Genomic DNA, 67,849 nt, shown 5'->3' with positions numbered 1-67,849 from the left:
TCTCGCTGAGCAATGATTTGCCGGATGACCTCAGGATTGGATGTCTGTATCATGATGGCACCAGGAGACACCAGGGCAAACGTGTCGCCATGGCGTGTATAGCGCTTTCTGTCTAACCTGTAGGCAGCATCGGGGATCATGAGGCTGGTGGTTCCATGTCAGAAATGAAGATTCAATTGTTTAAGCATATCCATCAAGCGAATAGAAAACTTACTCTAGCCAATCATCCCACCAAGATTTGGGCAACAGCCGTATCAACTTTGCATAGATGGGAGCTAGTACCAGCCAGTGCCTAGCTAGCATTTCACATGCTACATATCAGACGAGCGACGCCGTTCAAGTCAGAAACCGGATCCCATGAAAAAAATTGAGTGACAGAAGGACTAACGGTAACAAGGAGCAGCAGCGGCAAAGATTTTGACTTACGAACAACAAGATAGGGCAGATTGCTTGCTTTGGCTATGGCAATATTCCGCCTAAAACCCAAAATAACACACAAAACGCCATAGAAAAGAGCGGCCCCGATGACTAGCAGGATGTTCTGCATGGTCACGGCGCGCAGGCAGTTCCCCCAATTCGTAACTCAACCACGCTTCTCAGTGCAGATAGATATACTCGTTTCTTGAGCGCCAATATAAGGATTCCCTAGAGTCGATTAAGGTTTTTAATTTGCAAAGTTTAGCATATATTACAATGCAAGTCGGGGAGAGATTAAAGAGATGAAGTTGGCAAGTTGAGTACATGAAACAGTGGGCGAAACGACTGGTGTGCGACAAGTCAAGGGGTGTTGATCTCTCAGACGTTCTGCTGTTAGAAGAGAATCAAGAAGAACCGCGGAATTGATAAAATACAGAAATAGAGGCCGAGGAAGCTTGTGTCAAAATAGTTGGAAAAATCCAATTTCAACAACAAGTCGGGAGAACAGCCAACGGCGCGCCAGCATATATTTCAAACAGCGCAACTAGCTACTCGTGTCCCCGGGCCACTGCAAGCCGACGGGGAGCCGTTTCCCAGACCTCGAAACTGGTCTCGGTTTGGAAACATCCGTTCCCACTTGGGCCAATCGTCAGGGCGCAAATACCTGTAAACAGCTTGGTTCACGTCTCCGTAGGGAGGGAGTACGTGGACCGAGCCCGCCGCGGCCACAAGTCGCCGATGGCACATGGTGGCTTCGCGGGCTGCGGGTGTTTGGCTTGTGGTAAAAATCCAGATGAGCGGCGCATTGTGGCAGGCGTCTAGTTGAGTTTGGACCAATATCGAATCGGCTGTTGTTGTTGCTTGTTATTTTGGTTCGTCCGTGCCGTGTTTCAACTCGCAAGCTGTGCCGCGAAATGGTCGAGGGCCGACAGCACAAGACGCACCGCCATCCAAACATGTCCAAACAACAGAAGACGGGCGAAATGGACAAGCAATGAAGATCCGTTGAGCCTGCCGACAAATGACAGGCCTCGAATTGGCATTGGACCGCGGGGAAGCGCGCCATGTTAAAATGGCAGCGTCCACAACTACCCTCGGGTGTTTTCGATTCCGGCGCCAGTGGCCCAACTCGTCCAGCGTGCCCGAGTCACTGGAATCTCGGCATTGGACCAGACGCTGCGGGCGGCTGCTTTTGGCGTCGGACACCAGCTCATCCGAGATGGAGGCGAATGCGCTGTCCGTCAACAAGAGTCAGTGTGGCCACATTGACAAAAGGGGACTGGAGAATGAACATTGGACTGTCGTTCAAAATGGCACATGCACGCACGTATGGTTTGGGGGGCCCTTGCTCCTGCCTTGGTTGAGACATAGAGATGTCAACTTGGGTTAGCAGTCAAGTCTGGTCGCACCTTCTTCGCATTTGGCATTTCACCGCCTTTGCAGCTCCATTGTGATGCTACAAGCCTTCACATCAAATGTCGACTTGCATCATAAAGCGCCGTTCTGCTGCCATTATGTAGTCTTCTCGCACGGGCAAGCCAATGCCCCAGCGCCCATTTTCCTGAGGTGAAATCGGGTTAGCAGCTCCACGCACCGACTCCACCTCTGAACAATAACTGACACCGAGGTCTGAAAACCCCGTGACCACAGCGTTTTGCAACAAAAGCACCAATCTCCCTCGTCTCACCCAGTAAAATAGCACGGGAAAACGTGCATGTTGCGTGCTGTGTGTATTGCCATGTCTCTACCCACGAGACGGCGGGGTAGAAAATGCCTCATCAAGGAGAAGGAGAAACTGCCATCATCACACGTTCCTTCATTTGGCGATGATCCCCATTCTTCGCAAGGACCTAGATGCTTCGCCACCGTCAGCTACCACATGTTCCGTCGTCGGGAAAATAACCCAAGCGGACAATCACGTAATGGCCATTATCAAAGTGCTTCATTGTAAGAGGATTCTCATCTAAAGCCATTTACACAGATACAATGCACCTACCCATTCCCTGTCCGCGCCATGTGTTGAAGATCAAAGTAAAAGACGCTGCTTTGCTGTCCGTAATTCTGCTTGCCCTACCACGTTGAGTTGAAGACAATGTGTTTATCATAATGCACCTAAGAAAACCCCATGCGCTTTCTAATGAAGCCACTCCTTTCATTAGACCACATTCGCTCCTTCTAAAACAGCCCATCAATCTCGCCGGTTTCTGTGTCGACATCCACATTCAGATATCCTGGAGCTGTGGGAAGACCAGGAATTGTCTGGATATCAGCGGCCAATGCGTACCTGTATTGTTCACGTTGGTTAGCTTGGGTCCCCGTGGCAAAATCCTCATCAATCAACTTACAGATACCCTGCACCAGCGGCCATACGGACGTCCCGAATCGGAACGGTAAAGCCGGTAGGAGCACCCTTCAGATCAGGGTCGTGAGAGAGAGAATATTGCGTTTTCGCAATGCAAATGGGCAAATTGCCATATCCTTGTCTAGTGTACGTGTCGACCTTCTTCTGGGCCAGCTCGCTGAACTCAACCTTGGCAGCACCGTACATTTTCTGCCCAATAGCCTCGATACGTTCCTGGATAGTGCCGTCCAGTCCGTAGGTAAGAGTGAGGTTCTTGGGTTTCTCGCAAGCGGCGATAACGCCCTTGGCCAGGTCAACGGCTCCTTGGCCACCTTGAGCCCAGTGGTCGGCCAGGATAGCATCTTCAGCACCAGCAGACAAGGCCTCCTCGCGAACAACTGCAATCTCAGCATCCGTGTCGGTGGCAAACTTGTTGATGGCGACAACTACGGGAATACCAAACGACCTGGCGTTGCTGATATGTTTCTTGAGGTTGACACAGCCAGCGCGCAGAATTTCTACATTTTCCTGCGTGTAGACGGCGTCTAGGGGAGCGCCGGGAGCAATGGGGGGGCCGCCGCCGTGGACCTTGAGGGCGCGAACGGTAGCTACGACGACGACTACGTCGGGGACAAGGCCGGAAGTGCGGCACTTGATGTTGAAGAAGCGCTCACCGCCCATGGTGAAGTCAAAGCCAGCTTCAGTGACGACGAATCCAGCTGATTCGCTGTGGTTCTCGTCCGGCTCGGTACCGGCCAACTTCAATGCGAGCTTGTCGGCGATGATGGAGCTCTGTCCAATACTGATATTGGCGAACGGGCCAGCGTGGACAAACACAGGTGTTCCCTCCAGGGTCTGCATAAGATTGGGCTTAATGGCATCCTTCATCAAGGCCGTCAAAGCACCGCCAGCACCAATATCATCACAGGTGACGGGGTCACCGCTGCGGGAAGTAGCAACAACCATGCGTCCCAGGCGCTCGCGCATGTCTGCCAAGCTCGTGCTCAAGGCGAGAATAGCCATACACTCACTGGCAACGGAGATGTCGAAGCCAGTTTCACGGGACTGGCCCTTCTCAGTTGGGGCAGTGCCAACAGTGACACCTCGCAGATGGCGGTCGTTGACGTCTAGCACACGTCTCCAGGTAATGGTGTCGGGGTCAATATCAAGGCGGGCAAATCGTCTGATTTCCTCCTCGCTGAGGGCATCAGGGTCGGTCTTGTCAATGCCCAGCTTTTTCAAGCGGCGGAACATGACGGGAGCAAACTTTCGCACTCCATTCTTGGCGGGCACAAGTCGTCTATAGAGAGGTCCATCCTTCTGGGTGTTTTCGTGGAACATGCGAGTTTCAATAGCCGCAGCCAAAAGGTTATTGGCAGCAGTAATGGCGTGAATATCACCAGTCAAGTGCAAGTTGAACTCATCCATGGGAATCACTTGGCTGTAGCCACCGCCTGCAGCGCCACCCTTGATGCCAAAGGTCGGGCCCTGGCTAGGTTGCCGGACATTGGCAAACGTTAGCCGTCCCACGTGAGCTCCGAGAGCCTGGGCAAGGCCCATGGTGGTGGTGGATTTGCCCTCTCCCAAAGGTGTGGGCGTGATACCAGTAACCACGACGTAACGACCGTTCCTGCGATGGTCGAGGCGCTTCAGCAGATCAAGGTCAACTTTGGCCTTGTAGGCACCGTAGGGTTCCAGCTCATGTGGAGCAATGCCAACCTCGGCGGCAATTCGAGTGATTTGCTTGGGTTTCTGGTCTCGAGAAATGGCGATGTCGGACGGTACAGGGGTCTTCAACTTGAGCGGGAGAGGAATCGTCTTTCTGATCTTCTCCTTCTCAAAGAAGAGATTGGTGGCCTCGACAACATTTTGCAGAAGCATGGCAACAGTCATGGGACCCACGCCGCCGGGGACGGGGGTAATGACGGAGGCAACTTTGGAGGCACCCTCGAAGTCAACATCGCCGACCATGCGCTGGCCACTCTTCTTGGAGGCGTCGGGGATGAAATTGGTGCCGACATCAATGACAACGGCGCCTTGTTTCAACCATTCGGCCTTGACAAACTGAGCTTGTCCAATGGCAGCAATGACGATGTCAGCGTGCTTGAGGTAGTTTTCCAGTCCCTGGGTCTTGGAGTGACAGACAATGACGGTGGCATCAGCATGACGCAAGAGATAGCTGATGGGTCCGCCAACGATGTTGCTTCGGCCGAGAACAACGGCGGTCTTGCCAGCGATCTGGACGCCTGCCTCCTTGAGCATGTACATGACGCCCTTGGGAGTGCACGGCGTGAAGATTGGAGCGCCGCCACGCTTGGCCAACTCGCCAATGTTGTTCGTTCCGAAGCCGTCGACATCCTTTTCGTCAGCCACAGCAGAAGTAATGCTGTACTCGGAGATGTTGGCGGGAAGGGGCAGTTGAACTAAAATGCCATTTACCGTGGCATCGTGGTTGAGGCGACGGATCTGATCCAGCAGCTCGGGCTCGGAAATATCGACCGGGAATTGGAGGAGTTCGCAAGCGACGCCAGCCTACAGGTATATGAGGCGTTAGCAATGTACCCTGCCCGGCACATGTAGAAGCACATGAAGAAGAGTCGTACCTCTGCGGCGGCCTTGAGCTTCATGCGCACATAGGTGGCTGCAGACACGGGATTGCCCGGTTAGCTTAAGCCCACGATGGCGGGGGAGGGGTCAAGAAAAAATCGGGCGAAATGGGACGAACAAGAGTCTGAGCGGTCGCCAACTGTCGAATGCAGAGTCAGTACCAGTTTGCAATGTCCAATTACGAAGAGAAATGCAGGGGCAGCAGCAAGCGTCTGGGAGATTGAAGACTGAAGACTGCAGGATGCGGGCGTACCTTGGATAATCTTCAGAGAGGGCTTGTAGCGGGGGTTGAGCTTTTGCTTCTCGACAATCTCGGCACCGATTCTCTCACGGATGCTCTTGGCGATGGCGGTGCCATCCAGTACTCGGGCAGTCATGGCTGCGCTTGAGGCGAATCGTTGACGGCGATGCAAGGACGGGTGTATGACGAGAGGCGAGGAACCCAGGCGGGCGGGACGACGAGGAAGAGAAGTCGTGGAGTAGAAGCGTGAGGGCGATGACAGCGGCGACGACAGCGGTGTTGTGCCGCTGACATGTGCTAGAGCCAGCGGCAGGAGGCCGGTGCCGGGGCTTAGTGGGTGGCCTGCAGGCTGCTGGCCGCCGCATTGGGCGACTCGGACGACTGCGGCTGCGGCCGTGGATGTACACGTGGGACTTTGTCTGGGCAGTCTAGAGGACCGCAAGCAAGTCGAGCAAGTCGAACAGAAATCTCTTGAGCCGGCGGCAGGTCCTGCCGCAGTCTGTGATGGCCTCTGTGAGCCAGTTGAGCCCAGCATGCGGGCCGAAGTCGTCGTCGAGTGCGTCTCGCGTCGCCCTGTCACTGTACAACGCATCATCAACTTGCGCGCTGACGCTCCATGCCGCTGCGAGCACGCACGGTACAGCTTCCGAGGAGCCATGGCCGGGGGTTCAATCTTCAATACGTCGGCAGATCTGCTGTTTGACAGCCATAAGGCCCGAGTGTGTCCTGCGAGACCAAATGCTCGTGCTCGGTGATCTGTATGCTGCAGTTATGAATCAAGAAGCGAAATCAGATCATTCGCAGGGCAGAGAGACACGTTGTTATGAACTAACGACTCGGCAGATGGCCAAACGGCAAGAGCCACGCCAAGGATTTGACTTTTTCTCTGGCCTGGGGCGATTTCCAATGTCTTTGTTCGGTGAGCGGAGCCCGTCAGCCAGGCTCAGCCAAGGTCAGCCAAGGTCAGTCTAGTTTCGAAAACGCAGGTCTGGCGGGTACTGACCTGTCCTCCAAGCAGGTCGTGGGTTGGGGTTCTTTTTAAACCTACAACCTCCCTTTTGACCTTTGCGATTTCTCAGGTCCCCCTAGAACCCCCTCCCCCTCACTTGGTGTATCGCAGGACTCGGCCGTCTTGTCATCTACTAGCGACAGAGCGGGCAGGTCCACGGCTAATGCTCGACGCTGTGCCTGCAACAACTCGACACGTCGACCAATGGCTCTATTTTGATGACCAACAAATTCGCATCGCCAGCGTGGGGGCAACTTGGACTACCCCAGCTTTTGCCCATGACCATGATGAGAAAGCGGCCACTACTTAAGACCCGAGGCTCCCGCCCGCACTCCGCATGAGTAGCAGTGGTGCATTGGCGCACAAAAGCAGCAAAGTCCACGGTCCATGATGCCGAGACTTCCCCAGATTCCCCAGACATGGGCCGACTGTCGACATATTGGGGCATACATGGTTGTCAGGAAAGGAAGCTCATTACGTATTCTAACAACGGTGAGCCTGCAGCGCTACCCCCCAGTTTCCTCTTGTACACGTCTCATACCTTTGATGAAACCGTAGTCGGTGATCTGAGATGCCAGACTATCTCAGATCCCCTTATCCCACCCCTCCGGTCTGCAAGGAGCTGCCAACCAAGCTCTCCCCCTCCCACCACTTTCATCCAGCTACCAAACCTGCCCGCCATATCGGCCCATCCAGACAAAACTAGGCCAAGCTGAGGTGTCAATTCGCCCGCGAACTGATCCTTTGTCCGAGCACGACGGCGAGGGGTTATCGCCACGCTTCGAGGTGGCGTCAGGAGCCGCATAAGCTGTTAGCTAACAGGAACTAACCCATTCGTGGGTGACGGTTGGCAATGGTATGCTGGCGCGGAATTGGTGGCAACAGCATGTCAACGCGGGCAACAGGCATGGGATGCTTGACGGCAGCCTCCAATCGCCTGGATAGCCATTAATGCTTAGACGATGGCATTGGCTCACGGTGGCTGTTCCGGGGCATGTGACCTGTTCTGCCATCCGAAATGCAAAGACGGAAAGTAACTGCGTGGTGCCTGCCACCTGGTCGCTGCCAAAACGGTAACTCGGGACCTCTGTCATTGGACGCAGCTTTGCTCCGTCTGGTGGTTAGTCATTTGTACTCCCCTCTACACTTTTGCCAGCCGAATACATGAGCTTCAATCTTGGGACTCACCGCCATACACAAACTCCATCTCATCCAACACGCAGCACACACGGCCCGGAAGCAAGGAGACGTCGTTTCATTTGAAATACAACTACAACAAGCAAGCCGTATCCGATCCATTCATCACAGATTCGTTTAAGACAGACCGCATGAGACCACCACTCCGTCATTCCACCTCACACCACAAGGCCTGCAGCCTCATTATCTCCGTCCACTCATCCGTCCTGTTGGCATTCGCAAACCCAGACTGCATGTTGTTGAACATTTGCGCGCCCGTGGCCCCATTCTCCGTCTCATACCACCCCAGCGAGCTGTTCCCGTGCAGGTTGCCGTCCGTGGTGCCCGAGAGCACCGCCATGCTGTTCATCCCGGAGTACATGAGGCTCAGCTGGCCCTGGTGCATGGCGTTCATCATCCTCATCTCCTTCATGTCCCGGAGGAACTTGATCCTCGGCACCGTCTGCAAGTACACCTGCAGCCGCTTGTCGCCAAACGCCCTGAACGCGGCGACCCGCTCGTCGGACGCGCCGGACCCGGGCTCCCCCGCGGCGCACGCCTCCGTCCACATGCCTCGCATGCGCGGCGACCAGACCTGGCATATCTGCGCGCGCTGGTCGAGCTCCCCCCTGACGGGGAGGCGCGCGGCCAGCGGCGTGTCGGCGACGAAGCCGACGTAGCAGTCCTCGCAGAACAGGGCCTCCGGGTACCCCCACCACTTGGCCTTCTCGCGGTGGTGTATGCCCGGGCACAGGGCCACGGCGGCGAACTTGCGCACGCAGTCGGCGTAGTAGCTGAAGACGCCGCGGTCCAGCGCCTCGAGGTACTTGCTGGCAAACTGGCGGAACCGCGGGCTCGCCGGGCAAAAGTTACACACGAGCGTCGCCTCGGGGTCCCGGGCCGCCGGCTCCAGGAACCCCCCGAGCCCCTTGGCCTTGAAAACACCGACGTAGCACGCCTCGCAAATGTCGAAGTCGTCACACCCCCCGCCCAACGTCCACCAGTTGCCGCGTACGATGCCCTTGGCCGTACACGGCACCAGCTTGCTAACAGTCCGCGCAGTCTCCCAGAACCCGTCAAGGTCGTCGTCGCAGAGGGCCGCCTCGAGAGCGACAAGCACGGGCAGAGAGTTGTTGGTCAGGTCGCACGTCCAGCGCTGCCCCAGCATCTCCATCCACGCGTCGAACCCGACGTTTTGGTTCACGGCGTCGAAGGCGCCCTCAAACGCCGTCAGCGCCAGCTTGTCCATGAAGCACGTCGCGCAGGCGTGGAAGTTGTCCAGCTTCCGGCGGAAGACGTACCAGGGCCCTTCGCTGGCGGCCTTGGAGGCGCCCTCGCAAACGGGCAGCTGGAGCCGGCGCGTGGCCCCCTCGACGAAGCCGGCCCAGTCGTTGCCCTCGGCGAAGCGCGCAAGAGCGCGATTCACGTACGCTGAGTTTGTGTCGCAGATCCATTTGTCCTCGGCGCCTTGGCCGTCGCGCGGCGTGAAGCTGGATGCGAATGCGGTGCCGGCGATCTTGTCCTCGTAGCATGCTTCGCAGGTGATGAACCCTTTGATCTCGTTGTTCTGCATCCCGTAGTACTTGACGCCTTCTTTTCCAGTCGTCGCTTCTTTGCCCTTGCAGTTGGGGATCGTGAGGCGATGGGTCGCGTAGGTCCGCAGGCCGTGTAGGTCGTTGCGCTGGAGGGCTTGTTTCCACAGGTGGTCTTTGACGCGCGGGTACCAGAATCGACAGGTAGAGGAGGATCCTTCCTCAGCAAGGATTCGCTTGAACTGTCCTGCTAGCGGCGTGCCGCGGATGTGATCCTCGTGGCATTTGGTGCAGATGAGGAATCCTGGTATCTCGGGAAGTTGGTACCAGTAGAGGGAGTACTCGACGACACGGTCTTCAGGGCAATACCGGACTATGTCCCTTGGTGAGCCGCTGGCTACCACTGGCGGGGGTTTAGGTTTAGGGTTTTGCAATGGACCGCGGGTATCGTCTGGCGAGGCGGCCTGGTTGCCGTGTATGCTGAGACTGTTCATCTGTTGAGCTATAGATGCCGCATCATTCTGAGGTCGGTCATGTTGAGCCGTGCCGCCCCGGTCCGGGCCTTGTATCGGAGGGCTGGGGTTAGATGCTGCTGGTGGGCTCTGTTTGGCCTCAAGCGGTGGCTGGTAGGCTTGAGCATAACCTGTATTTGTGTATTCGTAGCTCGTGTTGTTGACAGGAAGGCTTGGCTCCTGAGCCAGGACAGGCCGATATTGCTGATCTGGGGCCGTGTTTGACGCCGTGAGAGAGCCCTGTTTGTTCTCCAGCGTAGTGTATGGGTTGACAAATGTTGTCGTTGGCGCATTATACGAGTACGTGTTTTCTGATGTCCTATATGCGTTCTGATGCGTTTGCAGAACCGGAGCGGTCGAAGCTGTTTCAGCCCCGGGTTGATACTGCTGGAGAGACGGTGTATTTGCAGCCACTGGCCGAGTTTGCGTGTTTGCCCAAGTATCAGCATTCGCCGCTGAATGGGACACAGTCTCATTCCGCTGCTGCTGAATCCCAGGCGAAGACACGGCATAAGTACTGCCATGCTGGCTCGGATTCTTGACCGGTTCGGCGGGTATGGCACAAGCTTGTCCCTGGTTTACATTGACAGAATGCTGGGGGGGTCTACAAACCGTATCCTTGCCATAATCTGCATACGGGTAATAAGTATTTCCCGGCTGTTGATTCACTCGAGGCGCCGGCGGCGGGGGATAACCTGTCGCGGAAGAGACTGCCGGCACGGGATTACCATGAGCGGTTTGCCCGTCCGGCGTGCCATAAGCGTGCTGCGTAGCCGCCGCAGAAAAATACCCGCCAGCATTAGTATCCTGGAGCCTGTAAGACGCAGTCTTTTCATGACCCGACGAGCCATTCACCAGTGGTTGCTGGCTAGTCCGGGGCGGCAACGGCGGAGGCTGATGACCGTATCCATGATATCCGGCCTGAGAAGCAGGTGTGCCCGTGTGACTACCATACGATTGTGCAGCCGCCAGAGGCGGACTATTCACAGATGTCGGCGTATACTGCCCGTACGACGAGCTATTCTGCTGAGCATAAGGCTGGTATTGAGATGGGCGTGTTCCCGGCGGCGGCGGGAAGTACGTCTGCTGGGCCGCGGGCGGCGCCTAGATTGATTCAGAACCGGCTCAGGGGGAGAAGCGATTTATACATGTCATGTAGCTACCTGATGTGAGCCTTGGTTGCCGTACGCATACTGCGCCTGGGCCTGAGGACCCGTCCCGTACGTATTCACACTCGTGTTCTGCTGGTCGTGCTTGGACAGTCGTTGCTGCAACTGCTGCTGGCCGGCGGCGACTGTCTTGGCCAGGCCCTTCTGGAATGCTTTGGCGAAGGAATCCATGGCCGTGATGAGCAAAGGGAGGCAAGAAATCACGGTCTTGAGGCGGTGGCACTCGACGTCGAGCCTACGTCGGGCCTACGTCGAGAGCACGATATGAGTGAACAAGCATCAATTTAAACTATTAAGCTCGCAGCCATGTCTGACCGCAAGGGCGACCCCTGGACCCGCGAGGCGTTTTTACCCAGTTTCTCTCGTTTGTGTGCATACATTCCGCAGGTTGAGAGCGTGAGGCTGAAGTGGTCTATTGACCAGGTGCAGGAGTCTAGACCCAGGTCGTCAGATTGCGGCTGATCGGAGGTCGCTTTCTGACAGCCATGACTGCGGGAGGGAGCTCGTCAGCCCTATCATGTCGATGATGGCACGGTGCGTCTGGGGGGTTCTGTTGGGGGGAGATTGCGGCATTTTGGTCAGGCGCATCAAGTCGAGGAGCTGGCATCACATGGTGACTGGCCGATGAGATCTATTCACAAAGCTTCTTGGCCTTGGATGGCAGGAAATGATATACCCTTTTATTTTACTTCTTTGGGAATACCATGGCTCTCGCAAGTCAAGCATGCAAGCTTCAAAGGATAATCAGAGCGCATCATGTCAATCGAAGGTGAAACGACTGCCAGGCTCAAGTTGTGGCTGGCTAGCCTTGAGCCGTAGCTATATGAGTACATACCGTATCAAAGTCAGACCATGACGAGTCGGATAGTCTCCTTGCTCGTCGGACCAAACGTTGTAACCGCAACATCCGCACCACGGACATGTTCAGCACTGTCCTGCTAGATTATTCTATTCCCATAAAGTCATCTGATCGAAGAGGATGTGTCCATGGATGATCTGGTCCACCTGTGGCTTCAAATCAGCCAAGTCTTATCAAGCGTATCAAGGTGCGGATATGCTATGAATTGGCAAATAGCTACGTTGTCAGTTCCAAGTTCCAACACAGGCTTTATATGAGAGCAGCCTGACTGCCAGCGCGGATAAATGCTTCTTCTTGGCCTATACGTCGCAAAAGTTCGATTAGCAGAGCACATGGGAACAAGACCAGAACAGTAGGCCAGGAGAGGCAGCCAAACATGAACCCTTGCTCACCCTGCTTGTCACAATCAGCAGATATGGATCGATTGAAGGTATCTCCAGGCACCTGATTATATCCCTTGGCGCACTTTTCGGGCTGAAAATATTGGAATAAGCTCATGTCCCAGACGGCAAGTCCAAAGAGAAGACAGACATGGGCAAACACTGCCATTATACGGAGTACATCGCCAGGCATTGCAAGCGTTTCACGGAGGCTTAGGAAGACGATTCATCTTAACGGGGTGAAGGTGCTACCAGTTTGCAAGTCAAAACTCATCAAATCGCTTTCTCTATGCGTAACCAGACGTTGCTCGTTTCTGCAACATGTATCCGTTTGTCGTGGGCATAACCGGCACAGTCGGCGACAGCTCCCCACGATCCATGCGAGGATATGGGAGCGCCCCGGAATTCCGTCTGTTTCCTCACCCTATAATCAGCGATGCTGCGGCTCGAGTCAACCTGCGTCAAGTCTAGGCCCAGGTGGCTGAAGTGTAAGCTGGCATCGCAAAGGACATCGATGCAACACAACTGAGTCGAGGAGCTCGTCTTGACGCAACGCGCGACGCGGCAACAGCTCATGTCGCCATCCTGCTTGTACGGCAAGTTTTCTGATAAACGACATGTTTCGTTGCACACCCGTAGCTAGACGGCTGGGCGTCAGCATTACCTGACTAGCAAAATGACCGACTACAAAGGAGGGCTCCAAGTCTCATACGCAACGTCCTTTTCTATCCGGCATGTGACGCAAGCAACTCCCGAGTATATGCATTTGGTATCAGATATCATCTGTCCACTTTTTCTGCAGCGCTGCTTCGTTTCTTTTGTACGTAATGAAAGTTGAAAGTTGAGCAGGGGATCCGCATGTTCTCGCTTGATTGCCGCTGATGCGCCGTTGATGCAGAGACGTGTTCTCGACAAAACAATCTGTGGCTTACAGGATACATCTGCTCCGTGACTCGTCCAAGCATGCTGTCCAACTCCCCTTTGGCTCGGGCATTCGTAAAGGGCCAGAGCAAAGGGGGAGGAAGGGCAAAAGGTATAAGTAGTGCCACGACGCCGCTGGATATCCGTTCTCGTTTTCTCATCCCAAGGAGAGCCATCATTTACATTGCAAGTTCCAGGCTCTCTCTTTTCGCCAGCTCCCGTTGAACTGCGCAGAGGCCAACACAGCACATCATACAACACCCACCCATACTTTGACCATGTCACTGGATCAAGGATCCAATTTGTCTCTTAGAGACCAATGGGCAAGCCAACACGCCGTCCGAGGGATCAAGGAGGAGTTTGTGCGGTTGCGGAGCGACAATATAAGGCATGAGCCATCGCTGCCGGAAGATCCCCGCATGTTTGATATTGAGGATCCGTATTTACCGCCTGCTCCGAAACCTCACGATACACCCAAGGGCCCTCCAACAGGATCTTTAGTTATTCCGCTTGGCATTGTTGGAGCCGGAGTCGCTGGCCTTTTCGCCGCAAAGGTGCTCGACTACCTCAACTGGGAATTGTTCCAGATGGCCGTCAAGGACGGCGGATCCCAAAGCGACACCCCGGCCAACATGGACGAATTCCAACGCCAATACGACTTTGTTAAACGGTTTCCAAATACGCTGTGTTTTACATATACCATTCATGAGGCTGCTCAACGCGACAGGGTTGGCGGCCGCCTATATACGCATAATTTCGGGGGGCCGAGAAAGGCTCATGATTACTACGACGTGGGTGCCATGAGATTTCCAGACAACCCCGTCATGGCGCGGTAGGTCATGGCAGCCGATAATAACGACGCCATGTGACTGGTCTGACGAGAAGAATAGAACGTTTGCCCTCTTCAAGACGCTCGGTATGGAGATGACGGATTTGAAAACACACCCAAACGCTCCCGATGGATCCATCATTCCGTATTATATGACGAATGGCGACGAGCATTCACGTACCGTTGAGCCTTGGTGTTTCAACGACATCACTCTATGGGGAACGTATAGCTCCATCGTGATTGATGATAGTGATCCGTTCAAGATTTCAACCGACAACACCATACCCAAAATGTAGGGAGCGGGTTTGCCATGAAGCCGTTGTAAGAAGCACGTTGAGCTAATCAGCATTGGATCAGACTGCTCAAAAATGGTCCCGACCACGTCATGAATGCTAGCATTGAGCCCTTGAGAGAGGCCCTCAGACGCGATGCTAAGCAGGACCCTCCCGGCCGTGAGGGCTGGAATCTCCTCATGCAGTATGATAAATTCAGTACGCGCCAATTCTTGGGAATGTAAGCAGATGGACCATCTTGTCTTGCGCTCGCTGTGTCAAACAGCCCGCTCACATGTTTCCCCTATCTACAGCGGCGGTTCGAAACCAAGCCCGGGAAGCTCTATCCCACCACCGCCATACAACTATGAAACCATTGAGTGGATGGAAACGTTCAACGGGTGAGTGGTAGATCCTACACCTCCGCCAGAAAGTAATGATGCTAAATACTGCGTGATTCCAGGGGGACCAATTGGTACGACCAAGCCTTCAGCGAGACTGTTCTCGAATCGTTGGATTTTGAATACGACACCCAGCACAAGGACTGGTTCTGCATCCTAGGTGGCGCCCAGCAGCTGTCCAAAATCCTAGAGAGCAAGATTTCACGAAAGCCTCATTACCGAAACAGGGTGACCAAAATCACGGCCAAGGGGCCGATGGAGGTGGAAATCCAAGTTGACACGCCGCACGGCAAGAAGACGAAGTGCGAGTACAAGGGACTCGTCAACACGACAACCCTCGGCTGCATGCGGCAGATGGACATTAGTCGCGCTGGACTCAACTACGCCACCAAGCAGGCCCTCCGGTCCCTCGGGTACGGCCCGTCGTCCAAGGTGGCCATCAAGTTCAAGCGCGCGTGGTGGATTCACGATCTCGGGACGCACGACATCAAGATGGGCGGCCTGGGCCACTCGGACCTCAGCATCCGCACGTGCGTGTATCCCTCGTACAACATTTACGACGACGCGGACGGCACCGCCGTGCTCCTCTGCTCCTACACCTGGCAGCAGGACGCGGAGCGCATCGGCGCACTCCTATCCAGCAACCCCGAGCCGGAGCAAAAGGTGGCAGAGGAGGCGGAGCTAAAGGAGCTGCTTCTTCGCGATCTGGCGCGCCTGCATAGGACTGAACACATGCCCGAGGAAGAGCTGTATGAGCTCGTCAAGGACAACTACATTACTCACCATGCTCACGCCTGGGGCAGCGACCCCAACACGGCTGGGGCATTCGCCTTTTTCCGCCCCCAGCAGTTCACCAAGATGTGGAACAAGATGATCCATCCCTCGGGCGACGTTGTCATTGCTGGCGAGGCCGCTAGCCCGCATCACGCGTGGGTCGTGGGCGCCCTCGAGAGTATCATTCACGGCCTGCACGCCTGGATGGCGGAGAATGTCTCCCTCGTGCCTGCGCTATCGCTCGCCATGGCGATTTTGGAGAGAAACGAGCCGGGCAATCCGTTTGTCGGACTGCCGCCGTACATGACGCCCGATATTTCCAAATGGCAAGGGGACCTGGGACGGCGACACAGGTCGCGATATCTGGATCCGACCAGGAAACCTGGTGGTGTTTGACGTGCGTTTGCCGCCGAGGGGGGTGAGGGGTGAGGGTTAGGGTTAATATAGTGCTGATTCTGCCGAGACTGAATTTTGTCAACGAGGTTGATCTCACTGCTTTGGGTTCCTTTCACATTTTCTCAATACACGCTCTTTTACTCTTTGGCTTTTTGACTTGTCGATAGTCGGGTGCATCGTTGTGATGGCTGATATTTTGCGTCGAGATGCAAACGAGACCCGTTTTGTGGCCATCGTGCCATGCATTGCCTCTGGACACCTCAAGGCGTGCTCGGGCTCCGCAACAGACGTGAAGATGCCCTCGGCACTCTCTCTTTTGAATACAATCATCTCCCTGCAAATTCGGCGCGCAGCACAACCCAGGGTTTTGTGTTGACGGATGCTGTAGAACGTGGCGTGTCCCGGCATACGGACACGGCGTCGTGACAAGTCATCTTGTAGACCTTAGTATAGGGTCCTTGGTTTTCCAAGACCTCGAGGGTCAGAGGTCTCTATAAATCAAGAAGTCGGTGAGCCCTAGAGTCCTGAAGCTGCCCTCGCCAAGGTCCGACTCCGGGCTCTCGTGATACATGTGTACCTTTCTTTGTTGTTGTGTGGCCTTTGTTGTCCGATGCCTTTGTCCAGATCTTGACCGTGTGACCTCCGGCGAGGCGGCGATTGCTAGCCAGATCAAGTCGAGCATCTTTTCGCGCACTTTTGCGCTCGGCATCCATAAAAAAGAGCCACAAACGCGCCCTCGGGACTGTCGCCCATCAACTAGCCTTACATGCCTGCGGTCCAGCATATCAGCCCAGAATGGAGTTTCCAGATCCCGCTCCAAGTCCATCAGCCGCGGGCGCCTCTTCTGACTCGGAGGATACTACCGTGTCCGACTGGGATTCAGAACCAGAATCCCCACGCCCTGCGTCAATAGTCCATGAGGAAGAAACCAATAATTCTCCAGACCCGATGTGTGTGGCGCTCTAAACATTCTTACCAAGACCATTTCTAACATCTTTTGTTCAGCTTCGTCAGCATTGCGAGCCTCAGTGGCGAGCATGCCTCGTTGCACTACCAGCAAGGCACGCCCACTAGACGAGAAATAGGGTTCTCTTGGGCGGCCAACGCCATCGTCGGAGAGGCGGCTACTATCAAGGGAATTCGGACTTTGGCAAATAATCTGCTTCAAGTGGCCTTGGGAGCTATAAATTCGCGGAGAAATATTGCGGTAAACCAGGTTGACTCTTTTGAGCTTTTGGTCCCTGCATAATCGAACTGACGCGTAAAATAGTCTCCCAAGCCGGCACTCATCTTTACGGCCTGCGATATTGGCGGGACGATCCTAAAACAAGTGAGATGAAGATACCTGACGATGGGTCTGACCCTCAAGTCCCGGAGGTCCATCAAGTAATGTACTAACCAGACGATTTGCTCTTAGGCCTTGCTGATAGCGGCGTCGGACACATCCAAGTTCTCATCGGTCCTAGAAAATACACACCTTTTGGTTGGTACACCTCCTGCGGTCTCAGGTCAAGCATCTCTTTCTTAACACTGCAGAGAGAAATCCCCATCCTTTTTTTTAGTCTGCTGATACCACGACAGATATTCTTTGGGTCCCCTCACAGAGAGTCAGACTGTTGTTCTTGGGAGGCCATGTTATCACACCTCATCCTCACACAGCATAAAGGTTGCCCTGGCCCCTGGATTCCTCGCATTGTCAGTCAATTGTCGAGCTTCCACAAGGACCTGACGGACAAATTCAATGCTTTCATTGAGCAATACAAAATCAGCATAATCAGTCATTACCACGTAAGCTCAAAGTCAGATGACGATGAAATGGTGAGCTGTCACAGAATCCCCGCCAGCTTCCTATAAAGACTAACAATCGTGTGGAGCTGGCCAAGAAACTCAATGCGACGCTTGACGTACACGGTGAGATTCAGATTGGCCTTCCAAGAGGTGACAACACGCTGTTCAATGTCTCCGCACACGAGCATCAGACTCTCATTGCCAGTAGGGTTGAAAACGCGAAGGCCTGTAAGTCTTGACTCCTCTGCGGGGCTCATATCGGAATTTCGGGGGAATCGGGGCTGATCGTCTTTCCTTCTCCAGGCTCACGCAAAGACTATCAAGAATGGCTCCGACTTCTCACTCGATTCGGCCTAGACATTCCTGCGCGACAGGGTTCGAAGCCTGCCTACAAAAACCTATGTGATTGGATCCTTTCAGATGCCGGACTGGCTTCGTGGGCAGATAAGGCCACGGGGGCTAGCAAGGAGACGGGGGCTGCTGTAATGAAAAGCCATGAACAACAGAGTCTACAAGACCCAGACTCAGAGGTATCGAATGATCCAAAGACAGGGGAGGTCCCAAAGCGCAGCCAACACGCCGTGGCCAGGACCATGACAACACTAGAGATTGGAGGCTGTGTTCGAGACACCACCATTCTCACAAGTTCCCTTATTTCCTCACTCCGGGAGCGGCAGGAATGGCCAATGGACATCTTCCTGACTCTGGCACATCACAAGCCGCGCCCTTTTCCGCTGACAAAAGCACAGCTTATGGCATGTGTTTGCCGGCAGCTGCTGACAGGGCATCCCAGCCTTTGTGTCGAAATCCAGCCACTGCTGGCGGATGCACGAAACGCTCTCGACAGCCACAACATTGCCTGGATAGAGGCCACATTGTGGACATGTCTCGTGACGCTTCTTGGCGGACAGGTCCTAGGCCAGCCGTTTCTCATCGCCCATCAGCCGGCCGAGCCTGATTTCGCCTCGCCCTTTTTGCAACTTATTGCCGACCTTGCTGGCTTGGTCCAAACAACAGAAATTTCAGTCAAGATCCTGGTCGTGCGGAATGTGGCCTCTTGTCCGGGCACAACGCCCGATGCCAGTACCTGTATAAATCCCAATACGACCCGAGATGGAGCCCCCTCCTCTAGTTCGACTGTTGACCATATACAACAAGATACTAACCGCGTCGTTATTCGAAAAATGATAGATCCTGGCGATACCGACGTTTTAAAAGCTCTTGGAATGGACTACGACGCGTGTTTCGACCGTCTAGGTCCAGAGAGGGCTCAGGTTCTTTCCCGAAAAGATGGCATGGAATTTTTGGCAGCGTCCACGGATCTGGAGACTATGCGGTACTTGTTTGCTGTGCTGGAACAACATTCCTTCCTGTCCTTGCAGTCGGTCAGAAAATCCCTGTTTTCGGCAATCAGTCAGGACGTTGTCACGGCCATACTGAATCTGGTACCCAAATCCGTGGAGAGTGTGGTAAGAACTGGGATTCTATGGATCACCCACGCCCTGCGGCCACTTACATGTGCCGAATTCGCGACGGCACTTGGGATGGGGGCAGATGACGTCGTTGGCGACGGCCTTAGCATAATCACCGTCTCAGAATTCGAAAGACTGTTGTGCGGACTTGTTGAGGTTGAGGACGGCACCGTTTACCTGGCCAGTTCCCTGCTTACTCAGCACCTTCTCCAACAGACGTCTGGTCATGCAAAGGACTCGTCGCATTTTCTTGGCCTCAAGCCTGCTTGTAGTCCAGACATTGCCCTCAGTTGCCGCAGATACATCCTTCATCACTACCGGAGCGGGCAGCCCGAAAAGGCATCGGAAGAGTCGGAAGGGGGGGCTATCGAAGCCCAGAGCTTTTCTGGTGATGCTCCCGGTGACGTGGCGGCCGGGCAATTGGACTCGGGGCCGCTGATGTCCTACGCTGTCGAGCATTGGTTCACGCATCTACGGTTAAAAGACTACTCGTCTGGAGATACGGAATTGGAGGATGAATTTGTCTGTGACGGAGACCTGGTTCATTGCTGCCTGCGACTTCGAAGTTCTGGACGCGCCTTTCAGCCGCCCGAGTCAAATCAACAGACTGTGCCCAGCATCATCCAGATCCGAGACCGACTGCATGTAGACCGTGCTGAGGCCATCAGCCTCGCACTGCATGCATCTGATATTGAATGCGCACCCGACCAGGGGAAGTGTCCATCCACAGTGGCCCTGGCTGCGTGTCAGATGGGAATCGCCAGCACTCTACACCAACTTGATCAATGCGGCGACTTTGGAGACGAGTATACCCTGAAGAGAGCTTTCCAGATAGGGTCCGACTCGTCCCTGTGTATACTAGCAGAGAGGTACAGCGAGTTCGTCAAGAAGAATGTGCACGAGATTCTCCAGGATGCAACCCGGCTTGGAAATTCCGGCCTGATAATGCACTTGACGAACAAGCCCGATTTATGGGCCGACTCGGACCGTGGACAATATCATCAACCTCTTCTACACGTCATTGCAGCACTGGGTGGTTCGCTTCCACCGCAGGCATTATGGGAGCGGCAGGAGCAATACATTAGCCACGCCTCCGAGCAATATCAGGAGAGAACGCCTCTCCATCTTGCTTCCATGTCCGGTCAAGAGTGTCTAGTGTCCAAGATCCTGTCCAAGCTTGGCGAGTCCGAAGCAGCCAAGGCGTCGCTCAACATGAGAGACTTGATGGGCGCCACCCCGTTGTTCCTCGCCAGCCAGCGCGGACGATTCACCGTGGTGCGGCAGCTTCTCACTGCGGGCGCCGATCACTCTGTGTGCGACAACCAAGAGCAAAGTCCGCTGCACGTAGCCTGTCGCAACGGCCATTGGAACATTGCCGAGACGCTTCTTGTCTGGGGGGCAGCGCCGAATGCTAAGGACAGCGCTGGCAGAACTCCGCTGCATCTGGCGTTGGAGAACAATCACCTCGGAATCGCCTTGATGCTTCTGGGAGACACCACATCTGCTCCGATTCATGAGAGGGATGTTGACGTGAATTCTCACGCATCTGACGGCTCAACTGCGCTCATTATTGCGACCAAGGGTAACCATCTGAACATGGTCCGGATTCTTGTAGGTCGCGGTGCCAGTGTAATATGGCGTGACGGAAACGGCCGTGACGCTCTGCAGTATGCGGCGCAGTACGGCCACGACCAAGTTTTACACGAGCTCCTGGAGGCGGCAAAAGTGGTGGGCAGCGACGACGGGTACCAAGCGAATCCCTCCCTTCTCTCGCTGTCGGCTCTTGCGGGCCATGTCCAGGTCATCAAGATGCTGCTGGACAGAGGCTTCAGGGACACGGATGCGCTGGTTCTGGCTTGCCAGTACGGACAGACTGCGGCGGTAAAGGTCCTTACGCCTTGCACGTCCTCGGCCAGTCTAAATGCTGGCTACTTGAGAGCTGCGTCGTTTCAATGGCAAGACACGGTCAAGACACTACTCGACGCCGGGGCAGACATAAATACCAAGTCCTCATTAAACCTGACGGCATTACATCACGGTGCCTTTAGCTCCAACCCGAGGTTGGTGCAGCTTCTGGTCAGCAGAGGTGCCAAGCTTGATGTGAGAGACATCAGCGAGAGCACCCCCCTTCACTATGCCGCAAGAGAGTGCTCTGTAGAATGCCTCAAGATACTGGTCGAGGCCGGGGCCGGCCTAAATGTCGAGAACGAAAAGGGGGCCACTCCGCTCTACCTGGCTGCCACAGCCGGCAGTAAGGACGGCGTCGGCATCTTGCTTGCCGCCAAGTCATCTTTCGCTGTGCCGCAGCCCTTTGCAGGTGAGTATTCCACATTCCTCGACCTGGCGCTGGCCACTTTCAAACTGGACGTGTTCCGGCCAATTGTGAAGCACGCCGCCGACATCTGGGGGCCGGGCTTCTGCTTGTCTCCTAAAGCGTTGTTCCCCTTCCTGCATGGGCAGAAGGAGAAGGGCCGGGACACGGAAAAAGTGCGGATTCTGCTGGAATATGGCATGGACCCGAATCAGGAACTCGGCAACTACGGTTCGATGCTTCATTACGCCGCTGCCTGGGGTTGGCTGGAGCTCGCAAAGCTGCTGTGCGAGTCTGACAAGACGGACGTGAACCTCGTCGGCCAGAAACACGGGACTCCGCTTCAGGTTGCTGTTATCGAAGGCGGCAAGGACGGTCCGAAAATGGTCGAGCTGCTTCTCAGCCGCGGCGCCGACGTCCGCAAAGGTAGCGGCTTCTACGGCTCGCCGCTGCACGCCGCAGCTGCCATGCCCTCAGTCGTTCCCGGGGTCGGCGTGGCCGTCGCCGTCGCCATCGCCGAGTACAAAACCATGGCCAAAATGATCCTAGATCATGACAACACCACTCTCAACATACACGCCGGCCGTCACACAACACCTTTGCAGTTTGCAATCCACGCCAAGTGGAAGAGTATGGTCGAGTTCCTCCTGGAACGCCAGTCAATGCTCAAGGATAACGACGGCACGCCGCTCCATCTCGCAGCCTACCTTGGAGATCGAAAAGTGGTCGGCTGTCTTCTGCACCATAAATATGTATCGCCCGGGGCGCGCGACATGTGCGGCCGCCTGCCGCTGCACCTTGCCGCATGCTCAAGACGTTTAGGCGCCGCGATGCAGTATCTGGAGAGGCTCACCAACGACGAGATCACATTGGTAAGCACAGACGAGCACCAACGCCAGCACGCCCTCCACTTCGCGGCCGGGCGCGGACACCTAGACGTGGTGAAATTGGTTCTTGAGAAACATCCAGATGCAGTGCGAGACTGCGACGTAGACGGCTGGACCCCGCTGCACTGGGCATGTCGCAGCCAGAATAGCGAAGTCGTCGAGTTCCTTTTAGATAGAGATGGCTCGACTTGTAGGAACGCAAGGAGCCTCCGAGGCTGGACCCCTTTCGACGTCGCTTGGTACCACGGCGGCCACCTTACCAGTGACGAGAGCTTGAGAAATCGTCTCAGGCCCGACGACCCGCAGCTGCCGTTCCAGTCTCCGGCCGACATCGCGGCCGACGAGGAGACTTCTCGACCGCTAGAGCCAGACGAAGCGGCGCCGTCAAGCTCGGGACTTGAAGTTATCTGTGATGCCTGCAAGTGTGTAAGTAGCCCTCAAGCCGATGGGGAATGGGGGGGATCGCACTAATCCGCACGTTCTACACAGATGATATATGGGCCATTATACGAGTGTACGAGATGTATCGCCTTCCACATGTGCTTCAAGACCTTCCGTCGCGTGGTGAAGATGCACTACCGTGGCCATCCATTCAGGAAGATTACATGCTCTGGTGAGATACTCGAGACAGATCCGTGGGGATAAGTCAAGCGGAGTTGTCTCGTACAAGAATAGACAAACAAGTTGAGCCTCGAGAGCATCTGCAATGCCCTTCCATGTCTAAACCAGACTACTGGATATGCAGAGGTACAAGAGTGATATGCTCGGTCTGACTAGAGATATTTCAGATATGTACAAGAGTTCCACGCCATATTGAGGCCCAGAAGTCTGTTGGTCAGACACCGCTAAACAGCAGAATGAATATACATCTTCTCAAAGATAGAACAATGCAGTGAACGCTCTTGCTAGTATGGTATTGTACATAGGCATGACCAGTACCAGTGTATATTATAGCGAGTTTAGCAGCAGTCTGGTGGCTTTCTATTACAAACGTCTCTACATGGAACCTGAGTTGACTAGCCTTTGTTATAGGCCAGGTGCCACTCAATATACGCCTCGACTAAGTGGAAGTTGCTGGATTTTCCTATGCTTCTCGGATTCCTCATGGATGAGTTCACTCAGGCTCCTGTTTCGGGTTGGGACTCCAAATTTCCTAGTTGATGACCCGGGCATCCAAGCCGTGCGGCTCCGCTTCATGTTTTGTATTCTGAAGCCCAAGTCGGAAACGGCAGCCGACAGTGTCCGAGATTATGCAGAACCTGCTACCGCATCTTGATGCCTCTAATTGAGGAATCTCTGCTGCACCAAGACTCTTCCGGTACCCATGAGGCAAGCCACTGGCGATACTTCCATCGTCAGGGGAGGCCAGCTGGTATGATGAAGAAATATTGCAGTTCAAGTGCGAGCTGGCTCAAGACGAAGAAAGAGGCTCAACAATCCAGACAGTTCGACCACCCTATTTATGACAGCAATTAAGGACTTGTTCTTGCCTTCCGTGCATGTTAAAGGCGGTGTTTTTGCAAACAACTCGCCCATCTAGAGATGCGGATAGTCCTAGCGCTCGCCGTGTGAAACTTGTACTTCAGTGTGTGCCCGAATTGAGTTCATATGTGCATTACGAGGTAAAATGTCAACTTGAGCCCTTGATATAGGTGTAAGCAAAGCTGCCATGCTGGGGACCGTCTATGGATTGCTTTGTGCCTGTTGTGCCGCTCAATGATGTTATCATGAGATTGGATGTATGAGGCTAGCTAGAAGGTCGAGCTGCTTCTGAGGAAGATGTGTACGACCCCAACACCAAAAAGACAGGATCGCGGTACGCCCCAAAGATACGTACCGACATCAGCATCCAAGCCAGTCATTCCTACTAGGTACTAGGTAGATGGTCATTTGAGATTAGGCTTCATTCAAATGTTATGTCAAGTTTGAGCTATGCGAGGCTAGTGATTATGGTGGATTATTCGTGGGCTCTTATTAATTACGGAAGCAAAGCTGGAAGGCTCTTCTGCAGCGCTCTCACTTCGTTTAGCGCAGCATGACTGAATTTTTCGTTTAACTCAAACCCTTATACTCTCTTTGTATCTTTTCTTTTCTTTTTTTCCCCTTTTTCTTCTATTATACTAATAATAGTCGCACTTCACTTGGCAATCAAGGACACCGATAGAATGTGTAAAAGAGTCAAGTTAATAGTCCAGCTATAGAACACGAGAGCTAGATCTACATCATTGGACCTTGTTTCCAGTGCTTTGACAAGCCTGTCGTACGCCTTTCTTCCAATATTCAATACCCTTTCCACTCTTCCCGTCAGACAGTAACAAGCTTCTTGCGCGTCGCCCAGAGTTCTGTCCCTTTTTTCTCATCACATCCATTCCGTCTCGTCAGGGGCTACCTACTTCCCGAACGCCATAAACCTAATTCCAGTCGGATAGCCGTGTGTGTTCCCTTCTCTCTTCAATTGTGGTTGAACTTGGCGTCAACAGAGCTTATACAAGCCAAGATTTGCGCATGACGAGCCGCCATGTCCTGAGGCTCCGAGGCGCCACGCTCGAGGAAATTCGCAAGGCGGTCGTTGCCAAGATTCTGTCCGCCTGAGGTCGCTCCATGGTGCGTATACTTGTGGTCGGGCCTGCGGGGAGCCGATCTGAGGAATCAAGCGTGAGCAGCAGGTACGAGAGCCAAGTTAGCAAGGACGAATTACCCGTTGTACACAGCCTTTGCCGAAGGCATTTTCACACCAAGCCTGGCAGTTGATGAGTTTCCTCTAATATCGCAGTAATAGTACCACGAATCGGTAAGAAATCGCCAAGTGTCGGTAGTTATCGCCGGGGGGGGCCAGATAGAGTCAACGAGTTTCGAATCAGGTAGAACTTCACTCGCAGCAAGAGAATGGAGTTGCAAACGGCGAGGACTGCGGCATGTCGCGCTGCTGCGAATTTGAACGCAAAAGTCGATTGAAATCTCTCTTTTTTGGCTCGCGTTTGCCGACGACGGTCATCCTCCATTCTTCCATCCATGCAAGGCGTCCGGTCCTCAACGATCTCAGGAATACATGACATAGTCATGCTGGTAAAGGTTTGGTTCGGATTCGAAGGTATACAACTAGCCAAATGCCTTGCCAAACGGTCGTTAATCGGTAGCTGTCGTGGGTTGCATCGCTAGTGTGGTACTCTCTCGGTACAGTTCGTGCATGCGTCCATATCGTGCATGTAGGTATCGGAAACCACACTCACGTTCGCCTCCTTCTCCGGCTGCATGAACTCAGGCGAGTAAGATCATCTCCTAACTGCGGCCCCTCTTCGATTTGCTCGGAGTGATGACCATGGGCAACCCGTTCCAGGTGGCGCATCGTGACAGCAAACCAGACTCGACATTCGTGCTTGGCCAATCCGCAATAGTCAAGTCACCGGCTCATTGTACCTCTCTGCAAAATTCTTCAACCTCTAGCCCGTCGATATCGTTCAATATTGTTCCCATATTGAACGAATATCCTGTGATTAGCAGTAGCCACCACTCAGATCTCATTGGGCCAATGAGGCGGTCTCAACTCAAATTCTGGCTGAATTCCATCTTCTAGAGCCCACCGGGTTACTGCTCCGGTTCCGAGAGGTATACGGATTTTGCTACAGCCAAGAGCTGGGCCGGTAACCGCGCAATGGTGCGAGGCGGGACAGAATGTGTGCTCCCTGAGCCAGTAAAACATGAACGTGTTGCGGATTTGCTTCAATGTCTCAAAATTCGGTGAGGAAATCAAAGTCTTGGCCTGCGATTACCAAGTTAAGATGCGGTGCGGCGGAAAAAAGGCGTCCAAGGCGTCCAAGGCGTCCAAGTCATGCATGGAAAGTGAGGCTGGCGACATAGCAGTGTGACGTGTGCAAGTTTTTGTTCGCCTCATTTCAGTCGCTGCACTTCTGCTCGCCTCATTTCATCGTGTTCGGCGTCGATCAATATGATGTGGTTGAGTTGTGTTGTGGTGTTGAAGCGCACTGGCGATGATGGATGGCCATTTTCAACCAGACACTTGGGGTAATTTTGGTCCGAGTCGTCGGCGAAAGGTCGGTCCGTTGCGTGTTGCAGGTCAGGGTAGCCAAAAACTTGCGGCAAGACAAGTGAGGTGATGGGAAACAAGATGGAGATGGTGTATAGTAAGGGTCGGTGAAAAACACACGTCGAATTGCGGTGAATAGTAAGAAATGTTGTCCCTCAGTCAGAGGCACATGGGAGAGAGGAGAGAAAGAATGGGATAAAGAGGGAACAATTCAAATCGACCAAGAGAAACGAGTAAAAAGGACGTGCGGAATGATGGCCTTCTTATCTGACGATGAAAAGAAGTTCTGCCCGCCAGCAAGTTCCCAAAAACCTACATCCTGGTTGGTTGAATCGATGGTTTGCATGATGCGGCTGGGGTCTCTTACACGTGTGGATGACTTACAATGAGCCTCATCATCACTAGTAGAACCCCACTGTAGAACCCACCCCTCCTTGTGCCACGTCCAATTTCGACTGCCCAACAGACCGTTGGTGCAGAAAGGCGGATTCTCAGCCGATGAGAAGAGACATGGAGGAAGTACTAGTAGCAAGAAAAGAGGCAAGAAGGCCTGTGCCGTGTTGCGAGAAAACCCCCTCCTCATTGACCCTTGAAAATTTCTTGTTACTACTGGTCCCCCGACCCACTCCTCAGTGAGCTTCATCTCTCCGGGTCTGCGCGGTCCCCCTCCTCGGATACTCAACTGAGCCAACGAAGAACAGTGCTTGGGCGTTCCTGGACGTAACAGCACTGGCAGGTCTCCAGACGAGATTAATACCTACGAGCAGAAGGCGGTGCGGCCACAGCATACAATGCAGTAGAAGAACCCATAATTGTCGAAGAAGCAGGCCATCGTCTGCCTCGACGGATCTTCAGAATAATGGCCATGACGAAGCCCTTACCAAAAGCCAGCAAGAAAGACTTCATCGGTAACAAGACACCGGAAAACGGAGGCCCGGGCAATGAGACGGCTCGAGAAGCTGAGTGACTCGACTTTGACGGAAGTTAAATCATAGCGGTCGGACTTCGAGACTGGTAAAGTAGATTTACATGCGTACCCTCAGCGAGCGGAGCAAAAGCAGCATATGCACTTCATTTTGATGAGACAGATCAAGGAGAAAAGAAGCGGTAAGGAGTTGACAGGGTTCCTCCTAATTGACCGCTGAAGTTTGTGGCGACTAAAAGAGAGGCAGGGTTTTCCTAGAGCGATAAGAAAGAATGATGGATGATTTGCTATGAATCGAAGTCAAGAAGCTTTAGGACCGCGACCGCAGATACCAGTTGATGGTAGCATCATGACTTGTTTTATCAGGAACAAGCACAGTTCCTAACCGCAAAGACAATGTCACAATCCAAGATTTGCTGACACGGTCTGTATTACCCCTGAGTTGTCTGTCATTGTGCAAAATGCGTCATGTTATGGTATACTTGGCCGTCAACGCAAAGCCCGAACAAGCATGTCTCTCGCACATAACAGTGAGGCACAGGGAATTGAAGTAGACTGGTTTGGATGGGTTGGCCAGTTGACCAAAAATCTGGCCATGGCGTGCCGTTCGCCACGTAACGTGGCATCTCATTTCATAGTTGGCAACGGTCAGAAATACTGCTGCTGTATCTACGCTATAGCACTCCGAGCTGCGGTTGCGGATGAGAAAGCCACCAAGTAAAAGGCGACACAGCGGTACTATAAATGAAAGCAACATACCACAACCGCTCAATCGTCAAAGGTTCTTCATATTCGATCCCGAAGGGATGTTACCCGAAGACACCGCTCATCGGAAATGGCCACGGCTGCAGTCGAAGGTTCTCGTGGCATCGTGGTAAGGAGATTAGCTGAAAGATCTTGATTGCAGGGCTATCCATATCATCGACCAAAACAGACCCCAGAGCAACAATCTGATTACCGGGTACATGTTGTATGACCGCCATCACTGTTGTGCCTGTTCCATGGTTACCAAATCATTGTTGACCTAGAAGCTTCGTCTCCAGGGGCAGCCTGTCACTGCCAGTCAAATCCGAGGGTGACGAGCACGATGCCTGGGTCAAACTAGGGAGTGACTGTCTGCCTCATAGCATCGTGACTCACTATTTATGACTCCAACAGGGATGGTGTTGACTGCCTTGATGTCTTAAAGTGTCGGGGACAAAAACAAGATGTTTGGTGGAGGTACTCAGGTACTTGCTCTCTTGCGGCACGCGCAGCAGAATTTGAAGTACGGAATACATGTCAGTCCAATCGGCACGCTCCAATCCCGAGCCGCGTTCCCTGTGTAAAATGGTCAGCTCTCACAAATACACACATGTAAGCGGTCAAATACGCACATGTCTTTCCGCTTGCCTCTGACCATACACGGTGCGGTACCTGTGCGGATTTGTATGTGACTCCCCCGCTACCCTTTCGAGGCATCGTGCCCCACCGAAACGCACAATCGCCAAAAATTCAAAGCCCACTAACCACGGTCAAGTCTCATCCAAACGCCTTGCCCAGCTGGCCCATATTACCCTCCGCCTTCTCTCGACCCTTTCTTGTCCAGCACCGGCTCATCCACAGCAACAAGGTCGAGAGTAAACTTCGCAAAGCAGCTGCCCAACATGAGACCCATTCTCCTTTCTGGGCACGAGCGTGCGCTCACTCAGATTCGGTACGACTTGCCTCGCTTCGCTCATTCCCCTCCTCGTCAAAATAGCCCCTCCCCGCTGTCCGATTGCCGTTTCAATCTTGGCGAGTAGAAGAGAGAGAAAAATGCTTGCGAGGAATTTCTATATCCTCAACTGACTCATATACTAACTGTCCTTCTCCGTGAACAGCTACAATCTCGATGGCGATATCATCTTCTCCGTCGCCAAGGATCAGCAGATTTGCGCCTGGTTTTCGCACAATGGCGAGCGTCTCGGAACCTACCACGGCCATGTTGGTGCCATCTGGACCGTCGATGTCGACCCTACCTCGACCATGATCGCCTCTGGTTCTGCCGATAACACCATCCGCCTCTGGGACGTCAAGAGCGGCAAGTGCCTCAAGGTCTGGGAGTTCCCCACCGCCGTCAAGCGTGTCGAGTTCAACGAGGATGGCACCAGGCTTCTCGGTGTCACGGAAAAGCGCATGGGCTACCTGAGTAACATTGTCGTCATCGATATCAACCCCGACGTCGAGGCCGAGCAGAGCGACGAGAAGGCTTTGACCATTGTCTGCGACGAATCCAAGGCCACGGTTGCAGGATGGAGCAACATGAGCAAGTACATCATTGCTGGACACGAGGATGGTAGTGTCAGCCAGTACGACAGCAAGACCGGCGACCTCTTGGATAACGTCCCCATCCACGAACTCAACCAGCCCATTGTCGACCTGCAGTGGGCTCCCGACCGCACCTACTTCATCACTGCTTGCAAGGACAAGACCGCCAAGGTAGGTGACAACCATACGAACCAATAGGCAAAGTTGAAGGGTCAGCAAGGAGATACTAACAAGCTGACACAGCTCATTGCTGCCCGCGATCTCACCGTGCTGAAGAACTACGTCGCCGATACTCCCCTGAACAGCGCCACCATCACCCCCAAGAAGGACTTTGTTATCCTCGGCGGTGGTCAGGCCGCCATGGATGTCACCCGTACTTCCGCTCGACAGGGTAAATTCGAAGCCCGTTTCTACCACAAGATCTTCGAGGACGAGGTCGGTCGCGTGCGAGGCCACTTCGGTCCCCTCAACACCGTCGCCGTCGACCCCACGGGCAAGAGCTACGCCAGCGGTGGAGAGGACGGCTACGTCCGTGTTCACCATTTTGACAAGGGTTACTACGACTTTCTGTACGAAGTCGAAAGGGAACGAAACAACCGAATGCAGTAAAGGGAACAAAACACCATATGACGAGGAAGTAAAATCACCAAACATCGCGGACCTTACTCTGCCATCTTAATATCCTTTGCTGCACGACGGGACACAAACAAGCGCATGGCGCCAAGTTCGCAAGTTTCGCCGTGAGATTGGGAGGAGAGCAGAAAAGTCCTTCGAAACAAATTTGGTCTTTTTAAGGCGCGTCTTTTCCTGGTATGCTTGCATAGTTTGGCGTTATGGCGGAATACAAGGTAGCCCTTTGTTTTTTTCTTGGGGTAAAACGATACAACAAAGAGAAAAAAAGTACACCCGGGAAAAGACGCGTCACGGGTTTTAAACAAGTAGGGTCGGAAAATGGTATGGAGACCGGGTACACTGGGCATTATTTGTGTTTGTCTTGTGCCGATGAGGGTCTTTATATGTAGGTAGTTCATATACAGCCGTTTCGTTTCCTCTTTGACGAGATACGAAGAACAAAGGGCGGGGGAAGATGGAACGGAGCGTCTGCCGAATTCTGGAAGATGTGGGAATGACATTGTAGTTTTTGCCAATTGTACTCTTGACGTGAGGGCCCAGTGATGGAAATCGATATGTCGAGACACACGCCAGAAAGAAACAGTAGCATCTCCAAGTAGGAAGCTGATGGTCGAGAACTAAATCTACACGTTGCTCAAACTGACACACGCCAGACAACCCACACTCATAATGATGTCGACAAAAATCCTATTGACTCAACCAGGCCAGGCCACTACATAACAAGCCTACAAGCCCTAAACACCCAACATCATTGACAGAAAACGCCATACATCTATATCAGTCCCGTAGCCACCTATCCCGGTTTTCTAACACAATACACGCCATGCTCTGTTGAGCTATCAATCACTTTCTCTTCTTGCCCTTTTTGCCTTTAGACGTGGTGTTTGAACCCGTTGAGGCGACGCTGGATGCGCGGGAAGGGGCTCTCGAGGAAGCCTTGCTTGATTTGACATTGTCCAGAGCTTTGTTCTAAACTAGGTATTAGTATTGCCGCCAAATAGGCCGGATCCGAATAGCTGGGGGTAGACGAACCTTAACGCCATTCTTGGACTTCTTTTTCGCGGGTGCACCAAGGATACTGTCCTCGTCGTTGTCGTCATCTGGCTCACGCTTAGTTTTGCCATTGACACCGTTGGACCCCCGTGCAGGCACGTCTTCAAATTCCTTAACAATCGTAGTGATAAGGGTTGTGCAGCGGCGGGAGAGCTCGGTCGGAGTTCTGCTGAGGAAGAACCAGTCAAATCGGAAGAGGGGGGACTCGCGAATGTCATCACGCATCTTTTCATACAAGCCCTCTGAGTCGATGCCGTATCGGTCGAGGAGGACCAGCAGGAATCGGTCCTCTTCCTCTGTGTACACCTTCTTATTGGTAGTGGAGACTGAATAGTTGATCTTGAGCTGCTGCAGAGGCACTCTGTACTGAGACATCTTCTTGCGCAGTAGCTTGCGCTGGTTCTCAATCTTGCGCGTACGTTCCTCTCCGTCCTCGATTACCTTGATAGATTTGGTGTAGTCGGCAATTTCCGTGTACCGTTGCCAAAAGACCTTGGCATATGCCTTGATCTCTGCAGGCGTCTTGCTGTCGATTTCATTCGAGATACCCTCGTAGTCGTGACGCCCATACTTGCCGGATCCATTGACAAACTGCTGGAAATCTCTTCGGCTCCAGTTACCGAACCCTCGTGTTGATAATTCCTCCTTCTCTTTCTTTTCCTCCTCAGTCAGTGGAGTGGCATTGTCGATTTCTTGTTGATCGAGAGCCCGTTCAGCTTCTCGATCAGACAGAGTCTCTTCGTCACCATCCGGAAGGGGGATCTTATACCCAATTTCCTTTCTATAGTAGGCCGTCTCTCTGTCTTGGAGATCTCGGAGACGTGGTGGGTAGAATTGGTAGTCTTGAACAGGAATTTGCTTGGGTGCGCGCGGAGCTTTAGGTTTGCCATCACCCTTGGGGTCTCCGTACATGGCCTGTCGGAAGTACTTGTCCATAGAGTACGATTGTTCCTTGCGCTCACGCTTCGCAGGATTGATCCAGTTCATACCGACATCCTTCTTGACGTTGGCAAAATTTTCACCATTCCATTGGTACGCGGACTCCGACGTAAATTTCTGAAGGTCGTCAATTCCCAGCTTCTCATACTTGGCGTTGAGCTCCTTGGTTCTATTTTCGCCCTGGTTAAGGATGGCGTCGATATCATCGTCATGAAGCTCCTTTTTACCCTGCAAGTCTCCTGTTGCGCCCTTGGACTGGAACACCTTTTCCGCACCATGCTGGATCATGGACAACAGTTCATCCTTGTTCGCTGCAGCCTTGGCCGCAATCTGTGCACGCCCTTGTTGAATGACCAACTGATCAAGACGGAGCTTTTGTGCGGCGCGCTCCAAAACCTTTTCCTCGATGGCATTGTCGGTCACGAATCGATACACAACCACCTGCTTTGTCTGTCCGATACGATGGGCACGGTCCATTGCCTGCAAATCGGCTTGTGGATTCCAATCGCTATCGTACAGGATAACAATGTCGGCAGTTGTCAGATTGATACCTAGACCACCAGCTCTGGTGGTCAATAGAAAGACAAATTTCTCGGAGCCGGGCTTGTTATACTCATCAATGGCAGCAATTCGGTCTTCGTGGGCGGTTCCACCATCAATACGGCAGTACTTGTAATCTCTGAAAACGCAGTAATCCTCAAGGATATCAAGCAAACGACTCATTTGGGAGAAAATGAGGACTCTGCTACCCTGTTTCTGGAGTCGGACAAGGAGCTTGTCCAAAACAGCCATCTTTCCGGCGTTGTATACCAAGTGTTCGTCTGTAGTGTAAGGTGGACCAGGTTCAGCACCCTCAAAGAGGTATGGGTGGTTGCAGCACTTTCGAAGCTGCATGACAATGTTGAGAAGTCGAGTCTTTGACTCTCGCTTGCCACCAGCGCCATTGACGGCATCAATATCCTTCTCCAGGATCTTCTGATACCACTTGACCTGCATATCAGACATGCCCAAATACACATTGACCTCCTTCTTTGGAAGCAAGCTCTTTTCGACATCACTCTTGACTCGGCGCAGCAAAAAAGGTCGCAGTACTTTGTGCAGCTGCTGAACAACAGTATCTTGATCACGATCTTGACCTGAGAACCATTGGTCAAATGCCTCGGAATCGCCAAACACATCGGGCAACAGAAAGTTCAACAAAGCCCAAAGTTCGTGAAGGTTGTTTTGCAGAGGAGTACCTGTGATGAGGAGTCGGTTTCGGGACTGGAACAGTCGGATGATCTGAGACAGGGAGGATTCCTCGTTCTTGATACGGTGGGCCTCATCAATAATGATGTATTCCCAAGCAAATTTCTTCAGGTGAGCCTTCTCTCTTAGGATCATTTCGTAACTGGTAATGCAAACGTCGAATTTCTCGTCCACGAGGCGCTCGTTGATAAGGTTGTGTCGCTCTTCTTTGGCGCCTTGCAGAACCAAAACGTTGACCTCCGGCGTCCACTTGGCGAACTCCCGCTTCCAGTTATCAAGTGTCGACTTTGGCACGGTGATTAAGTGCGGACCGGTAATGCCCGCAATGTGCCGAAGGTATCCTAGGAAAGAAATTGTTTGAAGAGTCTTACCGAGACCCATTTCGTCGGCAAGAATTCCAGAAATACCATTCTCATGAAGAGAGATTAGCCAGTTTAGGCCTGCGACCTGGTAATCTCTCATCTGCCCTTGAATAAAGTGTGGCGATTCACGGAACACGGTTTCGGCAGAACCCCCGTGCTTCTCATCCTTGAGAAGTTCGGCATCTTCTTCGGCCTCGGTTCGCCGGCGACGGTCACTGGTAGCTCCTCCCTGTCGGCCGGCGCCTTTCTTGCTGTGGGCTGCCTCGTTATTTTGGCGATCAATCTCGGCCATGATGTCTCGAATCTTGGGGTCGGGATTCGTCTCGATGAAGTGACGAAAGAGGTCAGTTAGACCGAGAAGATATCGAAATCGTCGAATTGTATCATCTTCCTACGGGGGTAGTTAGTTAGGGTTCAATGCTAGCAGTCACTCTGAATACGACGACGTGCCTTCGATTCGCCTAGGCGGTCGTGCTTCCTGCCGAAGATGCTTCGTCGCAATTGGTTTGCTTCTGATCGGCGTTTTCGCCCATCGGTAAGCGGCTCTCCGACAACACTGCTCGCCGTTGTGTTGGGGTTTGTATCTGAATCTGTGTAGTCTGGGGTTTCGTCGACCTCCTAGCAGTTGCCTGCGGTCAGCGTCGCTGCATGCTCACAACCAGAGTTACACGATAGACTGTACCATTTCTTCTCCTCTACGGTATTCCGGTGCGTCTGACATTGATGCGTCAGTGTCCAAACCGCTAGCTCTTGATCGCGGCGCCATGGCGAAAACGAGAGATATTCGAACCTCTCAACGCGACTGGTTGTAAATGAGACGCGTTGGGGGCGGCCCTCGCCGGAGAGGTCAAAGATCTCGGCTGCCCGTAAATATGTTAATTCACAGTTGATGGATGTAATCAAATCCAACGGCACTGGCGTCGTGGTGGAATATGTCTCGACGGAATTAGTGACAAGGTTAGAGAAGTATTTCGGAAGATTGATGGCGGGAAGAATCTCTACGTGCCCATCGAGGCCAAGGCCAGGTCGAGTTTGGGGCTAGCGCGTGCAGGGAGATCCACCACGCTACAAGCAGCCGGAGGGTGGGATGTGAATGGTCAACCCGTGAAGCTGGCGGGGATGCCAAACCCAACACCCCAGGCCCGGATCGGAAGAACTTTATGTATGAACAGAGTACGGAGAAAGTTGCCCAGTTAAACTCGCGACTGTCCTTCGCGGCAGAACCTGGACACCTGGTGAAAAGCTTACTGACGTAGCGCTCTCGAAGCATAGCCCGGTATAGAGCCAAGACCCGGCCAGCAAATTCGGAAAAAGTTTCTTTGTCACATATAGTGATTGTGACGGCCTAATAATACTTGAAAGCTTTTCCCTCCTTTTCTTTTCTTTGTTCTTTTCATTTTTTTTTTATTTTTATTTTTTTTTTGATAGTGCACAACAATATTGCCCAGGTTTTTTTGATCTGGAGATTGAACATGGCAAAGTCACGTGTCGGCTCGTTCCTGAACCGTTCCGTTCTCAGTCCGCCGCCCCACACGGCCGTTAAGAGCCCCATGACCACAGGTTCTGTTGGCAAAGACTTCGGAAAAGCAACAATAATCTGCTGACATTCACATCCCTCGCCGCTGCACAGAAGGAGGAAGGGCGTTGGATCCGGCAATCTACAACATCCGAAGAACACAGGCGATACGACAAGTTCAGCCGGGCTCAGACCAAACATCTGGTAGAGTCCTGCCCGGGACCGTCGGATTCCTTTGTCGAGTCATCCGCGGGGTTGCGGTTCGACATCACCGTGCGCCTCTGTACAGAACAAACATTCAACTTGCACAGGTAAACCCGGCATCTGGCCGCGAACCCCAAAGGATTCAAGAACCCTTGTTAACACAGTACGCCATAGCAGAGCCACATTTCGTCTGACTTTCTTTTGTGTCTCTGCCGCCATGGACACCAACAAAGCCCCTACCGGGAGGCACGTCTCACAAACCGAAACTCCCGAGCAACTCCTCGATGTCTTCAAGGCAGCCGCCCTCTCCGTAACGAAACTGTACAAGACGTCGGCTCTCGTCGAATCTAGGGCCAGGGTCGACGGCTATCAGGAGTGCCTTGATGACCTCCTCTCCTTTCTGAACAAGGCAAATATCGGCCTCACAGACGGAGAAGGGTGGTCGATACGAAGATGGGCAACGGAGCGCCTTGACGGACGTGACTCGGCGCCACAAACCACCGAAAGCGAGGACGAAAACGAGCGAGTAGAGAGAACATCGTCGCCCGAAATCACAAGAACGAACCCTGACCCTCAACCGCCAGTAACTAAACGACGAGATTCGCCCACTCCCAACACTTGTTCGGTTCCAGAGCCGGTTCCCGAGGAACCTATGGCCATTGTTGTACCATCACAAGACAACTTCTCCTTTCAGTCTTCCCACCCCTATCCAAACATCGCCACATTAGACCTCGAGGATTCCCGAACTCGTGATCGTGATGGGTCGTCCCACCCTCCTAGCCGAGGCACCAGGTCAAGAATAGGCGGACACAACTCGAAATCGGGTCCGAGAGGGGCTGGGCATTTGGGCAAAGGAGCCGGAACGAAACGTCGGTGGGATTTTGACGATTTTTTTGGAGGCTGTCTAGGAGGAAAGGACCCATTCGGAAATGGAGGAAAGCGCAGCCGGCATGCTTGATGAATTTCGTGTAAGCAGAGATCATGTCAGGACCAAAGATTATGAGAGATGAGGCATAGCATTTCGGTGTCACACTGGGTAGTGTCATGCACATAGGACAACATAGGACATGGGAGCTAGCATAAAGCATCAGCCGGCGTTTTTTTCTTTCTTCGGGGGTCGAGGACACTGTATATACACGGGATACCATCATGTTATTGAATGAACCATTGTACGAAACGAGGGTTGTCATAGATGGACATGTTTCATTTTTTTTCTCCTTTTTTTTTTTCAAAAGATAAATACTACAACTATTACCGCCCAGCAGGGTATATGCATGCATTCTATAACGTGTCTCTGTCGTCAATCGTGGTCTCATTACTCAATTGCTACTTTTGCCAGCTACTCGTGACTGGAATGCTCGTGGGATTCCAAACCCAACTGCAACCTCAGGGCGGTATTCTCATGCTCCAGCTCCTCTATCTGCTGCTCTAACATTTCCATTCTTTCCGTCGCGCCCAGGACAACTTCCTCGGATATCTTGGCCAGTCTCCACAAACGCAGCACCACAACAAGGGAACCAATAGACTCGGCAAGACCCTGGGAAGCAATATCAATAACAAAGCTCACCACAATAACGGCAGAGTCAAAGACGTGAAACCACGAAGCAAGAAATCTGTCATTTCCGCCATTGTCAGCAACAGACAATGGAAACAAAGGGAGGAAAGGGGCAGGATATGAAACCTACTCTAGGCCAAATGAGAACAAACAAGCGGCCAACTCAACCATGAACAAGCTGCTGAACACCAGAGCCGCCGTCTCCAAGGTTTCCCTTATTTGCACCACCCACTCCTCGTCGCTTTGATGCATTTCACAGGCGATTAGCTGGATGAAGACGTTGGCCAGCAGCGCCATTACGTCAAGCATGACGATGAACATGACGAGAAAGTGCTTCTTGCGGGACGCGAGGAGGACTCTGCCTTTGCGGCGGAGGTGGTGGACGTGGCGGAGGGCGCGTCGGGTTATGGACGGTGAGGGGCGATGGCCCGGCGGTAGGAGGGGGGCGGAATGGTCAAAGTGCGAGTTGTCGGACATGGTGACGGCGTTTGGGGGGGCTGCCAAGGTCAGGAGCTGAATGAGAAGGGCATTGATGATGCTATGCGATCAGTAGGCAATACATGGACTGTTTAGGTGGTGGTGGTGGTGATGGCTGTAGGACAAGCGGTCGAGGTTCGCGAACTCGAGGTCGGTGTTGTGTTGACAATGGAACGTGGAACGGCTTCAAGGTTAGTTGATTGACAGACGGCCTAGCGCGGTTTGCATGTTGCATTGGCCGACAGCTACGGAGTACTACCAGGTTACTACTACGGAGCACCTGCGACATCTAGACTGGCCATGGCTTGGATGACATCAGGAGCGGCATGCACCTCCGTAATGGGCGTGAAAATGCTGAGGCCGGTGGACCGAAGCAGGTCGCCAGAGACAAGTCTAGAGCCATGCAGCCACAAAGCGCAAGTGCAAGTGCAAGCATTGGGTCGATGCCGCCCGGAATTATGCAGGCGGCGGATAAACCCCGGCCCCCCACGTTGAATGCTGCGCAACCGTGGGCCCTGCGTCTAAAAGCTCCCACTGCCAGTCAGACTTGCAAAGTTTCATTGGCAAATCGTGTCTCGAGCCTCGTTTGTTGTTTGTTGCAGCCGCTGCTTGTCCCTCATTTCTCTCCCCCTTCTCCTTGTCGCATTGCTTGTGGCAACCGACGTCTCCTTCCAGGGAGGGCTACATCTGTGTGAGGCGAGTGCAAAATTTCCCAAATCTCGGTACGTCGCGCTCCACGCATCCCAACCCGCGGGTCGTCTTGGATTTTCTGGTCTCGCTGTGCTGTTATGCGCAACTTGTGTCCTGCTCGTGACGGACGGCTTGTGAGCGAGATTTGTGTCTGGGCCGAAACGTGAAAATTTGCCAAGTTTGCTCGTGCTAACACCTCTCCCCTCCGCTAGGAACCATCTCAAGGACGCCAAGTTTCCACAACCCCTTGGGCGAGAACATCATGTCGAACACGAACCACAAGGAGGACAAGCCTGCCGCTCAGTCGGCTGAGCACGAGCAGGAGACGGAAGTGTCGGCGGGTGAAGAGGTGGGTGTCTTGCACGGCGCAAATTAACACCGGCCACATGAAGACGACAGAAGAATCTGTTTGATACAAAAAAGCAGGGAGAACTGACTGGTATATACCCTGCGCTAGGAAGAGATCACGGCCATGAAGCGCCGTGTGGCTGAAATGGAGGAGGAGGCCAAGAAGCTGCGAGAGATGCAGGCCACCTTGGAGCAGCAGTCGGCTGATTTGGCAGATGACAAGGAGTCGGTTGATGCGCGAAGCATCTTTGTCGGAAACGTCGACTACTCTGCCTCTCCTGAGGAGATTCAGGCTCATTTCCAGAGCTGTGGATCGATCAACCGCGTGACTATTCTCTTGGACAAGTTTACCGGTCAGCCAAAGGGGTGCGTGTCCCCGGCATAGCATTCATTTTACTGCCCCCCAAAACAAGCCGATGTACTGACCAAGGCATGCACGCAGATATGCCTATGTTGAGTTTACAGAACCCAGCCTGGTCGCCCAGGCCCTCATCCTAAACGAAAGCGTCTTCAAGGGCCGCAACATCAAGGTCACACCCAAGCGCACCAACGTTCCTGGCATGAGCCGAGGTCGTGGACGAGGAGGCTTCCGTGGAGGTCGAGGATTCCACGGTCGGGGTGGTTTCCCTCGTGGTGGCTACCGCGGCGGCTATAGGGGCCGTGGCCGGGGAGCTCACGCACCTTACTAGGGACCGGGAAGCGACTCTTCGCCTGGGCCGACAGCTGGTGACGACGGGTCATGGATGCCATCACGTGGAGCGTCCAATCTTTGACGGGTTGGTAGGAATTAGGAATTTAATAATGGATTTGCTGACGCGGTCACCGGCGGAAATTGAGAGTGGTTTGATATCATGGTCCCCTAGGTAGGCATACTACACAGGGACTGGGGCGCACCGACAGAAAGAAAGGAAACCTATAATACAGACAAGAAGGAAAGGGGGGAAATCAGTTCGTGTAAAAGTAACAGCGCCGCTAGGAGGGGGGAACAGATAAGGCAACGACTTGGAGTTTAAAGGATGATTTGATTTGGAATGATTTGCTGCATTTGGCTGAACACGAAAGAAGAAAAGAAAGAAAGACATTCAAGCTTAGCCGGTCACTTTATCCGTGCCTGATATTAGATATGCGTCTGTGAGATGTGGCCTGCACCGTGTGATGAGAAGACGATATATCGCAACAGAGTAGAGCGAGTCTTGTATGCGATTTGTGTTTTGAATGCAGACGGCGGAGAGTGTAGAGCCTGAATCTGCCAGCAACACATGGGAACGCGTACTCTCTCTCATCGGTCCACCTTCGCAGTCTCACCAGCTTGTGGCCCCCCCAACTCTCCTCGGCCCAGACGAAGCGTAACTCATCCACCACGGACCAAAGATTTAAATCCGACTAATTCCACCGATGTATGCTTATGTACCTATGCCACATGCCGCCATCCCGCACAGCCGTATGACTCACCCGCAGCACGGTCGCCCATCCCCACGATAGATGATACACCAGCGTCCCTCCCCCAAGATCTTATCAGATGCAGTCTGGTGTCCCGCGATAATTTGCCGAAGTGGGGACCGGCGAAGTGGGGATACAAGTCCGAGGTGTAAAGCCCGAGTAGCGTTCTGTAGAAACTACTACGTGCGTACTCGTTCCCAGCTGGGGAAGTGTCGATCTGTGTGGTTAGCAAGGCGCAGCTACTCCGGATGGGTGCCGGCTCGTAAGTCCGTGTATATCTCCTCGAGCCTGACGGTCGTGCTCGAGGTATAAAGAAGACGGGGGGAATATGTGCTGACCTGTCGGTTTTGTATAAAAGCAGAAAAAATACAGGTTATTCTAAAGAATACACATATTTATACATATATACACACACTTATACGCACTCTTACACCCATATTAGACACCCATATATATACATTACATACTAGGTATATATACACATATATATATATATAGCCAGTTTGGCCAAAACCACAAACCACAAAACCATGTCGACCGTCACGCCCTCCCTCCTATCCCTCGTCGAAAGCACAGCCGAGACCAGGCTCGTCGGCGACGACACCCAGCTCGCCGCCACGCTGGCCAACTCGGCGCGGCACGGCCTGCCCCCGATCAGCATCACCCCCCTGCACGGGCAGCACCTCTCGCTCCTGGCGCAGCTGGTCTCGGCGCGGGCGGTGCTCGAGGTCGGCACGCTGGGCGGCTACTCGGCGCAGTGGTTCGCGCGGGCCGGGGCGCGCGTGACCAGCATCGAGGTCGACGCCCGGCACCGCGACGTGGCGCTCGAGAACCTGCGCGCGGCCGGGGTGGACGGCGCCGAGGTGGTGCTCGGCGACGCGCTCGACGTGCTGCCGCGGCTGGCGGCCGAGGGGCGCGTCTTCGACCTCGTCTTTGTCGACGCCGACTGGGGCCGGCAGGCCGACTACTTTGACTGGGCGGTGCGGCTGACGCGGCGCGGCGGCGCGATCTACGTCGACAACGCGGTGCAGAGCATGGTCGAGGACGGCGAGGACGGCGTCACGCGCGAGGGGAGCTTGGTGGCGAGGGTTGGGCGGGACGAGAGGGTGCGCGCGGCCTTGGTGCCGACTGTTTCGGTGAGGAAGTGGGACTGCGAGAGCGAGTTTGTCGACGGGTTCTTGTTGGCGGTTGTGCTTTTAAAAAAGGAAAAAAAAGAAAAAAAGGAAAAAATCGTGGGAGTTGGTGGTGATGTGGACGGCGGCACTTGTGCGGAGCGCCGGGTTGATGATTTGCGTTCCGGCTGCCGGCTGCGGCTGCGGCTGACGGGGGTTGATTTATCTTGTGATGCTAGTGCAATTGTAGAGAGGTGTTTATGTTTTTTTTTATAGTCGGTGCCCTTTTTAATTTTTATCTTGTTTCACCATCATGTTTTCGTCATGCTGTCCTGTGCTGTCTTTCCAAAACGATGCGGGCAAGGTAGTCCACGAATGTGCGTAGAGGAATATATAACTGGTCAATTATCCCATTTACTTGACAGTTACGGTTACTACCAGGCGGCAGCGCTTGACATGAACTGAGGTTGATGCGAGATCGGGAGCCCACCCGAGGTCCTGGGTCTTACAAGGTCTCACAAAGTCTCACAAAGTCGCACAACTTGGTTGGAGGCCCCCGGGTACCTTTGCCATGGATGCCTAGGCCGCCATGAATAGCCCTTGGTTACAGATTGTCCCCGCTCGTACGGATTGGGAATGGTAACGCGAAAGTATTGCCGCGAATCGTGGGCACCTTCTTTTGCTTCTTGTGTCACTCTTTGAACTTTGGACGAAACGCTCTGCCGCCGCTACGCCCCAAGGTGCACCGAGTACGGAGTACACATGGAAAGTTGATGCCATACGATGGCATCTCCAACTTGGCTCCGCCATCCGGAGACCCTCCCCGGTTTCCGGGTTTCCGGAAGAGTCGCGGATTGGGGAGTTGCCAAGGCTGAGGTGTTGCAGGTCATGTTGCTGCAGTTGGCGGCGGATGACGCGAGAATCAGTAATTGCCCATGGCGCAAGGCGCGAGGTGATTAGAAAGCAATTCGTGCGGCAGCGGGCCGGTGTGTGGATTGATGCTGGAAACATTGCTGAGCACATGCTGAGCAATGCCGGCATGTTTCCATGTCTCGATACTCGAGTCTGGTGCTACTTGGCTCCGTAGCATCTCCAGGTCCAACGCTGAAGGGCGCAGGGCAGCCAAGCCCCGCACCGCCCCGCCAGTAGGTGACGACGGACGGGTGGCGGGTAGCGGACATCGGGACATGGACATGGAACCTGACTGCTGTCTGGTGTCTGGTGTCTGGTACAACGTGTGGCTGTGGCCTGTTGTGCTTCACCCCAGACGTCTTGCTTTGTGTTGACCTGTCTGGCAACTTGGCCACTCACTCTCCCGAATCTTCCTCTCTGCATGCCGCCTCCCGTCCCATCTGCCGCGTCGTCCTTTGTAATCACGTCGCTTGTCTCAACTCTGCATTGCCAAGTCGCTGGCTTGCTTATCGGCAACACAGCGTCTTCCTTTGCAGCCCAGCTCGGATCAGCTCAGGTCAGCTCAGTTGTTGCTGCTTTGTTTCATGTCTTGGGGACTCGGTGCCTCCAGAGTCCAAAGTAAACCCCCCGCCAGAGGCCCCGCCATCAGGTCGGTCACGTGCTGCTTATCGCCTGGCCCGCGCTGGCCCGGAGTGACTCGACAGGGACGCTGGCCATTGATCGTTGAAGCGGGGGCCAGTCTCAGCGTCAAGTCTTGCTGAGCGACCAGACGCCCAGCCGCCGACGCCAACGCCAGGCCAGACATCCTCCGAGCCGTTGCTGCCACGCTGCACTGCCTCAACCTCTCCAGCTTTAAGGTGCTTGCTGTGAGCAAAGTCGTCGTCACTCGCACCCTCGACGCCGTCATTAGCAACCACCACCCCTTTGTGGGGACCCCGTCCGTCGCCCTTTGGCCAACGACGTCTTCTACGAATTGCTTCGGCCTCTCTGTCTCAACGGGCGCTCCTACACGCATCCCAACGCCTCTCTCGCCAGCAACGCCTCGACGACAATGAGTGCCCGCACAGAGTCGGGGCTTCCAAGGTCAGTACACGCACCCCTCGAGTCTCTCCTTGGCCACGCATTGTTCGGCGCAAGCGAAATCAATCAAGACGCCAGAATCATGAGCTGACAGCCCGTCTAGCAAGCCCAATCTTCGCGTCACAAGTATGTCCTTCACACCCCTCATCTGCCTCGCCCTCCGCACATGTCGACTCCCGCCAAACACCAGTTACTGACATGACCCGGAACAGTCATTGCCGCAGATGGCTTGTATAAAAGAGATGTGTTTAGTACGTCCCCGCCATTTATCACCATGTGATGCTCAGATGATGCTCGCGCCGCTCTACTCCCGAAACACCCTTCCTAACCAGCAACAGGATTTCCCGACCCATTTGCTGTGGCCACCATCAATGGCGAACAAACAAAGACCACCACCGTCAGCAAACGGACGCTGAATCCCTATTGGAACGAAAGCTTCGACTTGTACGCACATACCCCCTCCTTTCTCTCTCTTGGCTGTTGCCATGAGTGTAAAAATTTCCCGTTTCCAACCCTGAATCTCACCAATAATATTACAGTCGAGCAAATGAAGGCAGCATCCTGGCAGTACAAGTCTTTGATCAAAAGAAATTCAAGAAGAAGGACCAAGGCTTCCTTGGTGTCATCAACATTAGAGTTGGAGATGTGATGCCAGATCTTAGCCCCGACTCTGATGGTACGTCTCATTTGTCTCGGAGTTATGCTTCGTCTTGTGAGAGGCGAAAACAGCTACTAACTAACGTTTTGCATCAGACCAGATGCTTACGAGAGACCTCAAGAAGTCGACAGATAACCTTGTGGTCCACGGAAAACTCATCATCAACCTTTCATGTAACCTCAGCACGCCCGCACGCGGGGGTCAGGCTTCCAGCAGTCGACCGGCCCTATCTGTTCCGGGTGCATCCAGCTCTTCCGCACTCTCCGCTCCCGATGGAAGACCAAGCTCATCCATGTCGAACCAGAATGGCGTTCCTCCTGGGGGGCCTCAAATGACCTTGCCTCATCACCCACCCCTTGTCAGCTCAAGCTCTACGCCTGCTCCGGGAGTCAACGGCACGACTTCGTCACGGCCAACCAGCCAATTGAGCCCCTTCGAGGACAACCAGGGTCGACTTCCCGCTGGCTGGGAAAGACGAGAAGATAATCTGGGCCGAACCTACTACGTTGACCACAATACGCGCACAACTAGCTGGAATCGCCCAACAGCCAACGGCGGCGCAGAGACCCGAGAGCGAGAAGCTGCCACAGCAGTCGAACGACAGCGGCATCAGAACCGTACGCTGCCCGAAGACCGGACAGGCACTAGCTCGCCAACTCTGTCGCAGCAGCAGCAGCAGGGTGGCTCCCAATCAGGAGGCGGCAGCCCGACTGGTCCCGGCAGCCCTTCCCAAACCAATGCCAGCACAACGGTAATGCACACTGGTGCAACCAGTCCTGGCACCGGTGAGCTGCCACCAGGCTGGGAACAAAGATGGACGCCAGAGGGCCGTCCCTACTTTGTCGACCACAATACCAGAACGACTACCTGGGTTGATCCGCGCCGTCAACAGTACATTCGCATGTATGGCGGCCAAAATAACACCAATGGCCAGATTCAACAGCAACCAGTCTCACAGCTCGGGCCCCTGCCTAGTGGGTGGGAAATGCGGCTCACCAACACTGCCCGAGTGTATTTCGTCGATCACAATACTAAGACTACCACGTGGGATGACCCTCGTCTGCCATCATCCCTGGATCAGAATGTTCCTCAATACAAGCGAGATTTCAGACGCAAGCTCATCTACTTCCGATCTCAGCCTGCCATGCGCATCCTCAGCGGCCAATGCCACATCAAAGTCAGGCGTGAGCATATTTTCGAAGATTCGTTTGCCGAAATTACGCGTCAGTCCGCCACTGATTTGAAGAAGCGCTTGATGATAAAATTTGACGGAGAAGATGGTTTGGATTACGGTGGTTTGTCTCGAGAGTTCTTCTTCCTATTGTCTCACGAGATGTTCAACCCGTTCTACTGCCTGTTCGAGTACTCTGCGCACGACAACTACACCCTGCAGATTAACCCGCACTCAGGCATTAACCCAGAACACCTGAACTACTTCAAGTTTATCGGACGGGTAGTTGGTTTGGCTATTTTCCATCGACGATTCCTGGATGCCTTCTTTATCGGAGCTCTGTACAAAATGGTGCTGGGCAAGGCAGTCTCTCTTGCTGACATGGAGGGTGTTGATGCCGACTTTCATCGGTCCCTGCAGTGGATGCTGGATAATGACATATCTGGCGGAATTCTGGAGCAGACTTTCTCTACCGAAGATGAGCGATTTGGTGTTATGACCACCGAGGACTTGATCCCCAACGGCCGCAACATCGAAGTCACCAACGAGAACAAGAAGGAGTATGTGGATCTCATGGTAAAGTGGCGAATTGAGAAGCGTATCGCGGAGCAGTTCCAGGCTTTCAAGGAAGGCTTCCACGAACTCATTCCCCAGGACCTCATTAATGTATTTGATGAGCGTGAACTCGAGTTGCTCATTGGCGGTATCGCCGAAATTGATGTGGACGACTGGAAGAAGCATACGGACTACAGAGGATACACCGAGTCAGATGAGGTTATTCAGAACTTCTGGCAGGTGGTCAGGTCATGGGACGGAGAACAAAAATCGCGTCTTTTGCAGTTCACTACCGGAACTTCTCGAATCCCCGTCAACGGCTTCAAGGATCTTCAGGGAAGTGACGGACCGAGACGATTCACCATTGAGAAGACGGGAGAGCTCACCAACCTTCCCAAGGCACACACCTGGTATGCAATCAACCCGTAGCTTTTTTTTTCTAGCCTTTTTTTCCTGGATATGGATTATTGCTGACTAAACATCACCAGCTTCAACCGCATCGATTTGCCCCCTTACAAATCTATGGACACATTGCAAAACAAACTTACAATAGCAGTGGAGGAGACCATGGGATTCGGACAAGAGTAAGATGAGCAAGAATATGTGAACTAGCGATGTTTTGCGTTGCGTCTTTTCGGCCCCCCTATTGAACGCCATTCCGGACTCATGTGTTGTATCCACAGTCTCCTCTTCCCCATCTCGCATATAGCTTCCCTAGTCCTCTTCCCACATTCCCTGATGACCACTATTTTTTTTTTATTGGGCATGATTGTTGTTTTCTTTTTCTTTTTCCCACTTTTGGTTATTCATGTTGTCTTTTGTTTGAAAAAGAATAGCTTGTTCAACATGGGTCGTTCATGGCGCTGGCGGGTTCAATTGTCATCGGGACACGCAGGAAGCAGAGCGGAGCAGCACGAAGCATACATTATTTTGCAAATCACCACCGACGTATGAAGCAAAGAGGCGGCAGTGAAGTAGATTGTTTGCGCGTCGTGAGTGACGTCGAATCCCGTCTCAGCAGGAACAGACGGCCACGGACGGCGCGGGCCTAGAGTATAAAGATTGATATAGTGTGCGGGTGGGCGAGTCATCATCAGTCGTCGGGAGAGTGAGAGTGTCTGTGTCATGAATCCTCTGTCGGGGTTAAAGCATGGGGTGGGCTAGTGCATATTATTCGGCCGCAGCGGTGCTATCCAGGCAGCGTACAATACGATATAATTACATGGTGTTTCATTGCCCAGCAGTAGGCGTAAGAGAATGGCCGTGGTGTCAAGATTCAAACGTGACGCGGCGGAATTGGCAAAAACGCTACCGTGCGTGTTGTACAAATTCGTATTGTAGGGTCTCTATCTTTGCCGTGCTGTCCCGTGTACACCTGATAAAGAACAAAGGGAAAACGGAATGCCGTATCCTGGACCTGCTTCCCTCAAGTCCAGCCTAGCATACTATGTGCAGTTTTGTTTTGTTTTTTTCCTTCTTGGGTCTTCAACACGCCCCATAACAGCTACACGCCACGCTTGGAAGGAAAATTTCAACTCTTTCCCCGCCCCCGGCCCCCTTCCTTGGGCAACAGCACCCTCACCTTTTACCTCCTGTACCACATGCGCGTGATCTTGGTGTTGCGCATCTTCCTCTGCAGCTGGAAGATGCCGTACATGAGGGCCTCGCTGGTGGGCGGGCAGCCGGGGACGTAAATGTCGACGGGGACGATGCGGTCGCAGCCCCGGACGACGCTGTAGCTGTAGTGGTAGTAGCCGCCGCCGTTGGCGCAGCTTCCCATGGAGATGACCCATCGCGGGTCGGGCATCTGGTCGTAGACCTGGCGCAGAGCGGGGGCCATCTTGTTGGTGAGGGTGCCGGCGACAATCATGACGTCGGACTGGCGGGGGGACGCGCGAAAGATGATGCCCAGGCGGTCCTGGTCGTATCGCGGCGTGGAGAGGTGCATCATTTCGACGGCGCAGCAGGCCAGGCCGAAAGTCATGGGCCAGAGGGACGACTGCCGCGCCCAGTTGGCGATGACATCGAGCGTGGTCCTGGGCTGAGTGTCAGATGAGGAAGGGGGTGGGAGTTGGAGGAGAGTGGAGGGCGTACAGGGCGTATTGGACGACGCCTTTGGTGCCTTCTTCGCTGGGGAGAAGGACTTCCTTGCGAGGTTTGGCGAGGCTTGATCCCGCGCCGTGGGGGGTCAGGGAGCTTGCGTCTCGGCGGTGGGTGATGGGCAGGGCGGCTGCCGCGCGGAAGGGAATGAGTGCTGTCGTCGGCTTGACTGTGTTTTCGGGAAATGTTAGCTTTTTGGTTTTTGTGTATATGGGGGTTCGTGTGGTGTATTGATGTTGCAATTGGTGAGAGGTGCCGGGCAGAGGGAAATTTCGGAGTCGACGGGGGAGGTTCGGGACGTGCCTCGCAGGGCCATTGAGGCCGCGGATCGCGATGACGAGAGCATCTCCACGGGTAGCGTAGGTGATGGCTTCTACGCGCGGATGGGAGAGGAGATGGAGGACCGTCGAGCAGGGGCAAAGTTGAAAGACGGAGGAGGCGTGATGGTCTTTTGGACGTTGAGATTGCCGTCGGGATGGCGAAGATGTGGGTTTGCCTCATTGATGGGAATTGGGGGCGTTGTGATTGGTTGAGGTGGGTGTGGGTGCGAGGTTTAGCCGGGTGGGCCGGGCGAGCTGCTACCTGGCTACCCTGTAGGGAGGACGATGGTTTTGAGTGGATCTTGTTGGCTTCGATTTGTTTACGAGACAAGATATAGATATTAAGAAATGATGAAATATAAAATACAGATGGAAGGGAATTTGATTATTTTCTTTTATGCATGGTTTGTAGTTTGGCATGTTCACGGCATTATGAAGGAATTGTGGTTGTCCCATGTGAGAAGGAAGGGTGTGGCACAAGCAAGCATAAATGCTTTGGGTGAGTATTCCAATGGCGACTTGAGAATTTAACTTGGCAGGCAAACAGGCAAACAGGCAAACAGGCAAACAGCCCTAGGAGAATACAATGCTGACTTGCCGTCCAAGTGAAACGTCGGGCGTCACACGAGGTTTACTTTAACACGAAAGCACGAGGCACGACGATGTAGCACCAGATATTCCTGAGTCCGCGCAGCTGTACCTGTGTTGTACAGGCACTCGGTATTCTTCCAGCCTGACACTAGCATTTTTAAGCTTCTATACTTTTTTAGCTGATGGCTCCCGAGGTGGCGTCATACGAACTAGCAGCGGCCGGTTATGTTTGGAACTCGATAGTCCGTATTGATTAACGACGAGGCCCCTTGGCGCGGCCCCTTGGCGCGACCCCGCGTGGGCGAGTCAAGGATGGAGACGGAGAGGCAGCGAGACGCGGAGGCTAGATGACGCTTGCAGACGTGGCCTGCAGGCACACCAATCCTCTTGGTGGGTTGCGCCAATTAACATGCTTCATTATACAGTTGGAATGGAACTTTGCTCAGGATGCGTCAATCCTACCGGACGTTTTTTGCGTCCCAATGGTGAGAATGTCCAGTCCTCCGCCTTGTCGCTGGCAGTCTCTCCCCTTCTGGCCCTGCCCCTTGTTCCGGCCGCCACCAGAGGAGCATTGAACAGTGAACCCATTTGCGTGCCGTCTTTTGCGCCTCCAGGACGCCATCCTGCCCATTCAGTCCATCCCCTGACAAAACGGCGTCTGTATCTTTTGCTGAAGACCCCAATCCCGATCCTGCCCTTCCTCGCGTGGCTTCTCCCGTCGTTTGCTCGCACGCCACCGACGAAAGCAGCGGCACGCAGACTCCCACACTTGCAATTTCCTCGGCGGGTGCATGACCTGATCGTAATCCGTGCTCGTCCTCATCTCGTCCTTGCTCTCGCTCTCCCGCAGCGCACGTCCTCCGTCTCATGCCCAATGCCCAACACCAGACCCTGATCGCCAGACGCCAGACGCCAGACGCCCGACGCCCGACGCCCGACATGGCCTTGCTGAAGGTTTGCAAGGGCTGGAGCCTCCGCCAGTGGTCGTCGCGCCTGGCCCTGCGCTACATCACCCTCGTTTTCCTCACCTTTTTCTTCCTCGCCAGCTATGCGCTCTGGCACGATGTCAAGTTTTGGGATGCTCAGATCCAGATCCCCCGCAAAACCATCAACAAGCTGGGAACCAAGCATCCTGTTCGAAAGCTCATGGTCGATGCCAAGGCCCGTCACGATGCCCTCCTTGCCAAACGGTCCCTCACCCTCGACTCTGCTGCGCAGCAATATCGCAAGCGACGAGGACGTCACCCGCCCCCCGGCTTTGACATGTGGTTCCACGCTGCCGTGGACATCGATGCCATCATCGTCGAAGACTACTTTGACAGGATATACAAGGACCTGACGCCCTTTTGGGCTCTCGATCCCGAACAGACCAAGAAGCGAGCCAGTGCCTGGCACCACGTCGTCAAAGTCCGCAATGGCACCGCCGCCGGCCATGGCGACGTCACCGACCGTGTGCCCTGGTTGCAGCTTTGGACTGCTCTCGTTGCCGACTTTGCCAAGTACTTGCCCGACGTCGACATGCCCATCAACTACATGGACGAATCGAGACTCCTCGTGCCCCACGACACCATTGCGAAGCTCGTGGCGGAGGAACGCAAAGAGAGACGCATCGTTGACCCAAACAAAGCCAGCTCCAAGTTCCACGGCCTTGCCGCCGTTGATGCTGCCATACCCGATCCCTACGATCCTCACTGGCACGGCCCCAGCGAGCAGTATTGGAACTTGTTTGTCAAGACCTGTGGCCCCGACACCCCAGCCTTTGGCGTCCAGCAAGTCCAAGACATGTCTGGACCGGCCGAGTTTCCGCAAAACTATAGACCGGATTACGCCCACAAAGGCTATATTCAGAATTTCACCGCCTCCTCAGACCCCTGCCTGCAACCGCATCTGCGCCAACTACACGGCAGCTTCATCGAACCCATCAGTCTGTCCTCCACAGAAGAACTCATCCCCTTGTTTGGCGGTTCCAAGCTCCCTACCAACAATGAAATTCTCATCCCGGGAGCCATGTACCTCGACCAGGGAGAGTTCTACTCCGGCGGCGAGTCACACGGGCCGTCGTGGGACCGAAAGAAGAACGCCGCCGTCTGGCGCGGCGAGGGCTCAGGCGGCCGCGCCAGAGAGCACAACTGGCACCACTTTCAGCGTCAGCGTCTCGTTCAAATGCTCAACGGCACAGTCGTATCGCAGGTCGAAGAGTCGGGCGTCCGGGCCAAGACGTTTGAGCTTCCCCCGGAGACCATCTACCCCAGCCCGCGCCTTCACCGCGGCAACCTGGGCCCCCTTGCCGACGAGATTGCCGACACGGGGTTCGTCAAGCTGTGCCCACCCGCCGAATGCCCCTTTTACAACGACACCTTCACCGTGCTGCAACACCTCCCCATGAAGCAGCAATACCTGTACAAATTCCTGCCCGACGTCGACGGCAACTCCTTCTCCGCCCGGTTCCGCGGCTTCCTCCGCTCCACGAGCCTGCCGCTCAAAGCCACCATCTACGCAGAGTGGCACGACGACCGCCTCATCCCCTGGGTGCACTTTGTCCCCTTTGACAACACCTTCCAGGATCTGTACCCCCTCCTCGACTTCTTCTCGGACGCCAACGGGTCCGGGGACGCTGCTGCCCGCTTCATCGCCGAGCAGGGCCAGTCGTGGTCGGAGAGGGTCCTCCGCAGAGAAGACATGGGCCTGTACGTGTGGCGACTACTTCTCGAGTGGGCGAGGGTGTGTGACGAGAATAGACACACGCTCGGTTACGTCGACGACTTGAGGCCGAAGAAGGCTAGCAAGCAGACGCATGTCTGGCATGCCTAAATTCTCTCTCCTTTTTTCATCCATCTATCTTTTCTCTCTTTTTTTTGTGTGTGTGTTCCGTTCTGGAGACGCCTTTCTAATAATACCCATAATTGCGTTAATGATGCGAGAGCATACGGGCTGGCGTTTTGACGGACTCGTGTAGGCTTTCTCCTTTTACCTTCATTGTACATTGTGTGTGTGTGGGGTCCCTGACGGCACAAGGGAGGGTTTGAATACCTGGTTTTTTTTGGGGGTTTTGGATTGAAACTGGTTCTGGGTAGCAATGAGAACTTGCCCCTATTCAGGTACGACGGGAGGGCCAACGAAGTAGATAGATAGGTCGGCGGAATGAATTCATGTGATTCCTTGTAACTATTGTATAAAAACAAACAAAACCACTGATGCTATGCTCGTAACCTGTATATTATGCTTTATATCCGCGCCACGTCATGCCCACGATGGATGCACGCAAACCAGCCATTTTCTTTCGTCCGTTTCCAAATGTCAAATTAGAGTTGCAGGTTCGCCAGCAGGGGCTTGCTAGGCCCGCCCTTCAGGTGCGCCGCAGACCCCTTGTACAGGCTCTGCCAGATAAAGGCTTCGCTGAGCAGCAGCTCAATGTCCTTTTCGGTCCACGTCTTGGTGGGCAGCGACTGGAGGAACATCATGATTTCCTGAAAGTCCATCTTGACCAGCCTGTCGGACCACTTGACAAGGAGGGCGGCGCAGACGTACAGGTGGAATTCGGAGAAGCCCTGCTCCTCGGCCTTTTTTGCGTGTGTCAGTTATATGGTGAAATTTGGGTGCCAACGGGAAGGGGAAGAGTCAAAAAAAGAAGAAGAAAATGAAAGAAGGACGTACGAGATAGGTGTCCCACATGCGGATAATGTTCTTGACGCTTATTTCACGCATGAGGAGGCAGTTCATCCAGCGGAAGCTGAATTGGATGAACTCGACGCCCTCGTGCTCGAGGTGCTTGGAGAGGGTGGCGTCGATGCGGGCGGTGAGGTCGCGCAACGCGCCGACCTGGCGCTGGATGCCGGGCTGTGCGACAATGTAGTGGTCTTGGATGCCGTCGAGGAGCTTGGTGAGGCACCAGAAGGAGTCGGCTTCGACGGCGTCGAGCACCGACTTGGGCAGCTGACCCGGGTCCATGCCGGCCTCGATGTTCGGGTCGGCAATGTACAGGCCGAGGAAGACCTGGAAGAAGGGTGTGACGAGGTCGTTTATGCCCTGGACGTAGCCGCTTGCTGGGTGGCGCACGGCCCAGAGGTACAGGATGCGCTCGAGGGAGCGCTGCGTGGCCTCGTAGCTGTAGAGCTCGATGTGCGGGTTTGTCCGCGGAATGTCGATGCTGATTTGGTGCCAGATGGCTTCGTCCAGGCCTCTTGCTCGGCTGGCCGAGGCTGCGTTGGTGCCGACCCGTTCAAAGGCCTGCCGCACGCCGTCGACGTATTCTTTGCGCTTGCGCTCAAGCGTTGCCACTCTTCTTTCGCTGTTGGTCGGCAGGTAGCTGAGGAGGAGCTGCCACGTCATGGAGCGCACTTCCTCGGGGACGCCTGACCAGGCTAGCGCTCGGAGATCGGGTAGTGATATGGAGGACGCTTGGAGGAGTTTCTTGAACTTGTTGATTCTGGTGATTCGAGAGTTGATGGCGTCGGCTTCTTTGGGGGTTGCGTTGGTTGGGATGGAGGGGTAATTGATGAGGTGCAAGGCATTGGCGGGATCTACCATTCCCCCCTCCTCTGATTAGAGCGAGTTTCTTTTGTCATGTGGAAAAGGGCGGATGAGTACCTTGGAGAATATCTTTATATTGCGGGCGGAGGATCTTGCCCTCGCTCTTTTTCGGCATTGGATATGTCAGGGATGGTCGCTCGACGGCAATGTCGGCACTATCCGAATGGAGCCTTGCCCCTAGACCAAACGTCCCATCCAATGCTGGTGATAGAGGTCCGGTGTTGGCTTTGTTTTGCGTCGCCATCCTCCTGGACCGTCTCTTCATGTTGGACAGGCTGGGCAGCCCAAAGTCGTCGCCATCGTCGTCATCGTACCCAAGCATATCATCTTCGTCGGCTTTCCAGTCATCGTTGGTGTTGGAAAGAAAATTGATGTAGCTTTTAAACGGTGGGGAGCTGGCGACGCCGGTTGACCCTCGGGTTGGAGGGGTCGCTTCACTTAAGCGGCCGCCCTTTGTGGCAGAAGTGGAAGGAGGTGTCTTGGGTCGGTTGCCAGAGAGGCTTCTAAACAAGCAAGCAGGTTAGAATGTCGTGTCGGGGCTTGTAATAGGGATTGGGAATCCATCTGTTTCCCGTCCGCGGGCAAGGCACGTACAATGAGTCGAACTTGAGCATATCGGCATGCGAATATGCTGCGCCAACGACGAAGTTGGGGTCGCGACCTGCAGGCGTCGTCACATTTCGCTTAGGAGCATGTTCTCGAACCGGGGGCCGCCAGAAGGGGGAGGCTGATCTGCAACTATCGTGAGTGTCTGGTCTTTGCTGCCAGAATAGACGGAAAGACGTCGGGGAAACGCACTCGGAGCGGTCTGTGCTCGAAGGCATTAGTTGGACAATTGCAAACGAATCGAGGATCGGAAGGACAAGATGGAACGGATTGGGCTACATACCGACCTGGACCATTTCCTGCGGCTGCTGGGTGAGCTGTTAGCACCGGGGCACAAGGGCGGGCATGTTGCCTGATGCCGACGTCGATGATGATATGACACGACATGACGGATGGGTAACGTCGACTGCGATGAGGGGCGATGAGGAACATACTGCAGCTGGCGGCTTCTTGCCGCTGCCGGATGACGACCACATAGTCACGGTTGGTGGTCGAGAGAGGGAGATGGACGCTTCATTCTGCGAGGCTTGCGCGGGTGAGGCCGGGAGAGAGGCTCGTTGCGCGAGGACTTGGAGATGGGCGACGTTCTGGACGTTGTCACGGACGCTCCGTCTGGTGACTTTGACGGCGACCAAGAGGCGGCCGAGTGGATCCAGATGTCCAGTGTCTGGCTGTTGCAGTTGGCGCTGAGAGTGCTGGAGCAAAGCTCTGGCTCCTGAAAACTAGTGGGCCGTTCCCCGCCGCCGCCGCTGCAGTCAACCGGCTGTACATAACATTGAATCCTCCGGCCGGATCGATCAAATTGAAACGAACCCCGCGACTTGGGCCTGTCCTTGCGCAAATCGTGGCATTGATGGTAAAGGCGAAGAAAAATCGCTTGGCAAACTACGGTTCACATGTGACAAATCATATTCAACCCACCAGCCATGCAGTCTGCTGGACTGCAGCTCGCCCTTGGGGGACAGTCCGACCTGCCAAACGGCCCAACGTCCAGCCCTCTCCGTCACCCTGCGGCCGTCGGCATTGTCGCCCTACATGTACGGAGTACGCAACTCCGTACTGAGTGAGTGCCGGACAAAGAGGCTGGAGCCACCAAGCCTAATCTGGCACGACCATCTTAGTCAGCAAACCTAGCAGCTCCGCAACCCCCCGCTGTTCCTAGGCACCACTTTCCTCTCCCAACTCAATCAACTTTTCACTCAACCTTGTTCAACATCGACTAACATCAACCAAACGTACCACGCGCCATCGCCCAGTGATTCGTAGCGAGTCGATGAGCGTCTCGCCATTTTACTACCCCTCTGCGGACGTCAATCATTACTGTCATTTGAATATCTCGCCATCATTTGTCGCATTTGGCATTCCAGCCTGACCCAGAGAAGTCTTGCAAGTGCTTCGACTCTCCCGGTTCTGAAGCTCTTATTTGACCTTTGACATTTGAACATCACGAACATGACGGAGCCCGAGAATTTCGAAGAGGACCTCTTTGCTGATCTGTATGGGCGACCCACAATACAGACCACACTCTGAGAGCGCTTTGTTCACTAACTTTGGATTTCAGTTACGATGATAACGACGCAGCCGCAAAGCCTCCTCCTGCCCCAGTACCTGTAGCGGAACCGCCAACCAACGACCAGCAAAACTCGGCACCGAGGCCGAGTGATGCTGCAAACGACGATGAAGAGATGCATCATGACGGCGGAGATGAAGAAGATGACGACGACGTTGACTTTAACCTTGGAGGCGGCTCTAGTAATGCCGTTGCTGCTCCTCACCAGGATCCTGGCTCGTCGACACCTCCGTATGGAACTGTTCACAAGGCAAGCGCCAAGGATGACGGGTAAGTCTCGATACACCTTATGTGCACGTGAATCTTTTTTTGTAAATCCCACCACGCTCCATACCCCTGACCCTATAGCCCGTCTCCATGGCTGCTGGTGGTTCTGGTCAGATGGAGGCCATTGGCAAAATTGGTCGGGCTGGTACATGCTGGATGGACGCCTGTTTTCTCTGCACAGGCTTGAGCGGGCGGCTTCATTCGGATGGGAATATAGACACTGGGAAAACTAGCTGGTTTGGCAGATATCTCAAGAAATATTCTCCACGTCCTTATCTGGGGAGCTTCATTCTGGTCTCGGAAGTATGACTGGTGCCGAGTGTCACGACTCGTGGGTTGGACACCACGGTACAACAAGGCGTATGATGGTCTACAAAAGGGCAGAGAAAAAGAGTATTGCGAAATTGCGGAAAGAGAAAACAAACCAAAGACACTGGAGTGTATTTCGCTTCCTATGGAGATGATCGAAGCAGAAGCAGCCGACTCTAGTCTATCTCAGGACAACCATCCTGTCTTCTATAGCCATCAACAACGGGAATCTGGGACTCCTTGATGCGAGTTTCGTACACCTTCGAAAGCTGTAGCAGCTAGATTCACAGCGACTAGCGCTCAAGGTTAGAGCATAACTAGCATGAGACAGTCAGTATGAGCCAGACAGTACAGAGCAGAGCAGAGAAAGCCAGACGATAGCACAATTCGAAAGCAGACAGAAGCAGGACAGAAAAAAAAAGACAAAATCGACACAAAGGATATAACTTTGGGGCATTACATGCTGGCATTCCGTGGCCTAGTCGTCGTGTTGGCTGCTTTTGTCGTGCGTTACGCTGCGACACTGGCTCCGCCTTTACTGCCACCTCTCCTCACCTCTCCCGTGGCCGGCAATCGAGTTTTATTGCTATGAATTTCTCCGTCGTTCTTCTTATCTTGGCTTGGCCATGATGGGCCTGCGCTCGACAGTTGCTGGCGATTTCTCCGGCAGGCCAATTCACTACGCGGACTTGAAGTTTTGAGCCAACATCTCTGCTGGACGGTATTCTGCTCCATGCATCCTGGTTTTCGAATGCGACTACACTCCATACTCCGCTCACCACGCCAGCTTGATGCAGAGACTGCCTGTACTTTGTTATATGCGGCCAAATTGGCCAGCGACCATGCCATGAACCATTATCTGCCCGCTCTGATGGACCCTGGTGTCTGTCGTTCCTTTTTTGCTTTTGCACTCGTACTGTTTATGTGCATAGTACTATGCTTTTGTACGTATAAGATAACCGGCTGATTATGTGCTTAGAAAAATGTTTATTGGTGGACTGAATTGGGAGACGACGGACCGTGAGTACCGTGTTTGGGCAGCATTTTGTAGCGGCGAGAGAGTTCTAACATGGCGGCCCAGAATCACTTCGAGAGTACTTTGAACAGTTTGGTGAAGTTGTCGAGTGTACCGTCATGCGTGATAGTACCACCGGACGATCTCGTGGATTTGGCTTTTTGACGTTCAAGGATGCCAAGACTGTGAATATTGTCATGGTCAAGGAGCACTTTTTGGACGGCAAGATTGTAAGTTTTTACATTAGTCTACGTATGCTCCGTATGTTGCGAATATCCCCTAACGGAACCACTCCAGATTGACCCCAAGAGAGCCATCCCAAGAGATGAGCAGGAAAAGACGAGCAAAATCTTTGTCGGAGGAGTCAGCCAAGAGACCACAGATCAAGAGTTCCGGGACTACTTTGCGCAATTCGGACGAGTTGTCGACGCCACGCTCATGATGGACAAGGATACGGGGCGTCCTAGAGGGTTTGGTTTCGTGACGTTCGAAAGCGAGGCCGGCGTCGAGGCTTGTATCAACGTACCTCTCGAGATTCATGGCAAACCTGTCGAAGTGAAGCGGGCACAGCCGCGAGGCAATCTTCGTGAGGAGGAAGAGGCTGCCAAGCGTAGCAAGTTCAAGAAGGACGACCAATCTGGCGGACAGGGCATGGGCCAGCAAATGGGCAATAGTGGCATCACGCCGCAGGTCATGGCACAGTATTTCCAACGAATGCAGCAGTACTTTGCCATGTTCACCGGCCAAATGGCCATGAACCGAGGCATGAACATGAATCCAGCCATGTGGCAACAAATGATGCAGATGCAGCAGATGCAACAGATGATGGGCCGAGGCGGCGGAAACCCTCAGAACATGATGGGCAACATGAACCCTCAGATGATGCAGCAGATGCAGCAGCAGATGCAGCAACAAATGATGCAACAACAGAACCAGCAGCAACAACCGCAACAAGGGCCGGGCTCGCCAACGCAATCAGACCAAGGCGGCTACGGCCAGTTCAGCCAACCACCGCCCAGTGGCCCATCTGGCGGCAGGCGAGGCGGTAGAGGAGGTGGTTATGGAATGGGCGGTGGCCGTGGAGGAGGAGGCGGAGGCGGTCCAACTTCCTGGGAAGGCATGTATGACGACGTCCCGCAGCCTGACGCCGGAGGATATCGTCGTGGCGGACACGGCTCTTCGGACGGTGGACACGGCGGCGCCGCACCATTGAATGCTCCCACGGGTCCCAAGAATGCAGGTCGCCCAGGAGCAAACTATCGCGGCGGCGGTCGTGGTGGAAGCCGGGGATATCACCCCTATGCTCGATAAGGCAATGGATGCGCTGCGAGTTTGTCACAGGTCGCCCCGAATTTTATAATCACAACAATGGACAGGTAGGTGTTGGAGAGCTCAGACGGGTGGTGACGCAAAGGAACCAGCAGATGACGAGGACGCTGGACGCTGGTAAAAAAAAAAAAAAAAAAAGCAAAACAAAAAGAAATTGAGGCCATGTACTATACTATTGGAGACTTGAGACGCCATCAGGTTAATTAGCTTGTTAATTCCGTAAAACAATAAATACTCTTTCATCCCAATAGCCGGCGTGCTAGGCTGTAGAGACTCTGATTCACCCCTAATATGATTACGGCATCGCCATGATGCAAGGCTGCCGAGGCCACGATAACAAGGGGGGCCCGAACCAGGAAACCCTGTGCAGCTTTCAACCGTCAGAATGGCAAAAGCAATGTCTATGTTGCACATTCGTTTTCGTCACATCATCGATGCCAAGTCCACGACGGTCCTGTAGAATCATGGACTTCACATAGTGGAAAAGCCAGCTTGGTATCTAACTTGTATTGTTGTACTCCGTACCTGGTATACTGTTGACCATTAAAAGTCCCGCAAGAGTGGTTACTGGAATCAAGGTACGCGGTCTAATTAATCTAAGTTACATGTGCCCCATGCCGAAATACCCAATCGTGTGCTCACTAGTGAGACAGAAACAGAAAGGAAAAGAAAAGAAAAACAAGAGAATATGCAAAGTGATGAATTGTCGAGGTCAAAATGCAATGTTCCATTACCAGGGGTCCATACAACAATGTTGATGCTTCCCCCTTTCCCTGTTTTGCGCCCCTGGAGCGGAAAAGCAAAAAAAAAAAAAATTAGATTAGTCGTCAATCATAAGACGCTGCCGGTTTTGCGACAAGGTTAGTTAGAACCAGCTCCAGTTGTCCACCTCTTCCAACTTTCGCAGCACCCCGACTGAGTCGGCGAATAGGATGTTTCGCCCGCCGAGACAGTCCTTTTCTAGAATATCTCGGACAAAGCCTACAATGGCTTGTGAATCCTCCCCTTTCGGCAAGGCTTGGAGTTGGCCGGGCTCGAGTTCCGCAACCGTGCGGATCCAGTTGATGGCTCTGCTTCGCGCGGGAAGCCGCTTGTCCGTCGTCGTCCGTTTGCCAACGTGCCCAAAGGCCCAGCAGATGAGGGTACAGACGTACAATCCCCAGTAATCGGAAATCTCCGTGCACGCCGTCATGCCGTAGGAGGAGGTGTTGGCCTGTGCCAAGCTCTGCCCCAACTTGTCCGAAAGGTCCAGGAAGTCTCGAATGGCCCGGGCTGCGAATACGGTTGCAATTGCAGAGGTGCCCGAGTCTCGCCACTGGCCCAACTTTCGCTTGTATTCGGCAAACAGACTTGCATCAGGTATCTTCTTGTTGAAAACCCAGCTATCGCCCGAGACTGCCAGGAGAACGTTCAACGGGGTATAATGCAAAGCGAGATAAGTGTTGGCGCCTGGGCGGCGATTGAAGAATTTCGACATGAGCAGATCGTTGCTGTCGAAAGCGGATACGTCCTGGACCAACTCCACTTCCTGACGATTTTCTCGGGTTGGCAGCAGAAGGGCGTGAGCGGCTATGACAAGTGACACATCGAATGCTGGTGTTGTTTCCGTAGTTGACAAGGTCGGATTCTCCATGAAATCCCCAATCGTATTCAACATAATGGTTGACATGTCAATCGCAGCCCATGCCTCAGCATTTCTAGCCTCCCAGAGGTTCGTTGTGCTCCCTGACAAAGCAATCCGAAATTTTGATGCTGCTAAGTTGTCCAAGCCCAGCACAGTAGAATATGGTTGCTCATGATAGCACATGCCATGAACACTGAGAAGAAAGCAAGCAGCCAACAGTCTTCGGCACGATTCAATGTATATCCACGCGTTCCAGCGCTCAGTGTTACCACCGGATGGTTGCGGAACAGTCCCGGAGCAGTACCCAGAAACCTATAAACCGTATATATTAGCACTCAGCCCTCAGCAAGGGAGTGACTTTGCAATGCCCGCCTACCATTTGACATAATGTGAGGAACCGCGGCGAGGGTTGATAGTCGTCCTTGTGTCGTCCTCGGAATCTGGCGTAGTACTCGCAGAGCAATACTGTTTGCATGATGGGTAGAGGCCACGTGTTTGACTGAGTAAACTTGACACACGAATCTCCAGTTAGCTTCATAAGCGAGCAATTTCGGACTCGAAAGAAAAAGGGGTAAAGGGGTACACCTACAGTTTTCGATCTGTGCCAAGCGTAGGAGTGCAGTTGACTGCCGTTAACACGATGTTCTCGGTGACCCAGAAACTGTGTCGCGAGTGCGGCCATGGCACATTGTAAAACATCCATATGCTCTGGGACGACACCTGCACCATCTTCCAAGGTTGATCTGTGGATAATCGGGTAAAAAGGATGTACCTTATCCCAAAAGATGTCAATATAACTTGGCAGCGCACTCCGAGCTTCCCGGCTTAGTGACACAGGCATCAAGTCCTGAGCTAGCAAGCCAAACCTTGAAATCGGCTCCGGAGGACACGGCATAGGATTGACAATACGATCTGCTGGCAATGGTGCGGCAGCCGCCACCATTGTCTCTGAAGACTGACCAACGACTATCTGAGGGGACATACGCATGCTGGAAGCTGGGACATGGGGTCCATATAGTCCTCCTGGAGCTTCTCCGTATGTGGGGATACCAACAGTCGGCTCATCATCATAAATGGAAGAATATGTTTGCGGTACGGAAGGGCTATACCCGTACGCAACATACCCGCCTGTGGCCATGACGGATGGTGGCATGCCCCTGGATGTTGGTTGATCAATGCGGGCGGTCCAGGCGCTGTTCGAAACGGCGATGGAGGACCGTTGATTGTGCTGTGAGAGTGCGGCGGGTGTTGAGAAGGCGCCAGGAGCCGTCGATAGAGGCGTCGCAATACGTGGGCCGGCGGACCAAGTGATAGACGTAGTAGGGATCGTCGAAACACAAATCGAGGAGCTTCCGTCAACGGTGGGCAGACTAGGCATGATTCTAGGTTGTTCCGCAAACGCAGTTGTCGCTGTTGTTGGCATATTCGGCACCGGCTCCACCAAATAGTCGCTCTTGATCCCGCCTATAGTGATTTCGTCTGGACTATGTCGTACGGGAACTGTTGTTGGCTTGGCCGAGTGTGAGGACCACGGAGACGAGTGTATCGACAGAGTCGGGGTCGGCGCCGTTGACAACGGAGTCGGTGAAGTACTACCATACGGCTGTTGAACTTGAATCAATGATCCTTGCGGAGAACTAGGATAACTGGGTGGTCTTCGGCTACCTCCTTGGGAATAAGAACGATTAGGTGGTTGGCCGTTATTTGGCTTTCCAACGCGATCATCCTGGTCACTGAATCGGGGTTAATGAAACCGTCTTTTTGAGAAACCAAAGGGACTGCTTACTGTCGTTGTTGATGGCGCTCGAGGAGGTCCCGCCGGTGAAACACTTTATCACATCCAGGGACTGTGCAAGGCAAAGCCGGAGGCTGATGGCTAAGTTGATGGCGTCTAAGTGGTCTAGTCAGCATAAAACACCGTCTTATCCCATGATCGTGCAAGAGAAAGAAGGAGAGGGATAAGCAAACCTCAGGTGCTCGGCTCGAGTAAAAGTCTACACAAAGCAGAACATGTTAGCCAATCAACATATTCGGAGACAAGAGGTTGCAACAGCACCTTTGATGGGCGGCAGGTATCGCAAGTGTGGACTGGAACTCCCTTCCTCGCTCTGCTCACTCTCCCGGTAATAGGGGTCAGTTTGACGGGAACCTCTTGTGGGGGCACGAATGGTCTCATGGGCGTAGTAGAGAAGGATCCAGAGGTTCCATGCCCGTAGACTTGTCCTTGGCTGTAATGGGAATCCATCGAGTCCGCGCTGGCGTTGCTCTGGCGCCTATCGTGAGGATTCCGGCCGCCCGGATAACCACCATAAGCCATACCTGACGGATGCTGATCAACTGGCAACGAGTGCAAGGAGCGGGTTGGAGGGCTTAATCTCTGGCTGCGAGAAGGGGACGCATTCATGGAGTAGTCTGAGCTTTGGCCATAAGCAACAGAGCCCATTGAAGCAGCTGGATGTTGTGATGATCTTGATCCTGTATCCATGGCCGCCTTTAAAGAATGAGAATTAGCATGATCGTCATCGGCATCGACGTTCATGATATTTCTGAGACTGGCCATTGTTGGTTGTAAGTAAGATGGAAGCAGCTGTACCAAGTGTCCGAGAAAGCCCTGCGTCGGAGAATACTAATATCAACAACCACTTCACACAGCCTTCTCGGCTACTAAGTTAAGAAACCTCAAGTAAGCAGGCAGGTCCTATATTGGGAGAGATCTTCCGAGACCAGTATCCGGAACAAGTGACCTTTGGGGCTGTGAGAGTCGAACTCTGGTTGACGTAAGAATATTGTGCAATACACGAGGTAAGAATGCAGCTTAGGAACAAGTGTATGGCAGACCAAGACTCGGGATGGTTTGCCTTCAGCCTCATGAGACAGCTGGGATGTTGAGATGACACACAGGACCCATCTGCAATGAAACACAAGATATCCTGGCGAAATATTCAGGACGAGAAGGTCATGATTACTCGATCACAGGTGAGCAGGCAGAATTTAAAAAAGAGGTTGAGACCGGGCAACTCATTGCGAAGAAGGAGACGGAACATGACCCATGATCCCAGCGCCATGGCGACCAACAAGCCTGGCAGCTGAGCGAGGCCTGCAGGAACGATTACAATGTACATGGCCCACGCCGCCCGAGAAGGGAACAAATCGCGGTCTGCGACAAATATGGTGTAAAGCGGGCTATGGATGCTGACAACTGGGGAAAAGAAAGCAGACCGCCGCTCTCGAGTTCTTGGGGGACCCTTGTCGAAGCTGACAGCGTAAGATGTAAGAGCAGCCTCAGTGGAGGTGAACCAACACGGCGGAAACGAGCTACCTGCGACTCATGGAGCCAGGCAAGGTAGGGGGTGCAGAAGGAATAGGGGACCAGGATCTAGTCCAGCCTCGTGCTGATCGAGCCAACTGCTCGTGGTTGGAGCAGGCTCGATGTACACACGCTCATACATACTTCGGCGCCCTTATTACTGTTGGTACGGTGTATGTCCAGCACTACAATCTGCAGTGTGAGCGTTACCAACACATCATTGGAACTCTTCTGCAGAAGCACCAAGAGCTACTAGCCCAAATACCTAGGTGGTCATCCACACCCCGCCGCCGCGGGTTGGTGACAGAATACTCTATTGTACCCTACTGGAAAATGCTCATATCTACTGGCTACCTAAGCTACTTGGAGCTAGTTAGCCATTGATAGCACCAGACTCCTCAAAGGAGATGTACTGTATGTACACAGCGACTGGAGACTAACCACCAAAGTGCAGGGCCTGCGGGCACCATGCGTGGCGTTCCGCGGTCGTGGCGGGTATGGCGTCAAGTGTGACCAAGCTCAGTGGAGCATAGCAGCGCGCTGAAAGCCTGCTGGAGCTCAAGTATGAGCAAGATGGAGGGCCGAATCCAAGGCATGGCGTCGGTGGCTGTGAGGGTTGGCAGCCGCTTGGATCAGCGGGACACCGGGCTGGACAAGAGTTGATGGAAGGGCTGAATGATGGTGTTTGGATGGGTGCGACGGTGGCGGAAGGAGCCCAGCGTACTCATCAACCAACAGGACCTAAGAGAGAGGTGTTTGGGTGCAGTATTATGGACGCACAACCGTTGATCCGTGCCCTGTCAGTTGCGGTATCCAATATGGATGACCGTCGCCTCAGATTATGTATGTACATATGTAAGCTGAGGGCTAACAAAGGAGCAGGTGAGCTTGTTGGATGGAGGACGCAGCTGGGTGCCGGCGGCCAAGGGTGCACGGCATTTTCGGAAACATAAAAGGCTGATGCTGATGTTGGAATTGTAACCCTAACTCGTGATTCTGGACCTGGACCTGACAACGGAATACGCAATGGTGGATGATAGGACGTCAAGATGTGACAGGCCATGCCGGTTACAAAATGATCTCCATGATCCCTGCTGCAATGGCATGGGCGAAAGCCGGGATCAAAGGTAGTGGGAATTGGCGCGGGAAGCCGACGGAAAGAACGAAAAAAATTGGGAGAGCCCTTGCCCATGCCGGCCTAAATCTTCCGTGTAAATCATGGGGAAGTTGGCCGGACGCCCGCATGCTCGGTTTCTCGCACAAGGCCCCCCCCCCTCATGGTGCCGCTCCTCTACTCTTCCAGGAATACAAGATCTGAGAAGAAAAGAAGTTGATTGTGCTGTCCTTCTAAACAGGGAGCAGTGCATCAGCCTGGCAAATGCAAGTCAGAAGATCGACAGTCGAATCAGACGAACGAAGCTGTATTTTCGTCCGTCCAACTTGGGTCGTGAGGGTGAGATTATGCACCAATAAAAGCTTGTGATGACGGTGCTGCTCAGGCCCGTCATTGGCAGAGATGACAGGGGACCGCCCTCTCTTCCCTCAGGAGCCAGTTTGAGTCGCGGGGGATGTGTCCTTGATGGTAAGATACTTTGCAGAAAGAAGGGCTCCGTATTGTAGACCAGGCTTAGCATGAATTGTGGGATGCTGCCGGCATTGTCCATGTTGGTGACTTTCGAGAAATGCAGTTGGAACGAGTTAGTGTTAGCACTATTGCCATTGTTGGTCCCGTGAACCAAGCCAAGTTCGGGGCAGCTATTGGCTTGGCCGGTCGCTTTGCGTAGTTCGTAACCATCTGCTCCGTAATGAGACCAGGGTTAAGACTCGCTGACCCATCAACAGGCATGAGGATCGCCCATGTTGTGGTGAACAACAGCAGTGCAGCTCTCTCACGCCTTACGCTCCATCTCTGTGCCTCTCCATGGCCCTGTCGCTCTCCGGTTCTCGCTGAATGTTGACCGAGCCTCGCGGAATCCTCTTGTCTTGCCCCTCACGTAGATTAGCGGAAAATGTGCAAGATTTGAAACATGACTTCCCAGTTTTCCCCGGTGGTGGACGAAATCGGTCCCGCGCCCCAAGGGGGGTTGTGACGAGGATGTCATTTGCACCACCGCCTTGGAGAATGCCATGGCCGCTGACCCATGCGGCAAGCCATGTGCCAACGCCAGAAGGAAGCTGAGGTGCTGAGCTTCAAGATAGGGGTGTGGTGGTACAGAGGACATACTTTTGTCCGTTTGGTGTCATGGAATTAACAAGGGCATCGGAGAATTCTCGCTTGTTGGTTGTATGTACGTGTTGTGTGAACAAGATGGAGTACTAATACATATGCATGGTGTATACTCCGTACCTGTTGGGTTCTGTGTTGGTAGTACTACTTGGTTGCATACGTACAAACATACGTACAAGATTGTCTGCCAATGCCTAGGCTGCGCGTGCGTGGCCTCTTGAAGAACAAGTGTTGAACCGTCGAACTCAACTCGCTTCAGCTGCTCGATTGGAATACGTACATGGTGGGCCAGTATCTGTGTTTGCGAGATGACCTATCGCGCGTGGTCGCTTCAAATGGACAATTCAGGAAGTGCCCGCAAGGGTTTAGCCGTCAGGTCTGGATCTTTGGAGAGGAGGTCGGAATGACGGGAAGCACCTAGTCGAGACGAGCAAGCCAGGTACCAGACGCCATGCAACGATGGGGGCCATCGAGCCGGCCATGGTGGCAACGCTCCTGTGTGTCAGGCATGTGCATCAGCCCTGGCGGCCTGGGCAGCCCGAGCATTACGGAGTACGTACTGACACCTCGCTACCCAGGTCAGGGCTGTCCGTCAGGGTTGCCACGTTGAACGGCGCCTATTCCACCAGTATCATGACCGAAGCCGTCGAAGGGGGTAACTTGGGTGGGCAATTCAAGCCAGGCCCGATTGAAGCTCGAAGCCCAAGTGTGGCTCCAGCGGGGGACGGTCAAGTCTTGCGATCCACTTCGGCCAACTGGGAGACATCCATGGTGGAAGGTAGGAAAAGAAGCAAAAAGTCGACAACCAACAGCAGGCAAGATGCGCCATCATCTGCAACAAGTGGCATTGACTTCTGCTGTTGTTGGAGAGAAAGGACATCTGGAGTCCAAGCACCGCCACCAATAAGCGGGGGAGACCAGACCAGACGTTATTTGCGCCTCGCCAGGCCCAGCCGACCACCAGTTGACCTCTGCGCGCGTATCACGGCAAGTGGGAGCCTCTGGCGCTCCTTCCCGACTCTCTGGATTGCCAATGAGACTGTGTGTGAGATCCAACGAGGGTGCATCGCCATGCTACCACAATGCCATGACATGTCACGCTGACACGAGAGTGTGTACATACAACTACATCATGTTTGACATGGGCATGTCTGAGAGTGAGACTCATCAGCCCGATGCGCAGACTCGTGTGAGGGCACCAGAATACACTTCTGTTGCTGGGCTATTTTTAGCCTGCATCAATCCGGCCCAAGATTTGGTTCGCCGCCTGCCTGCCGGAATGACAACATAACGCAGTGTTGCGATAAGGACTCGACATTTGCGCATAACCGAAGAAGTAACAGAAAGAAAAGAAAACTATCCTAATAAACGACAAACCCGGCCATAACGGGCTGCCAAGGCAACCTTGGTCCGGGATCTCCAACATCACAAGTCACCACACCACCTAAGCGAACGAGCTGAGTTTCAGCTGTGCCATCCATTCTCAGGCATAGCCTCCGAGAGGCTGAGGGCTGAGGGGCAAGCACATGGTTGCATATGTACCGAATACGTACTCCGTACATACTTCCATTGTCTCCGTTTCCAGAACAGTTACACGGTTACACCAGAGAAGAAGAATCAAGAGCCGGCAGGACAGCATTACTGTTCCTGCAGACAAGTGTGATGAATACAGGGTAGGCGACCCGAGAGAGACCTCGTGTATCATCATATTCTACGGTAAGCTGTGCCTCAGCCTCGAGCCCGAGTTTGGCCTTGCCATTCATAACGTTCCTCTTCGGTTGGCTGCTTAGTCTCTCGCCAGCTCTGAGCACCAGCACCGAGAGAGAACTCTACATTTGCAAACCAACCATCTGACCATCGCATCCAAGTGTTTCCGCATACAATCTTTCCCATCGTCCAGCACCCATCCACCCGGCAAGCCGACAGGCCTTGGCACCACCATCCCGAACCGTGCATTCGTCATCAGAACCCGAGCATCACAGATAGCCCCCAAACGACGTTTAATTTGCGGGAGCAGGTCGTCTGCCGGGTCTTCCCCATTATCTGTCCAAGACACCCTGTGCGACGCCCACAGGCCCTGCTTGCCTGAAAAATGAGATGCCGAGCATGGCCCTTGTCTCTGGCGTGAACCGTCCATTCAGCCATAACGGTCTGTGGCTTTTGTCTCTTGGGGGCCAGATCCCACCGTGGCGTGAACGGCCCCGCGTGGCCAAAATCCAGCCTCGCAAAACATGAAACTCAATCACCACTTGGCCACAGCAAAGGCGACAAGATTTACATTTCATCTCTTCCTTCAGACCGAGGCGCTGTTGTTTCATGCCGTGCGCATGATGAGCTCCAGTCGTCTCCAGACACGCTCACCATGACAAATCGGTATAAAAGGAGCGCAGACTCCCCAATCGAGGCCGTAAAATTACAGGAACGTGAATTGCATCAAGGCCGCATTCTAGGCTAGACGGGTTAGACGCCATTCATGAGGCTCCTCTGGGAGTCCTCTAGCAAGCAACTTGCGTGACGAATTGTACTGCTGACCCGTGGTTTTGTGGTG

General features: G+C 53.7%; 17 protein-coding genes across 17 annotated transcripts in view; 9 read left to right on the top strand and 8 right to left on the bottom strand.

Annotated features, from left to right (window-relative positions):
* The window catches only part of MAA_00019 (Cytochrome P450 CYP534), a gene marked incomplete at both ends in the record, with an annotated part of 1,728 nt that extends 1,588 nt beyond the window's left edge, over window positions 1-140 (bottom strand). Inside the window, one exon of the mRNA XM_007818017.1 lies at window positions 1-140. This exon is cut by the window's left edge and continues 1,588 nt beyond it. Coding sequence (XP_007816208.1) covers window positions 1-140 — 140 coding nt within the window.
* A 2,452-nt stretch (window positions 141-2,592) lies between these two features.
* Window positions 2,593-6,264, bottom strand: MAA_00020 (C-1-tetrahydrofolate synthase; the record flags this gene model as incomplete). The annotated part of the gene is made up of 5 exons (XM_007818018.2): window positions 2,593-2,701; window positions 2,763-5,290; window positions 5,362-5,399; window positions 5,484-5,504; window positions 5,619-6,264. 5 exons carry the CDS (start codon window positions 6,262-6,264, stop codon window positions 2,593-2,595), a joined length of 3,342 nt encoding a protein of 1,113 aa, XP_007816209.2.
* A 1,696-nt stretch (window positions 6,265-7,960) lies between these two features.
* MAA_00021 (uncharacterized protein) lies at window positions 7,961-11,175 on the bottom strand (the record flags this gene model as incomplete). Its single annotated transcript, XM_007818019.1, has 2 exons — window positions 7,961-10,939; window positions 10,999-11,175. The coding sequence occupies 2 exons, from the start codon at window positions 11,173-11,175 to the stop codon at window positions 7,961-7,963; spliced, it is 3,156 nt and encodes a 1,051-aa protein (XP_007816210.1).
* Window positions 11,176-13,442: 2,267 nt separating this feature from the next.
* MAA_00022 (amine oxidase, flavin-containing family protein) lies at window positions 13,443-15,836 on the top strand (the record flags this gene model as incomplete). Its single annotated transcript, XM_007818020.1, has 5 exons — window positions 13,443-13,996; window positions 14,055-14,285; window positions 14,351-14,484; window positions 14,552-14,666; window positions 14,729-15,836. The coding sequence occupies 5 exons, from the start codon at window positions 13,443-13,445 to the stop codon at window positions 15,834-15,836; spliced, it is 2,142 nt and encodes a 713-aa protein (XP_007816211.1).
* Window positions 15,837-17,468: 1,632 nt separating this feature from the next.
* MAA_00023 (Ankyrin repeat-containing domain protein) lies at window positions 17,469-22,939 on the top strand (the record flags this gene model as incomplete). Its single annotated transcript, XM_007818021.2, has 4 exons — window positions 17,469-17,654; window positions 17,711-17,852; window positions 17,928-22,720; window positions 22,784-22,939. The coding sequence occupies 4 exons, from the start codon at window positions 17,469-17,471 to the stop codon at window positions 22,937-22,939; spliced, it is 5,277 nt and encodes a 1,758-aa protein (XP_007816212.2).
* A 5,971-nt stretch (window positions 22,940-28,910) lies between these two features.
* Window positions 28,911-30,162, top strand: MAA_00024 (WD40 repeat 2; the record flags this gene model as incomplete). The annotated part of the gene is made up of 3 exons (XM_007818022.1): window positions 28,911-28,960; window positions 29,127-29,724; window positions 29,797-30,162. 3 exons carry the CDS (start codon window positions 28,911-28,913, stop codon window positions 30,160-30,162), a joined length of 1,014 nt encoding a protein of 337 aa, XP_007816213.1.
* Window positions 30,163-31,029: 867 nt separating this feature from the next.
* MAA_00025 (SWI/SNF family of DNA-dependent ATPase) lies at window positions 31,030-34,554 on the bottom strand (the record flags this gene model as incomplete). The annotated part of the gene is made up of 4 exons (XM_007818023.2): window positions 31,030-31,155; window positions 31,219-34,179; window positions 34,341-34,406; window positions 34,471-34,554. The coding sequence occupies 4 exons, from the start codon at window positions 34,552-34,554 to the stop codon at window positions 31,030-31,032; spliced, it is 3,237 nt and encodes a 1,078-aa protein (XP_007816214.2).
* A 1,171-nt stretch (window positions 34,555-35,725) lies between these two features.
* MAA_00026 (uncharacterized protein) lies at window positions 35,726-36,466 on the top strand (the record flags this gene model as incomplete). The annotated part of the gene is made up of 1 exon (XM_007818024.1): window positions 35,726-36,466. The coding sequence occupies one exon, from the start codon at window positions 35,726-35,728 to the stop codon at window positions 36,464-36,466; it is 741 nt and encodes a 246-aa protein (XP_007816215.1).
* Window positions 36,467-36,847: 381 nt separating this feature from the next.
* On the bottom strand, window positions 36,848-37,540 carry MAA_00027 (ion transporter; the record flags this gene model as incomplete). The annotated part of the gene is made up of 2 exons (XM_007818025.1): window positions 36,848-37,121; window positions 37,194-37,540. 2 exons carry the CDS (start codon window positions 37,538-37,540, stop codon window positions 36,848-36,850), a joined length of 621 nt encoding a protein of 206 aa, XP_007816216.1.
* A 952-nt stretch (window positions 37,541-38,492) lies between these two features.
* Window positions 38,493-39,267, top strand: MAA_00028 (RNA recognition motif domain protein; the record flags this gene model as incomplete). The annotated part of the gene is made up of 3 exons (XM_007818026.1): window positions 38,493-38,579; window positions 38,688-38,944; window positions 39,021-39,267. The coding sequence occupies 3 exons, from the start codon at window positions 38,493-38,495 to the stop codon at window positions 39,265-39,267; spliced, it is 591 nt and encodes a 196-aa protein (XP_007816217.1).
* Window positions 39,268-40,548: 1,281 nt separating this feature from the next.
* On the top strand, window positions 40,549-41,406 carry MAA_11194 (uncharacterized protein; the record flags this gene model as incomplete). Its single annotated transcript, XM_011413174.1, has 1 exon — window positions 40,549-41,406. The coding sequence occupies one exon, from the start codon at window positions 40,549-40,551 to the stop codon at window positions 41,404-41,406; it is 858 nt and encodes a 285-aa protein (XP_011411476.1).
* Window positions 41,407-43,093: 1,687 nt separating this feature from the next.
* On the top strand, window positions 43,094-46,094 carry MAA_00029 (HECT-domain-containing protein; the record flags this gene model as incomplete). Its single annotated transcript, XM_007818027.2, has 7 exons — window positions 43,094-43,125; window positions 43,226-43,248; window positions 43,335-43,373; window positions 43,461-43,566; window positions 43,662-43,798; window positions 43,876-45,916; window positions 45,995-46,094. 7 exons carry the CDS (start codon window positions 43,094-43,096, stop codon window positions 46,092-46,094), a joined length of 2,478 nt encoding a protein of 825 aa, XP_007816218.2.
* A 997-nt stretch (window positions 46,095-47,091) lies between these two features.
* On the bottom strand, window positions 47,092-48,672 carry MAA_00030 (NADH-ubiquinone oxidoreductase, 20 Kd subunit; the record flags this gene model as incomplete). Its single annotated transcript, XM_007818028.1, has 3 exons — window positions 47,092-47,542; window positions 47,601-48,054; window positions 48,627-48,672. The coding sequence occupies 3 exons, from the start codon at window positions 48,670-48,672 to the stop codon at window positions 47,092-47,094; spliced, it is 951 nt and encodes a 316-aa protein (XP_007816219.1).
* Window positions 48,673-49,384: 712 nt separating this feature from the next.
* MAA_00031 (glycosyltransferase family 90 protein) lies at window positions 49,385-51,328 on the top strand (the record flags this gene model as incomplete). The annotated part of the gene is made up of 1 exon (XM_007818029.1): window positions 49,385-51,328. One exon carries the CDS (start codon window positions 49,385-49,387, stop codon window positions 51,326-51,328), a length of 1,944 nt encoding a protein of 647 aa, XP_007816220.1.
* A 491-nt stretch (window positions 51,329-51,819) lies between these two features.
* On the bottom strand, window positions 51,820-53,871 carry MAA_00032 (GTPase-activating protein; the record flags this gene model as incomplete). The annotated part of the gene is made up of 4 exons (XM_007818030.2): window positions 51,820-52,077; window positions 52,172-53,055; window positions 53,105-53,550; window positions 53,642-53,871. The coding sequence occupies 4 exons, from the start codon at window positions 53,869-53,871 to the stop codon at window positions 51,820-51,822; spliced, it is 1,818 nt and encodes a 605-aa protein (XP_007816221.2).
* Window positions 53,872-55,105: 1,234 nt separating this feature from the next.
* Window positions 55,106-58,125, top strand: MAA_00033 (RNA recognition protein, RNP-1; the record flags this gene model as incomplete). Its single annotated transcript, XM_007818031.2, has 5 exons — window positions 55,106-55,149; window positions 55,215-55,493; window positions 56,779-56,819; window positions 56,881-57,044; window positions 57,112-58,125. The coding sequence occupies 5 exons, from the start codon at window positions 55,106-55,108 to the stop codon at window positions 58,123-58,125; spliced, it is 1,542 nt and encodes a 513-aa protein (XP_007816222.2).
* An 883-nt stretch (window positions 58,126-59,008) lies between these two features.
* MAA_00034 (uncharacterized protein) lies at window positions 59,009-62,327 on the bottom strand (the record flags this gene model as incomplete). The annotated part of the gene is made up of 6 exons (XM_007818032.1): window positions 59,009-60,079; window positions 60,144-60,275; window positions 60,357-61,500; window positions 61,554-61,658; window positions 61,736-61,761; window positions 61,884-62,327. The coding sequence occupies 6 exons, from the start codon at window positions 62,325-62,327 to the stop codon at window positions 59,009-59,011; spliced, it is 2,922 nt and encodes a 973-aa protein (XP_007816223.1).
* Between the last annotated feature and the right edge of the window lie 5,522 nt (window positions 62,328-67,849).

The sequence above is a fragment of the Metarhizium robertsii genome (assembly GCF_000187425.2).
Source record: "Metarhizium robertsii ARSEF 23 chromosome Unknown MAA_Scf_5, whole genome shotgun sequence".
In the NCBI taxonomy this organism is placed as follows: domain Eukaryota; kingdom Fungi; phylum Ascomycota; class Sordariomycetes; order Hypocreales; family Clavicipitaceae; genus Metarhizium; species Metarhizium robertsii.
Note: the sequence above shows the minus strand (reverse complement) of the source record. Positions and strands in the feature narration are given on the sequence as shown.